A 72,089-nucleotide genomic window follows, 5' to 3' on the forward strand; every position below is an offset into this window, starting at 1 on the left:
CACACAACAAACGATAATATGTTCTTTTTTATATTTCTTTAATTTTCAAAAACATTTCATAGCAATGCTATATGACATTATATCAATCAAATACAACACAGAAAGTGTCATAAACATTCATTCACACTTTCACTATCAATATTTTCTTTAATGAATGAATTGCCTATTTTTATAAAAGAAATGGAAAAAATGGCAAAATGAGAGAAGGAGAAGGAGATGTGCAGGGAGGAGAAAAATATGGTAGGGAGATTTGAGAATAAGGATATATAGAGACAGGGCTGGGCAGAAGGAGAGGAGAAGAAGGATATAATGCACTTTTAACTTCTATAACTGATTTTATATGTAGTGATTTGCTAAATTGCAAGAAATGAATTATAACGACTTCATATGTCAACTTGAAAATAACTTTTCTTCCTTTATAGTCAAGTGATTAAGTTAATATTTTATAAATATGACAAACAAATAATAATTCTATTTTTATGGAATAGTGTGTATGACCACAACGATGCGTTCAGAATAAAGACTGACCAGGTTATTCCACCGTGAATAATGTTATCCTTATATATGTTAAATTGTTTTGTCCCACACATCAAACGATAATATGTTCTTTTTTATATTTCTTTAATTTTCAAAAACATTTAATAGCAATGCTATATGACATTATTTCAAACAAATACAACACAGAAAGTGTCATAAACATTCATCCACACTTTCAACTATCAATATTTTTTTAAATGAATGAATTGGCTATTTTTTATAAAAGAAATGGAAAAAATGGCAAAATGAGAGAAGGAGAGGGAGATAAGCAGGGAGGAGAAAATGTGGTGGGGAGATTTGAGAATAACGATATATAGAGACAGGGCTGGGCAGAAGGAGAGGAGAAGAAGGATAGACTGCACTTTTAACTTCTATAACTGATTTTATATGTAGTGATTTGCTAAATTGCAAGAAATGAATTATAACATTCACTTGAGATTGTTCCCAATTTTTATGTTTTCATTATACCATATTTGTAATTTTAACACAGAGATATTAATATTATTTTTTAAAGATTTCAACCTTAAATTATACCATCATTTGAAAACATCTCCCTAGAAAGCATTTTTTATCCTTTTTATTACAATATTTAAGTAGTAATAGCCACAATTGGCCAAAAAAGAAAATTTACCTTTGTTTTCATAATCACACGCTATTTACTTTCTGTCCTATAATTATCCAACTAATTTATCCCCCGCCCAACGAAGTTGGCGGGGGATATACAAATGGGTTCCGTCCGTCCGTCCGTCCGTCTGTCCGTACGGATGGTTTCCGGAGCACAACTCTAAAACCAGCAGAGATATTTCCATGAAACTTCATAGACACATTCTTTTATGGTCTAGTAGTACCTTTTGCTATTTTTAGGTTTTATTTTTTTGCACTTCTTCCGTTACCATGGAAACATTGCTGAAAATATCATGGTAAATGGTAAATGTTACTTTGCAAAACTCCCACCCATCTTTGTGTATATAGTCTTATATAAATGTCAAGGCTGTATACCTGATTCAACAATTGCAGCCCCGCTCTACTTGAATTATACTCCATCTTTCTTTAGCTCAACTTCCTTTTTTTCTGTTTTTTTCATACACATAAGTCTCCACAATCAAACTTACTTCAGCTTTGATATCTCCATTGGCGGGGGATCTGAATGACTATGTCCTTGTTTTTAAAGCATTGATATATGACACTAAAAGTTAACCATTATTAGGCCACCATCTAGATATCCTCTGGTAACTATGCCTTTCTAAATCATGGGTTTCCATTCAGGATTTTTGTTCTGGGTTTTTTTTTATTATTATTATTATTCTTACAAGCTAACCGATATTTACATAACATACTGTCTTGGAGAAGTACTCTCCTCCCTTCATTTCTGAAGGTTTTGTTTCACTTACTTATAATATAACTTGAAACCTGTGAAGATTTTGAGAGATACTGAGGCTTCTCATTCTTTGATATTAGATGACGTAGTGCCTTTGTCTGTGGAGACCTCCTGTGGTAGTAATGTTTTGTTTCAAGGTGTAGAGTTAGGTTTTGTTAATGTGCCTCTCCATTGTGTGTATTTAAAGTAAGACTTGGTTATGGGCCTGTCACCATTGGTGCTAGACCTATATATACTTATTTCTGTTATTCCAATTGGACTGCGCGGGTTAATTTTTATTTGCATATGACGTTATTCAACTTCCGGTTTATCACGCGAATTTTTGCAGGCTGGCTTGCCCTGGTAATACAGAGAAGTCTTACCCTGAGAAGTGCAGATATCTCTGTCCGAGGGGAGAGAAACAATTGTCTCTTCCTGAGGAAAGTCTCTATTTAAGAAAGTATAAAAAAAAACATTTTCTTGCTAAATTGTCCTTATGAGGCATTAATGAAATGAGGGCGTTATGTCTATTGCAAATGAGTTTACACCTATATTTTCTAATTTATAAATGCAGCAACACTTTGAAGTTATCTTAATTTTAAGAACATAACACTATTATATAATAAAACTGTGTATATATCTCCATTCCATATAGCAATATATTTCATTTGATAGGTTATAAAGGCACTTCTGGTTGTAGTTCAGCTGTTACTCAGGTAGCTACATTTAAGATCAATGCTCTCGTGTTGCCTAGCATCCCGATTAAATAGGCTTCCTGTTATAGATTTAGGTCATCAAACATGTCTTTCTTGAAGAAATCGTTAAAGACGCTTAACCGCCGACAGAGCATAAACGATATTCATCATTTGAACAATAAATGGTGGTTAATCGTGAATAGATATGTATAATTTAATTAACACAAAACTTAGATTATATATATATATAAAACAAATAAATGTTGAATATCCTTGTGATGGAACTGCCGCTCAAATATATACATATATTTGGTGCATGTGCAATCAGAATTTAATTGTAACTGACGAAAAATACTAATTCGTCTAAAAACATTTGTCAGGGGTTTAGAATATTTAAGAATATTTTAAATGCATTATTTTATTCTAATCCTTAAATCATAGTTTTATGTCAGGGTTAGACACTTCTTCAAGCTTTGATGTCGGTGTCCTGAATGCATGCACGTTGAATGTCTCTGAGTAATCATATGCACCTTTGCTTTTATAAAATTCCTGTGCACTGGTGTTCCAATTGTGAACAAGCTGCTCCATGTATGAACAGCCACTTGCTACGACATCCTGAAGAAAAAAACCGAAATATTTTAATAGAATATGTGATGAAAAGAACTTGTGTGATATGTTAAAATAGATTAAAGGAACTGGTTGATAAGGACACCTTGCATCAGTACTATGCTCTGTACTTAATGCATATGTTTACTTTTGTCGTGTACAAAAATAAATCAAATGAAAGGCACAATCTATTCCACCCCTTTACAATCATGTGATTGTATGTGTAATTTTATTAATAGTGGTTTATGCGGGTTTGAAAGTCCTTCTCCGGTCGAAAACGATGTTAGAAAATAGAAAATCTTGAAACTTACTGCAGCGAGAGGAGGATTTTCTCGTTGGTGAAGATTTGGTAAACGAGTTAATATGAAATATTGACTATAGCTTGGTGTAGATACATGTAGCTAACTGTTATGATTTATCTATTATGTTATAGTCATATCTATATATTTCCTTCGCACCCAGTCTATAATGATATATCATTCCATGTGAGAATCAAACCTACTGCAGCCTCCAAAACAGAAAAAACTGTACTTGTCACCTCACCTGCACAGACGGGGGATATTATAGTTGTTCAAAAAATAAGAAAATAAAAATGTTTTACTCGCCTTTGCCACTGTTGTATATAGAGCTGATCCTATGCCTTTGTTTCTGTGTTCTGGGACCACGTACATACTGTCGAGGATAGCTACTTTTCCCTCCCATCCATCAAATCTATACACATAGAGAGCAAAGCCTAGCAATGGCTTGGAGCTGGAACCTATAAAACAAGAGATGTGAAAGGCAAGATTACCTGAATGTGGAACATTCAAAGAAAACAAATATAAATTCCTCAATGGTTTTGAATTTTTACGGATCATATACCAATTAAATAGAAAAAGAGAACTTGTCAGCCTCCTAATTTGGTCGCCTTTGCCAACACTTTGTATATGTATATATAACCAATCTCATCTGATTGGTCGCCATGTTTCTGTTGTTGTGTTTGATTATTTTTAATAAGAAATAAATTTACTCATAACTAACCATCCGTGACCTTGCCTTCGGCTACGATACACTTGTACGACATCTGATTTTCTTTGAGCACTGTGTCGAATATAAACAAGAGGCCCAGAGGGCCTGTATCGCCCACCTGGTTTGTAATGCCAAGTAATGTTCTGAATACAGGTTCATTGTTTCTTTTCTGAAGGAATTTGAATATTTACGTCTAAATTTCCTATTGGGCCCCACCCCTCCTGCCCCCATAGGGTCAGAGCCAAAATTTATACAAGTTTTGTTCCCCTTCCCCCAAGGATGTTTGTGGCCAAATTTGGTTACAATCCATGCAGAAAGCTAGGACAAGTAGCGATTTAAAGGATTTACCTCTATTTCCCCTATTGGGCCCCGCCTCTCCTGCCCCGGGAGGGTCAGAGCCGAAATTAATAAAGGTTCTGTTCCCCTTCCCCCAAGGATGTTTTTGGCTAAATTTGGTTACAATCCATGCAGAACTCTAGGACAAGTAGCGATTTATAGGATTTACCTCTATTTCCCATATTGGGCCCCACCCCTCCTGCCCCGGGTGGGGGTGGGGGGGGGGGGGGGTCAGAGCCAAAATTTATACAAGTTCTGTTCCCCTTCACCCAAGGATGTTTGTGGCCAAATTTGGTTACATTACATGCAGAACTCTAGGACAAGAAGCGATTTATAGGATTTACCTGTATTTCCCCTATTGGACCCCACCCCTCCTACCCCCGTGGGGTCAGAGCCAAAATTAATACAAGTTCTGTTCCCCTTCCCCCAAGTATGTTTGTGGATAAATTTGGTTACAATCCGTGCAGAACTCTAGGACAAGTAGCGATTTATAGGATTTACCTCTATTTCCCGTATTGGGCCCCGCCCCTCCTGCCCCGGGGGGTCAGAGCGCGGAAATTTATAAAAAAATTCTGTTCCCCTTCCCCCAAGGATGTTTGTGGCCAAATTTGGTTACATTCCATGAAGAACTCTAGGACAAGTAGCGATTTATAGGATTTACCTCTATTTCCCCTATTGGACCGCGCCCCTCCTGCCCCCGGGGGGTCAGAGCCAACATTTATACAAGTTCAGTTCCCCTTCACCCAAGGATGTTTGTGGCCAAATTTGGTTACAATCCATGTAGAACTCTAGGACAAGTAGCGATTTATAGGATTTACCTCTATTTCCCGTATTGGGCCCCGCCCCTCCTGCCCCCGGGGGGTCAAAGCCAAAATTTATACAAGTTCTGTTCCCCTTCCCCATAAGATGTATATGTTGCCAAATTTGGTTACAATCCATGTAGAACTCTAGGACAAGTAGCGATTTATAGGATTTACCTCTATTTCCCATATTGGGCCCCGCCCCTCCTGCCCCTGGGGGGTCAGAGCCAAAATTTATACAAGTTCTGTTCCCCTTCACCCAAGGATGTTTATGGCCAAATTTGGTCACAATCCATGCGGAACTCTATGACTAGTAGCGATTTAAATTAAATGTTGACGGACGGACGGACGGATGGACGCCGCGCCATGACATAAGCTCACCGGCCCTTTAGGCCAGGTGAGCTAAAAATGCAGACAATCAACATGTAAGCGACACAAATATTATACAGGCTTTATTTATAATTAAAAATAGTAATAATAAATATAATGCAAAGATGTATAAACGTACGTCCCAAAACAATTTGATTATAAATAATTTCCATGGCTGATACATTTTTTCATGTTACTCCGCATGGTTATGTACAAGATCGAGGTAGCAGAAATGTCTTACATTCAGGCGTGACAAGTATAGAGTTTTTCTCGCCAAGATGTTCCGCAAGTTCCTAAAACATTAAATAATATGAATTACTTAATTTATTTATATTATTATATTAGGATATGCCCTATTGTGGTACATTTTTCGGTGAGAAAGATGGTTTTGAAAAAAATTTGAACTAGATTATTTATGTTGCATACAAGTTCATGATACCTTACACTATTATAAACTTATCGACTTTTGTATCGGTGACTATGATGTGATATGAACTAGATAAAGAGATATAGACCGAAGCGGAGTTCATGCTATCTAACACGATTTACTGACACACTACTTACGGATTTCTGAAGTGTACATAACGCATCATAAACCAACCATACATGATAAAGTTTGTTAGACTGCAAAATCTATATATGTTGGTATTCTTATACTATTGCTGATGGTATGTCATTAAGTATACATACTTTCAAACCTGAAGATCTTGCGTACAAATACCGAATATATAAGTTAGTCGTTTCAACTACAGCACTGGTATTTTAGTTAGAATGTGTAAGTACTGTGAATAACAATATAGAATCCAAAACTGCAAAAAAAATAAACTTTATGCAGACACCAAACAACAAATTAGCTAATGTGTGTTGAAATAATTTGAAAACATCGTTTTAGGTGATCAATAAAATACGCGATATATATCCGAAATTAAAAATAGGGAAAAAAACAGCTGTTTGGCTCTTTCAGAAGCCAACACACTAAATTTCAAGCTGTAGCCGAAATGGACAAAGCACAAAACAAACATATTTTATTTCACGCATTGTGCCATATTCTGTGCACAATGGAAATGAACTTATTGTCTGAAGATAAGTCAATCGTTATTGTTATTATAAGTGTTTATAAGCTTTTCACGCATGACTAGTTCACTGTAACAGATGGCTTGGATATTAAGATTACTTCATTAAAAGTTTACATTTCCCTTGGATCTGACTGCTCTCTTTCGCTTGGCAACATTTTTATGATCCGAGGCAAAATTATCTGGTGAAATACATGGATGGCGAGAAACTGATACATTCTGTACTTCTAGACACGTTATGGACACAGTCCGAGATGTTATGTCGTCCTGTTGTCCTATTAAAGTACAATCTTCTTCTTGACAGCGTAACCGGTATTATGAACATATTTTATAGTGTTCCATAAATGACAATGTTCGTTGCCAACTTGGTTCATGCTAATGTATACGCATTCAAAATGAAGATCAATCATTATATTAACAACAATACTGACTATGATATCACTTACATAAACGTACGTTAAAGATGCTCCACCGCCGACACAGCATAAATGATATTCATCATTTGAACAATAATTGGTGTTTAATCATGTATATATATGCCTAATTAACACAAAAAATAACATAAACTAATTTATTTCGCCTTTGGTGCATGCGCAATCATTACTTCATTCCATATAGAATATAGTGCAATGGAATTTTTTCGGGATGCATTTAAATAGTTTTCATATTTTTAACTTAAAGTAAAATTAGAATCTCAAACTTTTCAATGGTGGTAATGGTGTAAAGTAAGTAACTTTTGTAACTGAAGAAAAATACTAAATCGTCTGCTCCTGTTTTTGATAGAGAACAAATACCATTTGTCAGCGGTAAAGCATCTTTTATGACTTGTCAATGACAGCTCCATTTTAATGTCACTATCGCACTCACCGTGATATTCGGTAGATACTCTAAAAGACATATAGGCCTGAACTAAACACAAATGCATGACCCATACTTGAATCATCTAAGCATAATATTCATTATATATGCTATAACTGTTGTACATCTTGATGGTCTCTTATTTTCACCACAATTAATCATGAGTAGTACAAGTATACCTACGAAAGTTATTGATATGTTATGATATATATGTGTTTATTTGGTATTTTGGTGGTTAGGGAGCGTTTTGTATAACTTAATTACGGATGTATACAACATATTCTTATACAACATAACATATTCTTGTAAAACACAGAATTTTCTAGACTGACATATGTTGCAGGATTTATGAATACGCTGATGTATTCTCAACAAAAAATATCAGTTATTTAAGGGGAAATCGTTAATACTGGAATATTATATTTAAATCTTTACAATTAGTGTAGCAGGTGTGTTGAAAACCATATGCCTTGAGATCCATTCGAACCCGTTGAGTATACCCAACGAATATGAAGCATGGTCAAAGCATTAACGACACTAATTCTCATATAGTAACTGATTGCTTACATTAAGAAAAAAAATGATGTTTACCTACCTTGGTCATTAAAAATATTCTATCAACATCTTCTTCTTGTGCATTTCTGATGTGAATGTCCGCCATGATCATACTATGTGTAGTCACGTGTTCTGTGTATTACTAAATATTGATTGTGTATATTAGGTAGATATGTAATTTACTAATGAGATTATTCTTAATACTTATTTTCGCACAAACTGCATAATTGGACACATTCGGAAACATCTGGGTCAACACAGATGTATATATAACCATACAAAGCATCTACAAAATCAATCAAATGTGTTCCTACCTGCTTGATTTCTGTCTAAACAGCGTCTTTGGTTGCATCGAGATATTAGGTTAATACTTCATATTTATACAACTGATATTTATTCCTATTTATCACTTCTTACATATGTACAATGTAGGTATACATTAACATGCAATTATTCCACAAAATGTTATCTAACAGGCACGTAGCTGGGTGGTGTCGGATGTGTAAGCACGATTTTGAGTCGAGAAACGGCAGACGCCAGAAGGTTGGAAGGGGGTCCAAGGGAGTTTCTCTCGGGAAAAATTGAAAATCTAGTTTGTCATTTGGTCACTTATGTCAGTTTTGGGGTGACATACCATTATGCAAAATAGTAAACACCAAATGGGTCATACTGATACAACTGTATGGTATATCAAATATGTTTTAGTCTATTGAAGTCATAGCAAGAATTCATTTTAAAATATTATTTCAGTTATTATAAGAAAGGATCCACAAACACAGAAAGAAAATCTAAAATTATTTTATTAAGTAAGTGGCAATATGTGGTCACGGCTGATTTATAGAATTGGCTGCCGCAAATGGTCAGCCACAATTACTATTACTAATTCAAGTGTATTCAATCAATTCAACAATATTCAATCAATTCAACTGTATCCAATCAATTCAACTGTATTCATTCTTCATTCAATTCAACATATTCAGTTGTATTCAATCAATTCAACTGTAATCATTAAATTCAACATTCAATAGAATTCAACATATTCAATCAATTCAACATACTCAATGGTTTTCATTAAATTCAACATTCACAATTGTTTTCACTTAATAAAATATATTCTTCGAATTCAACATCTCTTCAAAGCATTGTCTTCATTTAATTCAACCTATTAATATCTTCATTTGTATTCAATCCATGAAGAATTCACTTAATGATTTTGATCCCGATAACGGCGATCAAAATGTCTTAATTCAATTGTCCTACTAATCAAAGAATTTGCCGTAAACTGCCAAGTGAATCGTTTGATCCTGATAACAGCGAACAAACAAGGACCAGCTCAAAAATTTAGTGTATTTCATGAGGAGATCCATCTTGATACCAAATTCAGCCGAGCCGAAGTGATGGAGTTGCACATGAACCGTTGTATGAAATGAATGTCCATTGTCCTAATCCTTAGGCTTTACTGTGCTTACTTTATACCGTCACAAATCATGCCAACGAGATACTGTACTGTTCAAGTACTGAGTTGAAATCCCTGGATGCCTTACAATCTGAAACCACAAATATAAGAGAGCAGCAAAAATGGAACTCTTTGGGAACCGGGTGGGTGGGATAAAATGAATTCCAAAAGATACAAAGGATATACTATAGACAATTTGTTGATGAACCACACATTAAACTTGCCTGTTCAAATGAGCTGCATGTACCCAAAGGAAGTAAAATTCCCCAAGGACGATAACTCTAAACTATTTTACCCTAGTGAACCAAATTATAATGGTCTACAGGTAAAGGGAAGTAACTCGAAATGATCCTTCTAACAATAAGCGCATTTATTGACAAATAATAAATGCTATTATTATAAGAAAGGATCCACAAACACAGAAAGAAAATCTAAAATTATTTTATTGAGTAAGTGGCAATATGTGGTCACGGCTGATTTATAGAATTGGCTGCCGCAAATGGTCAGCCACAATTACTATTACTAATTCAAGTGTATTCAATCAATTCAATCAATTCAACAATATTCAATCCATTCAACAGTATTCAATCAATTCGACTGTATTCAAACAATTCAACTGTATTCATTCTTCATTCAATTCAACATATTCAGTTGTATTCAATCAATTCAACTGTAATCATTAAATTCAACATTCAATAGAATTCAACATATTCAATCAATTCAACATACTCAATGGTTTTCATTAAATTCAACATTCACAATTGTTTTCACTTAATAAAATATATTCTTCGAATTCAACATCTCTTCAAAGCATTGTCTTCATTTAATTCAACCTATTATTAATATCTTCATTTGTATTCAATCCATGAAGAATTCACTTAATGATTTTGATCCCGATAACGGCGATCAAAATGTCTTAATTCAATTGTCCTACTAATCAAAGAATTTGCCGTAAACTGCCAAATGGACGCAGTGAGACATGGTCTCACTGAGGCCACCGCCACACCCTAGTGGGGGGGGGGGGGGGGGGACGGCAAATTATATATATCTAAGCCTTATACCGTGACCATCATATGCCCTATGTCCTGTACTCTGTAGCAAGGTTCAAAACTATCGGGAAACAAGCCCTCCCTCAATTAAGATTTGTCTGGTGGGAAAATAGAACCCCCGTTCATTAATAGTTCTTCAATACCTCTCCTGTAACCCATTAAGAAAAATGTTGTTGCCTGTTGTGGATAAATGGACCCCATCAGAGAACAAGGAAGGGGTATTTCTAGAAAATGTCAGGGTGTTTGATATAAAATCCCCCATGATCAACTACTGTTTTTTGCACATGCACTATTCAGACGCAACCTACAACGCTCCATGGCGTCATACTCTTCTTTCGCATGACCCCGCCATTTAAGCCGAGGTAAAATTTGGGACCAAACCACCCGTTTTCCAGGGAATCTATGAATTACCTTTAAAATTGCAGACCTAGCCATATGGACAAGATCTACCAGAGGACTTCCTCCAATATCATTCCCCCTACATGCAGTAGTATAATATCAGGTTCTGGCCCTATTGAAGCCAACAGCGTGATCTTTGAGTCGAGGTTTCTTATCTTCAACCCACTGTAACCCTGCCACCAAATTTTCAAATTAAGTCTGTCCAATCCCAGATCAGGACCACCTGGCCTCTGTAATGCCTCGAACTGTGCCCATCTGACGATGGAAGAGCCAATACACCACAAAGTCAAACCTGTAAGACTTAAAACATGTTGTCAGCATGTTTTCACGACCCCACAACAATCAATAAGATGGTATAGGTATGTATGTCCTAAAGCACTGAGAACTCCATCTACCTGCACTTTTTATGTCAGAGTCGGTGAGCCCAGCCATTGCAGCTGAGGTTGCTGCCCTATTCTGAATGAATGAGACTTGTAGGAGGCCGGATCATACCCTAATTGTGCCAGGGCCTTTTTTAACACTGCACTAAACTGGTACCTGGTCATACTCGCCCCACCATAATGACACAGAAGTGGGCCGTCCCGTTTTGGACGGATCCTTAAAAAATCGTGCAAATACTGTAAAGGACAACTCGCCCCTTTTTCTCTATGGATAACCATAACAGTTCCTCTTCCTAACTGATCAGTTTTTGAAAAACGTATTTTTAAGTGTAGCTTGGAATTATCTGGGGTTATTACGACATCATTTACACTAACTATGTTCTGTAACCGACAACCTTTTGTAACAGTTATCTCCCCTACCCGCAGAAACGCTGCAAATGCCAAAGAATAAGCCAACTTAAATAATGCTAATTCATACCTATCACGACAGACCACTGGCAAGATATGTAGTATTTTTCCTAACAAATCCTTTGTAATTGGCAAACGAGGGTTATTTCTACTTTTTGTCCGTTTCATACCTCTAAAATCTTGTTCACAATGAAACACCTTGATAGGATTCTAGTTTCAACTTAAGAAAATGGCTTATTTCAATCATTTGCTTCGATTTAAAGTCTGGAATTATCGTCATATTTCCGAACAACCTGTTTAAGTTTATCAGTTGAAGCATGGAGAAGAAATGTTTATTTCCAACAGGCCGGTTTTGGATTCAGTTATCCTCGACCACATGATATTTGAAGATCTATGTAAACACAGAGACAACTCCCAGAGGGAGCCCACCTAAGAACGATCTTTGTCTGACAAAGGAAAGAGGGATCTTTTCTCTGCTTTTACCAATACTTTTACTACATATTACTACACATGAAATTTGAGAAAGATCCTTTGACTGCTTTCTGAGATATATAACAGTAACAAACTTCAATTATCAAAATCCAAGATGGCTACCTGTCGGCCATCTTGTTCACCGATCGGTCCGAAAATGCAAAATGCACAACTAGACCCCTAGGGGAACCTGCACATGCAATTTGATACAGATCCCTTGAGTACTTTCTGAGAAATAGTGGTAACAAGCTTTAACTATCAAAATCCAAGATGGCGGCCTGTCGGCCAACTTGTTCATCAATCGGTCCGAAAATGCAATATGCACAACTAAACCCCTAGGGGAACCTGCACATGCAATTTGATACAGATCCCTTGAGTACTTTCTGAGAAATAGTGGTAACAAGCTTTAACTATCAAAATCCAAGATGGCGGCCTGTCGGCCAACTTGTTCATCAATCGGTCCGAAAATGCAATATGCACAACTAAACCCCTAGGGGAACCTGCACATGCAATTTGATACAGATCCCTTGAGTACTTTCTGAGAAATAGTGGTAACAAGCTTTAACTATCAAAATCCAAGATGGCGTCCTGTCGGCCATCTTGTTCACCGATCGGTCCTGAAAATGCAATATGCACAACTAGACCCCTAGGGGAACCTGCACATGCAATTTGATACAGATCCCTTGAGTACTTTCTGAGAAATAGTGGTAACAAACTTCAATTGTCAAAATCCAAGATGGCGGCTTGTCGGCCATCTTGTTCACCGATCGATCCCAAAATGCAATATGCACAACTAGGGACCTAGGGGAACCTGTACATGAAATTTGAGAAATATCACTTCAGCACTTTCTGAGAAATAGCGGTAACAAGAATTGTTAACGGACGGACGACGGACCACGGACAAAAAGCGATTTGAATAGCCCACCATCAGTTGATGGTGGGCTAAAAATGGAACATTAGAAAATATACAAAAATAGAACATTAGAAAAGATGATTTTTTATTTGTTTCATGCAGTGGTTTCTGTGGATTTATCATTGTTGTTAAATAAATGTTAAAATGAGGATACGAAAACATATTCACAATCATGAATGACTTACCGCTGGAGACATACACAATCTTGATGAAAATCTATCTGCTGTATAGCCTGTTGGCCATGTTTAAGTGTATTGGCCTTCCACCACTGGTCAGGGCACAGGGACTTGTAACGTAGGTTGTGAGAAAGTCTGCTGTGTATACATGTGTACTATATACTATATAAAAGGACAAGGGAACTAACGGCTCGCTTGGAAGAGGTACACCCGCCTCTACAAAAGTCGCCCGTATTCCGTCAAACATTGATAAATATGTACATATTTAATACCAATATATTTCTTAAATAAATTTTCGACATGGAAAACACAACTTCAAACACGAAATAATATATTAACATACCTTTATTTCACTATGAACGTGGAAAATGCAGTCAGATATCACTGATGTCGTTTTGCCTGTCCAGTAAAATCTAGGTCAAAAGCACTCATATTCCCTTGTAACAAATTTTGTTTGCATTCATTTCACTTTCTGGTGATATTTTCCCCATTGCAAATACAAATAGGTTATCTCTGATAACTCTTTCATTAATCCAATCCAACAGCTAAGCGAGGAATCACACTTTTTTTATCCAACACTCGACTTTTGTTCATATAAATCCGCCATATTGTAATTGATGATGGGTACCTTTTTGGTGTGTACTCGCCCTTACCCGATACTACACTGAAATTCTGTACTCAGACTCTGTATAAATTAAGTCTCACGGTTAAGGTTCTTAGAAGAACCTTTATTTGAGATGCATATATCATTAATTGAAGAATCTAACTTAAATGGAGACTCTAATGTTGTACTTGACCGTAACCACATTGATATTGTAGCGTTTAGTGTACAGACACCGGGTATATGGTATAAAAAGTTTTTTTCTTGAAATTAACAATAAATTTCATAATTTTGAAAGATGATAATCGTTGAATATGTGTATATACAGTACATGTCTATAAAACTTTGACATATGTTTACTCTTCAATGTCGCTGTCAATAGAATGGGATTCAATTTTTGAAAGCTTTCCTGAGAAAACAATTCATATTTTTGATTCCTAGTTTCTTCACACAGCCTTTGTAAACGTTGAATATCCTGAGATCCAGCCCTTGTAAGAGGTGTATCAACCCTATGACACAATCTATCTTCGTTTACCACGGTGTTTGGATGGATTATGCTTTTTCAACCATTCAAGTGCTGATTGTAGAGAATATCTTCGTACATTAAACTATTTACTGATGTTGTTGGTTGCCCACAAACACTTGTTTATCATTGCAGTTCGGTATGTTTCTTGTGTGTATTTTTCATGGTGAAGAGAAACACAATCCTTAAAGAAATCCCAGTTGTTGTATATATGTTCGCAAATCAAGAGCCTACGGTCATTTGAGTGATTGAAATGTCCATGCATTAAGTAACTGACACACGAAAAAAAACAATTCCCATCACCTGGTACATCAACTACGCGATGAAATGGTTGACATAGTCTGTGATTCGTTAGATCAACATTAAATTCTTTGGAAATAAACATTATCACCTACGCGATGAGGTGGTTGACATGATTTGTGATTTGTCAGATTAACATCACCGTCTTTGGAATAAAACATGATCATGATAGACGTTCATTTTCTCCTGGATGGGTGGATCATTTGTTTGATTAATTGGACATTCTATTAACAGCCAGGGTCATGTAAGGACGGCCTCTCGTGTGTTGCGTGTTTGTGTGCGAGGTGCGTGTTTTGGAAGACTGTGGTATTTTCGTGTTGTGTTCTTCTTGTATAGTGGAACTGTTGCCCTTTTTATAGTGCTATATCACTGAAGACACCAAGCAACACACCCCACCCGGTCACATTATACTGACAAACGGGCGAAACAATCATCCCACTCCCGTTATGCTGAGCGCCAAGCAGGAGCAGAAACTACCACTTTTATATACTTCGGTGTGTCTCGGTCCAGGGGACAGAAATCCAGAGCCTTCCTAACTGCGGCGAGTGCTCAACCAAAGTCCAAAAGTGAGGTGGTGTCAAGTGAGACGTTAGGAAGAAAAAAGTAAGCGTTAGGCCTATCATCACTCAAATTGATTTCATTGGCACCTGTATCCCCCGTCATCAGTTTCTTCTGCTTCTCTTTCTTTGGTTTCTAATTTTTCTTTGGAGATAAGTTTGCAAGGAACCCAATTTGCTTTGGTCTATGCCTTCTGGTGTTAAGGGAAATAATCCTGAACGCTTAAACGCATGGGCGGCGTTAGAAAGTGTGGGCACATGTCTCCCAAGATTGCTTGAAGACTTTTGGGAAGTCATGCTTTGTGAAAGCCTTTCCAAGATTATCCATTTGCCATTGCTTGACATTTCCTCTCCATGCTGATTTCATTGGTGAGAAAAAGCCGACGTCACACGCCTGCATTACATGGGTAGCGTTTGGCAAAAGGCAGTACAGAATAATATGATTTTCAGCACAAAATCTGGCTGCTTCCGCCGTCATATGAGTACTGTGGCCGTCCACAAACAGAATCACAGGCTTTTCAATGGTCTTTTCCTCAACGAAACTGTTGAACACGGCCAGAAATCGTTGTCCCGGGTATACAATTAACGGAGCGACGTAATCCCCGAGAGCATTGAAACATGCCATAACAGTAATTTGTTGTTTGCTGTTAGACACGACTTGGTAAACATGTTTTGCGCCTGTTTGAGATAAAACCTTGCCCGACTTCATGCATAAAGGAAAACCGGACTCGTCGGCGTTGAATAACCGTCTTGGGTTCTTAATAAGAAGTTCCCAGTTTTTTTGAATTTCTTTTTCCAAAAAGGAAAAAAAGGGCCAATCATAACCACGCCTTGTGCCATTGGGCATTGAAATTGCAAGCGGCGCCTCCGTGTCCAATTGCCTTGGAATTCTTTCCGACAGCTCTGGTAGTGGCTTTTTCATGGCCCTGCAGGTAGGGCGTTAGAAAATGTACCCTGCTGCCCCCTATTGCATGATCCGAAAAAGGCCGAACTAAATTTAGATCTTATCTTTTACCACTTCTTCCAAACTGACTTTATCTTTTCCTAAATGCCTCCCTTGGCAACGCCTCAGCTATTGGCCTTGAATTGAGCGTTCGAGCACCCTGTTGCTAGGAAGTGGCTCTGGGATTTTCTGGTCCCCCTGGCCGAGACACAGGAACAACCAAAGTCCTATAAAAGTGGTATGTATTCCTGCACCTAGCTTAAGCGTTCAGCATACAGGGAGTGGGACGACTGGTTCGCCCGTTGTCAGTATGAATGTGTACCGGGTGGGGTGTGGTGGTGCTTGGTGTCTTCGGCGGCATGCTTCAGTGATTATAGCACCATAAAAAGGGCAACAGTTTCCACTATACAAGAAGACACAACAGCGGAACATACCGCAGTCGTCCAAGTACACTCACCTCGCACAACATACACGCAACACACCGCATACATTTTTGGGGAGGCCGTCCTTACAATGACCATAGCTGATTAATAGGGACGATTAAAATAATCCAAACAAAACAAACAAATTCATGAATGCCGTTTGTACCATTCATTAACCAGGCAAGTTGTCTTTGAATGGTGTGTTTTCCTTCCATCCAGATTCATAATTCGTTTAACCTCAAAGCACAGTTCTTTCCTGGTTATAGGATACCCTATTTTTCCGTAATGAGGTTGGCGTAATTTACCAGAGTGCTCTCTTCTGTCTTCGTTAACACAGGCTTCGGGCCAGGTTTTGTTGGTTCCAAAGGGACCCTGTTTGCCAGCTTGTCTAGAAGGGTTGTTTTAGGAACAGAGTATGTCCTAGATGCCATTGATTTCCCCATCCCGTTTTCTTACAGCTTCAATTGCTAAGGCCAATATTTTCAGGCGAGTATTGAACCCGTTTCTTCTTCACAGAGAGTTGAGATGCCATTTCTAAGAGAAAGAGAAAATAAAGTTGAAAAGTAAAATTTAAACTAAAACGTTTGAATATTTTTATCAGTAAAACACATGCACAAAATTTCTTTGTCTTAATTCGCTCAACACCAGTCAAACTATCCGAACAAATTCACAGATTTAAAACATATTTCATATACTGGTACATGTACATGTACATGCAGACATGTCAGAGGTCACCTGTCCGATCACGTGGGTTTCCCGGGTTACTCTTGTTTCCCTCGCACAGTAAGACCACTCGCGCTCTTCCATCCGATCCAAATAGAAGAGATTTATTTAAGCTGTATAGCTTGTTTCGCAATTGTGTTGTAAAAATAAATAGTTTATATTATACATGCAGACAAAGTTTCTTGAAAAATATGTAACACGAAGGCAAAAACAACAGTTTGCAATTATTAAAAATTATTTTTGGAACGTTCAGTATCAAATTATTATACTAACTGTACTAAAGGAAATTGTAATTAAACGAATATATTCTTTATCTTAAATTTCTATAGCTGTAATGGTTTTCACATATATCAATAAATATTCAAAGGCCACCTTGTGATGAGCCTCCGTTGAAAAAAAGAGTTTTTTTTAAAATGATTTTATATGTCCATTTTCATTAAGGACGTGCCAGTTTGTCGGAAGCCGGAGTATCCAGGGAAAACCACCGCACAAGTCTTTGAAAAAGAATACTAAGACAAGAAAATATAAATTGTTGGGGCTAAGCATGAGGTTACAACACGGAAAAACGTCCCCTAATGTAATCTATGTTAAACAGTGTTCAACTTAATGTCGCTAGTTTATCCGTCATGTGCAGTGATCGTCAACTACCGTTGCCTAATAAATATAATTTATTTAGGTCGATGCAGGGGAATCATAATAAACGACCCGAATTATTAAAAAAAATAACATTATTTTATTAAATGAAAAGGATGGTAATAAGTGTATTATTAAACTGAAGCTAAAATATTATACATTGTAGTTTATACGGTCTCTGCAAAGTTATCAATCTCAACACCCATTTTAAAACTAAAAATTTGTTTCGGATTTGTAGTGGACCTTTACTTGAGAAAAAAAAATGAAGAAAATTAAAAACAAAATTTAACCGGAGTGATTTGAACCCTACGTGAGACCTACTAAAACTATTCTGTGCTAACCATTACACCAATGTTCACCGGATACTAACTGCAGTAAATACATTGTATATATATGTTGCGCAGTACAATCTGTATCACTAGCTAACGGTCGATAATACACGGAGATTGTGATTTCGTCAGGGTATTATCGACCCTTCTATTTTTTGGTATCTGAGCTACCTGCCCATGTTTTCTTTGAATATTTCAAAAATACCTGTCAGTTATCACTGATTGAACACAAAATTGAAGCTGTAAACGATTATACAGTTTGAAACAAGCATATTTGATTTTATCTTACCTCTTAAATTCTCCTATAACGGTTCGTTATTTTGAATATTGCGCTGCAAGTCACTTCGATCAATCGGACCTCATCGTAGTGTCAAGACTCCCAGGAATGTAAGGGAAAAAGCATGATATTCCGAAAGGAATGGTCTACCTGATGAAAACGATTGAATGACAAGATAACGCTCATTAAGACTTAAATCAAGTTTTAATCAGAAAAATGGTCGGTAATACACGGAGGTCGATAATACCCCAGTATGCTCTAGCTATTTAAAAAAAGATGGAAAAATAATCAGATCATGGTTAATAAAGTTTCCAGTTGGCAATGAACATTTTGGAGATAAACTTTACTCTCTAATCACAAACTTGTTTTTTAGAAAACATTACTAGTCATGATTACAAGCTGAATAGCGTACATCACAAGACTGGTGTAGCAGACGACATGAATGTCAGTCGTTTCACAACAAGATTGGGCCGTTCAGTCGACATGTCCCAGACGTTCCGCCCTATAGCTAATTAATATTCTACATTTAAAATTAAAAATTATAAATTTTATAATCAATTCATTTTGATATTTAAATAATACAAATGTATTCATTGAGATTAACACACTATTATATTTTGAACATCTTTGATCTAAATTCCGAAATGTCTATGTTTTTACTGTTTCCGACTTTCAATTCGACCCAGACTTTCCGCCTCATGCTTTTTGAACATTCAACATTTCTTTTGATTATTTTTTTTTAATTTCTTATTTTATTATTTTTTAAAAAATACAAATATATTCATTAAAATTAATATACTGTAGTTTTACCATTCACTATTTTGGTATTAGGTCGAAACGTCAAATTTATTTTTATTTTGGGGACTAAGTGTCGTTAATGATGCGAAAGTCTGTGTATCTTCCAAATCAAATGAACGCTTCAAATAAAGAGCAATTGACCAATCCCCAATCGGAGCTAAGCTCCGCCCACTTTCCCGAAGCATGGTTACTGTTGCTAGGTCGGACAAACACTGAGGAAAGATGGCGGATGCTGCGATAATCCGTGCAGCAACTTGAAGGATCTTCCGCACGACTTTTCTTTAAAAGTATTCAAACGAATCCATCAGTTTAAAATCAACACAATAGGCTCCAATGGGGTTTCAAATATTTTATCGAGGGGTATCTTGGGAAAGTTAAACTAACAAAACCAGCATCGATGAACTGCCAGTTTTCGCTAACAAAACCAGCATCGATAAACTGTCAGTTTCGGAGCCAACGAAACAAATGACCAGCCGCATCTGCTGCATCTCGACATAAATACAGTGAGGATATCTTTATCTATTTGCCCATGTGTGTTGCAGACCAAGTAAAAAAAACTTTAACTGTATATGCAGGCTTTCCATGTGTATTTATAAATGTTTACAAACATTACCTTACCTTTGGCTCCGCCCCCCTCGCTCGAATGACAGACAGTTCCGAACGCAACTACTCAGCGATACGTAGCCGTCAGGAAGTACTTCGTCTACAGTAAACACGGCTTGAACGAATCAAGGAAATACATGTATTATCATAAAGGATAGCTATCAGGTTCATTATTACTGCAAACACAAGGCAGTCGAATTGAATAAAAAAACTCACTTGATCTACTGGTAAGTGTTCGTTATAACCGTGGTTTACTCTTGACGTAGTACTCGTCAGTTGAGTCACAGGAGTTACCTCGTGATACATATGTATAACTAACTCGGGTCATAGCTTCTTGTATTAGCTCCTATGTTATTTCTCTCGTAAATTCTTGAGCTTGTCTCAAGCACAAGTTCTGATAGCAACTGCAGTCTTACAATGTAGTCTTAGCGACAGTGCTCATACATCTCATGATCAGATAAAAACAATGAAACCAACTCTAATAATACACCATAAATTGCTTTATTTTGCAGCCTTAAATTTTTCTTGAAATCTTGCAATAAAGAATATAGAATGCCCAATAATGGTATAATATTATCATATAACACATCAGTTAAATAATACTTATAACCTGTGATGATGAGAAGATAGCTGTTTTGATTTTTTGAGAAATGTTTTGAACTGTACAACATCAGTTTAAAGAATTCTCTGTTTAGAATGTAAAGAAATTACAGAAGTTACAGTATTATGTCAACATGTATACAGTTTATACTGTGTTGTAATTTTGAAATCATTTTCATAAAATATGCTTTTAAGTAAAAGCATCATGAGCATATGATTGTAACCTCAGACCTGCAAATTTATGTTCATTAAATGTCTTCTTACAGCAGGGGAAAATGGCATGTTATCATTGTTATGACCTTTTCTACATTTACTTTTGATATCAAAATTTTACGTGTACATAAAATGAACACAAAATTATACCAAAATTGTGTAATGAATTCCAGAGATGAACTTGAGATTACACTCCTCAATCTCCGAATTAATGTTAAATCATTTGTCGGTCATGATGCCATCCATATCATGTAGGTATCTCTCCATAACAAGCTTTTTCAGCATTTCCCGACACCCTGACTGGTTGAATATTTCCTTGTTAGACATAAATTCATCAAATAACACAGGTATAAAAATAATTGAACCTCTTGGATCACATGCCACAAGACTCTTAAGTTCAATGTGTTTGTAGACTTATAATACGAGTGGGTTTTGAATACGCAGACAATGATGTTGGTTTAGAAATCTTTATTTCTGTGCAATCAAATACAGCAAATGTGGTTGGAAACTCCAGCTGATGAACTTTGGGCATGTGTTCATATATAACATCTCTTGATGGCCAGATAGAAAATTCTCCACATCATAAATACAAGTAATCCATCCAGTTGGGAACAATACACTTGCAGTTTGGTTTCTAATACCAAATCTGTAACCAAGATTTCTTATAATCAAAGTCGTGACGGACTTTCAATATAACTACATGTAATAACAGTTGATTTTCAAGACAGTGACATAACTTCTTTCTGTCTATTGGTAGGCAAGTTGATAGAATATTCTGCAACATCTGATACAAAAAAAGTTCACAATATAATCATACTGTTGTGTTGTAAATCCAGTGTAGTATCTGAACTGCTCCTGATTTGTCTCAAGTTCATGAACATTAAAATGATGTTATTGCTTGTCAGTTTGAACTGAAGAGCTGGAAAATTTTCTCTGTAATGTTTGGTATCTGCATAGAGTGTCAAAAAAGATTTTTCCTGTCTATGTTGGATGTTCTCTTAATTGCCAAATTACAAAACGTCCATCGGAACACACCTGAAATCAAATGAAGAGACATATCATATATATATATATAAATAATTCCATAAACTCAAAACAATGCTTCTTAGTTCTTGACACTAATCTCTCATATAGACCTTTTGAAAATCAAGACATTGTATATGAAGTTTTATTTGTCCTCAGCATATATTATATAACATTTTGCATTGGTTAGTTTATATTAAAGCCTTGAAAGTCTGTTTGGTCAATACAAATAATTAGTTTAAATAATTTTAAAAGACTTATTAACATAAAATTATACTGTAAACCCTTGTTTTCATTTCTTTTTCAAACATTGATATTTATTCGTTAACAGTCTCAGCCTCTCCAAAGGAAGTTGGGATGGGGTCGCTTCATTTGAGCCTTGACATTCTTTTAATTTCAGACTCTCATATATAATTTTTATCTCAAAACTTAACATTAACATATGCACTGCTGACAAAGTAAACATATACATGAAATTTAAAATAAAGGCATCTATTTGTGGAATATTAAGAAAACAATCTGGATTCAAGCACAAGTAAGAAAATTTTTACAATTATCTTCAAAAAGTGTTCCAATGTTGGTAGCGTCACGTTACTCCTATATAGAAACAAAATTGATTTGTTTTCTATGCATCCATACACTTGCGGCTGCAGTACTTAATAAGAAATTTGATAAACTCATTAAATAATTTGACATATTAAATTATTACATACATGTATAATTGTAAGACCTCTACAGACACTTTAGCCCTTCAAATCTTGATTTCAAGTAATAATACAAGTATAATTATAGCGTAAATTGGGGGCCGTGCCAGGTTTGTTGGTGGATGAAAGCTGGAGTACCCCGGAGGAAAAGTACCTCACAACTGCCCCTCATGGTATTCGAACTTGAGACCCAGAGACGAAGGGATTGTGGAATATATTGGGACATCTTCAATCACTCGGACATGTACAAATACTACAATGGAGGTACAACTTCTCACTGATGTGAATGTGTTGTTGTAGCCTGTACACATAATAACTGATACTTTGTAATGCATTGTATCAATTTACCTTTCCTGTTTAACTGATGGTGGAAAAATGATTTTTCCTCTTAGGTGGTTGACGCACAGGGTGTGAACCGAGTTTGTGTCTCTGCTATTAGGACCATGCCCGCCATGGAAGTGCTGATATGAAACAAAATGTATTACAATAATTATTATTACTTTAAATTAATGGAGTCAATAAATATGCATACTTAAAAAAACCTTGTCCCACATGTTTGTTAGATCTTTGTAACAGCGACCCCGTGTTGGAGTATCGGTGTATAGTATAAAAATAATAATAAAAAAAAATCACAAAATATTTGGTCCAAACTCACGCTTACATGTATAGAAGATGTACGGTATATTTCTCATAGTTGTATATAGACCCCATTTTTAATTTGTAATCCTAAATTAAGAAACAAAAATGCAGACTTCAGTCAAAATCTAAGTTTTTCCTCTTTATGATTGACTGGGTCAATGTTTCGTGAAATCGGGGGTCAGGTCATCTTATATACTAAAACCCCTATATAACATATAAAATGCATGCGCTGGGTCTGTGTTTGTCTGAATTTACATGTCCCTGTGTCAAGTACTGTTATGTAGCCTTTAGTGAAATGTTGCTGTTATGACTTTTGACAGTCTAGCTATGAGACGTGATAGCAAGTACGTTTCTGTGCTGAAAGATACTCTTGTAAAATCCTTGTTAATTTTTCCTACAGTTATTCTCAAAACGTGTTTCAATATTGATTATTAACCCGCATATATCAGCCAACCCCCCCCCCCCCCCCTCTTAAACTAAATACATTTTCACGGGGTAAGTAAACTTAAATGTGCCATGTGATCATTGATTGCTGAAGTCTATTTCAAGTTACATGTGCATTAATTCCTCAACCATAACTTCATATTCTCTATACCTGCTTGAAATCGAAATCGCACGTAGGCCACTAGTGTCCACTGTTGATTGATCTGCATGAAGGCTATCTCGTACATAGTACGCCTACTCACTGATCAAGCTACCTGTCGTCTGCTCGTTCACCGACTGGTCACGTTTTTTGCATTGATTCACTACTTTTATATCGTTTTCGTACTTATATCTCTAAATAAGCTATATCACTATTCTTATTCTATACACTTTGAAATTAATTAAAAATAATTTTAAAAAAACTTACGAAAACGTACCTTTGAACAAACGTGGTTTGTCGATTTTTGTCAACATCCAGCTAAAACGTGGGAGTCTGTTACATGTGCGAATCCACCTCAACATCGATAAATGTTGCTCTTACTTTACATCTCTCACGACGCTGACGGATACTGAATTGTCAATTGCACTGAGCTTCTGCCAGATGAAGACTACATTCGTCGGCTCATAAAAGCGTTTGAATCGCTTAATTATATAATGAGCTGACTTAAAAGCATCGCAATCACGCTGATGGGATTTTTTACAGTGGGTAAAAAATGGCGGCCGCAAACTGAAGCTGTCAGTCTGTATGATTGTATTTGGAAAATTATGTTTTTACTTGTATTTTCATGTATGTGTTACCTTAGAAGTGCTTCGCACTTCGTGCCGGCTGCGCCCTTATAACTTTTGAACTTAAAAAAAATATGTTAAAACCAAACATTAGCCAATATGTTATTTTGATATGAATAATTGAGTGTATTGCGCATAACTAGTAATTTCCAGACTTTTCAAAACGGAATTTATAAACAAAGCGGAACAGGTGACATCTAATTATACGTAATTCTTTGGAACGGTAATTGCACCATTTTAATTAGCAATACTTTTTAATGAACTTGCAATAGTCAGTGTTAAAAGTTACTTTTGAATAATGATTCCTTTGATAATTTTAATCTGGTTTTGGTTTTATTTGGTATTATGTGTGGTATGACCCAACAATACTTTCAAGTTGACTCTACCCATTCCATTAAACAAAAGGGCCTTCCAGGAACAGTATGGAGTTCTCCTCTTACAGTTTTTTTAATAGAGGTTTTTTATGTTGCCATATTTATTTACATATCAATGTTTATACATTGCATGATTCGTAATGAGTGAGATCAATGTTGTTGAAATCTATATAATGTGTTGTTTATTATATATATATATATATATGTATTTGGTATTTACAAAAACAGAAAAACAACCACACAGAATATATTTTTTTCTATTTACTGAAGGGGCGACCTTAGTGTTCTAAATAAAGCAAAATCTGATTTTTTTCATGTTTTTTTCTGGGCTCCAAAGTCAACATTTGAGTTCAGTTTTAGACATTTTTACTTTGTTTATAGGTACCATATATGCTTCTCGATGATATAAACATGTCTTAAAGTGTGAGGAATGATCACAGGAGAGCAGGGAAAAAAAAACATTAAAAAATCATGAAATTTGTTTTATTGACAACGTTAGTGATGTCGTCAGTCTTCAATCATCAGACATATTACTATGTTTTCCTTCTTTTGTTTTTGTAGACAAAGTCATAAAGTTACTTTTGCCTATAGTTCTCTTGAATCAATATTAAGTGTTTTTATCTGTTATCCAACAGGTCTTATTAGGATATGGTGTTGTCCGTCCCGTTTGTGGACAGATGCTTGTCATCGCTTTAGTAGCCATATTTATTATCGGATCAAAATTTGCAGGCAAGTTCGTCTTGGTCTTACCTCAAGCCCTTATTGAAAATGGACATCATAGGTCAAAACTGTCAAGGTTACCATTGCTTAAACTAGAACAAACAGTGGATTATGCAAAGTTGAGTCAGAATCAAACAAGGAGTTATTATGTGACCACAGGTCATGGTTATAGGGTCAAAGGTCACTGTTCCTAAAGACAGATTTACATCAAATTGTCTGCTCCTGGTGAGTATTTTTGTTATAACATTATGAAGCAAAGTTTTGTATGAGAATAAAAAATGTCAAGGTCATTGTTACTAAAAAGTAACTAAAAGTTAGCCAAATCATTGGTTCTCCTCCACAATCCGTGAGTTATTATAGGAAAATCCAAGCATGGACGCCTATTAAAAATATGGTACGTTAAAGGTCAAGGTAAAAAATTATGCGGGAAATTATTATTTTTACAGTACATTTACCATTAACTTATCTACTATCCAAATGGACATTGTATTTAATTCCAACATCAAGATATTTAAGGACGCGTGAGTATATTTTCTCAAAATGAATGCATTCATCTGATGATCATGGTTACCCAGTGGACATCTACACTATTTGTGATACATTACATTTTTCACTGCTTAGTAAAATAAAATTACTTTTTTTTCGGAGGAACTTTGACGCTTGCGTTAATAGTTTTCTTGTTTGGTATGCGGATAATTATAATAAATGAGGCATGGAAAGCGACTTGAGAATGTGATATATGTAAAGTGATGGTTGACGCAAGGTCCCTTGATGTAAGGAGTACATAAATCCCCCCGAACATTCGTACAAAGGGGAAGGTGCAGTAAGTGCGAATAATGGGCACGAAACATTTGAAAATAAACCAGAATAAAAAAAAATTCTCTTTGCTATTATATTTGTTATTAGAAAACACTATACTAATTTACAATTAAAAATAGTCCAATCCGTGTGTTTCAAGGGTTTTGGTTATGCCCGAGTCTGGTATAAAGATGTGTACAAATTGCCAGGCCAGCTGCTAGGCAACAACATGTACAGAATGCTTATTTGAAACTTTGCTTTTTATTAAATATATACAATTTAGGTAAAACATCTTTAATTAAAGGGAGTCTGGGTGGGCGTGTGTTGCTTGGTTTCTTTGGCGGCATACTTCATTGATATAGCACCGCACTTTAAAAAGGGCAACAGTTCCACTATTCAAGAAGACACAACATGAATGTACCGCAGTCTCCCAAACATGCACCTCGCACAACATACACGCAACACACCACATACATGGGAGGCCGTCCTTACATGACCATAATTGTTAAATAGGACATTAATTAATCAAACAAACAAACAAAAAAGTGTTAGGACCGAAATGGGCCCTTATTGCACCTACGTTTTCAAAAAAAAAACGGTCAATATATATATATTTATAAAAGAGTGTGAGTGAGGGTGTTTGAAGGTGTGTTTATTGGTTGGATGCTGGGAAACTGGGACTGGGGCGCTTAATTGTTGGATTTGCCTAATATCCAGTTGGCATTCGTGTTAACTATGAATGCCAACGGAAAGACGTTCAATGCTTATGTTTACATTTGGTTACAATTTTATGTTGATATACTAAGGGATTTTGCATCTCTAATAAATTAATCATTCGTTATCGTCAAGGATAGAAAAACCATTTAAACAGCCGTTTTCCGTTATCGCTGGCACGACAATTTGTGACTACACAATGCTAATAACGCAATCATAAGCGATCAAAATCCATTGTCTGTATGACTGACTAACTTCAGCTTGGAAATGGATACATAGGTGGGAATGTCAGTTGAAAATGTCAATATCGTACCGTTTTTGTCAACTACATTCTTTTAAGAGGACAATTCACTCAAGCATAATTATTTTTATTTTACATAACACAAGACGCCAATTAAGGCATAAAAGTATTGTTTCTTACAATAATCTTACGCAAGACGTTAATCATAGAAACATATTATGACAAAAGCCTCGTCATCGTTTAGTATTTTTAAATTGGAGACCCAGCTGTAATTACCAGATCGTTGTATCAATAACGGTAATGCCGTGTTTCAAAGTGTAACTGGGGCTGTACTCATGTCCGATCCCACAAGTCACGTACTGGTAACGAAATGAACATCTACCTAACCACCTGAGGAGGAGGTGAATTAAAATTGATTTTAGCGCAAGATAATTCATCTAATAAGGTAAACACACTACTGTCAGAACAATTTGAGCAGTTCTAGACTAAATGTTGCATTACTCTACGAGCAACGGACATGGTTCGGCATACAAGAAGTTCGACCCACAATATGTAACGGCGGACAGCGATTGCGAGTTTGAACATTAACACGATTTCATCACCATTGGGCTTTTTCTTGCGAATCACAGTAGAAAAAAAAAAACCGACTGATCTAATTTTCATTTATAATCTGGTTTTTTTCCGATATATGTAAAAAAATAATGTTCTCCTTAGACTGAATTGTCCTTAAGATCAGGCCCACAGCATGGTAACAACAAATATTTATAACTTATTTCATTCGCAATTTCTTCATTCTCCCCCTTTATGTAATAAGAAGCATCGTTTAAAACTATCTGGCATACGGTATTGCTGGTATTTGAAATTACGTCAAGAATAACAAGAATGTAGACACAAATCTAAATAATAAACAAGATCAGTTGGGTTTTTGTTCTAATTAGACAAAGAAGAAATGAAATTAACGATTGATTCTGCGATGAAGAAAGATTAAACTATATAAAGGGAGATAACTGGAAGTTTTCTTTGAAACAAAAATTGTAATATTGATTGATATGTTTGTTTGTTTATGTTTAACGGCTCATCGACAAGCCAGGATCATTTGGTGCTAAACGTTAAGATTAAAAAAACAACAAGGGTTCAACTTTTTAAAACTTCAGATAGAAAAGTAAAAATTGCGTACTAAAACATATGCGTTGTTTGATCTTATTTTCGTCTCCTTCGTTTGGATTAAATAGAAAAAAGCTCTACTACTTTACACGTTGGTTCCGGCCTACCTTACGGTCGATGATAAACCTCAGTGAGTGAATCTTCCTTTTGACACAAGTTACGTTTTTCTTTCATTTTAAAAATCCATGTTATCCCACATTTTTCAGTTTTGCATCGGATATCAGATAAGTGAAATAGCTTGTTTAGACAAACTAATTATGCTAAGTTTGTAATCAATGTCAGACATATTACAAACCAATATCTGCTGTAAAACGTTATTTAGTTCATTAAACCGATTACTTTCAACAAAATCCAAAACAGTAGACCTTGGACCGTAACCATCGTGTGTTTTAATCTTGTTTTGACCTTGCCAGCATTGAACAACATGAAGTTTATTGTTCTCGGCAATGGTCGTTTGAAGAACTGGATAACATGAGAAGATAAAACGTCTAAACATGGCTTGACACGTGTCTTGCTTAACTATCTGAAACAATAAATTCTTGAGAAACTCTATTCGGGTCTTTTTTTCGAGTACATGTAAGAGATGTCGTCCTGTCCGTTTGTTCCCGTTACACAAATGGTTACACACTCCTCAAATTTACCTCCGAATTTTACTCGCTTTACTAAATTCTGACTCTATAGTTCTAACATATACATGTGTTTCATTCTATAACTCATCATTGTCTCTCATTGTCAATACATTCGCTGTGCATTTTTCGATTCGCGATAGAAATCACTCATGACTCCGGCATAATAATTGGACGTGGGAATAATTTGGCGAGGTCAAGAACTATAAATCAATTACAGAGTATATACCTCACAACGCAAAACCTTCGCGACACAAATCAGTGTCAACAATATCACGCAGTTCTCAGCCTGGTTGATTTGGTACTGATGTCCTCTTATCAAGCCCCTAGTTTGACTCTTTACATTTCAACGTAGCACGTAAATGCAGACACCTTGAATTGACACTACGAGAATTGAAAGGATTTATACGCAGAATACAAGTTTTTTGTATTTCTGAGTACAACACGTCCAGCTCTGCCTGAAGATATATTCTCACCTCGTCTAATACCTCGTACTAGACAGTCTCAATGGTTTTGGAGAATATTTCGTTTTAACGCGCTCTCGCGTGCGTTTACACATCAAAATCGCAGGGATTTGTTGTACTAGTTTTTTCATACACATCGACAATAAATATCAAATAATTTTGCGCAATCGTCTTTTAGACTCGTAAAGAATTTGGTATGTATTAATTTCATTCAATGATGCCACGTTTCTTTTTTTCAGTCCATTTTGAAACACGGTCATCAACTCAAACTTCTCGCAGATCTGTAGATTGAAGTTTTTACTTCAGTGTGGCAGATTCCTCATCATCACACCCTCCAGCTGCCGTTGTGAAAGTCGGTTTCTCTTTGGTGTCAGAATATTGTTCATCAGAGAGAAACCTCTTTCCACAACAGCAGTGGATGGTGGGATGAGCATTGCTAGCTCATATAGTTGCTTGACAGAGGGGAAACATTGTTGTAAAAACTTGGTCCGTCATGAAGCGGTGTTGTATGTCTTGAAGTTTCAACTTCTCATTCTTCCTGCAAAGACAAAAAATAAAAATGGACATCAGCACAATCTGTCAGTGTGTTAATAACTATTAAGAAAATCAGAGAATTATAATGATTGAATTTATCACTACTCAACTGCCAAGTGATCTATTTTTCCTAACTAATAGTTTGATATCATAGTTATCTAGCTAAAGTTTATCTCAATCTGAAATAAACTATTAGGTTAACACAAAGATTCATTTTTTTAAGTTAGTAATTTATTTAGAACACTTAACTTAAGGATTATTTTTAAATAAAATAACTGAATAAATTACTAGTCTATTAGTGCAATTGGCAGTAGATTACCAACAGGAAAATTGAAAACAAAAGGTATCAGATATGGACTACTCTACTAACCTCATCCTGGCTGTGTGACTGTCGGTGTACACATAGTTTTTTTCAATTTCGGACTCAATTAGAGACACTGTAGTACTGACAGTGACCACTGGACTTATTTTGATCTTTTTACTGGGTGATTGGATCGGCTGAGGATCCACGTCATGATCGTTATTGAGCTCATTCCCAACCCTGACTGTGTCAGCCTGTTGAACAGGAGATGGAGATTCTTCTACTAGTAATTCAGTTTGTTGTGTCGAATTTTTCAAATTCCAAAGGTCATTTATCCTTGTCAGACCCCTGGCATCTTTTTTGTTGAGCCGTTTGTTGTAATATTTTGAATTATGCGACATTTTCCACCTTGACTCGTACCTGCGTTCACAATCCTATAGACGCTTGACAAATACGTTTACAGATAATGTGATTCAAACTCAAGAGTGACCCTGAAACGAAATACCGGAAGTAAAACGCATTGGCGATAACGATCAATCATCAGCGCGCTTTGCAGTCCAGATAACAGTAAACACGGAAGTTCTACGATGTTTTTCTGAATTTATTACGGCATCTTTTGAGACAAAAAACACTGGGACAAGACAACTGCTATCAATAAACGACAGACAACTCAATTGGGAAAATACGATTTTATTTTGGGAAAATAAGCTACTTTTGAGCTAGGGGAAACAGCCGAAGTTCGGCGGTAGATTCGGCCTAAAAAAAACACTGACATATAGCACATTTGTTTTCTCGGCGGTGATTGGTTTTCGAAAATTAAGTGACCAATCAACGCTGAGAAAATAATTGTACTACATACATACTAAGATTGCGGCTACAGACACAAATTTTTCACTCCGAAATTGCAAAGGGCTGTATTGAGTAAATTGATGGTGTATAAATATAAACTAACATACCGTAAAGTTGGTTTTCTACCTAACATTTCATTCTTGTGAAGCTGAAGTGTTGACATGCAGTGGTGTTTGAGCTACTCGTTAGAACCCTGGTGTGTTTATCGGAGTTCATCACGGTGTCCGATCTGTTGAAATCTGGCCGTTTTCCGACGTTTCCGGATACCTAGTGACATTTAAACGGCACGATATATATTGTATGATAGACCACATTAAATACAATTTAAATTATCTGTCTGGCGTCGATTCTGCCGTCGATTATGAGTATTCTCATTGTCACATCTTATACAGTTTGTTAATAAGCATACATTTTTTTTGAAATTGGACAGTGTTATATATTGCTAGAACGAATAACCATTCCCTGCCTCCACTCCCTTGCCGGCAAGGGCATGAATTCCACCCCGTTGCCGATAGTGTTGCAAGCCCCGATGTGGCCCACTATACAGTTCTCCTCCTGCAGCTCCCATGACCAACACCATACCACTCCATTGACCGTTCTTTGTGGGTTTTAACACCTCCGGGGTGAAGGTCACTCTAGAGGCACACGTTCAATGACACCTTAACTCATGACAAGAGCTTACGTCATTTCCCGGATCGTGGCTGTGCATTTACGCATACAAAGTGGAGAGTTCCACATTATTGCTTATCATGAATAAGATGACTTGTTTTATCTGCCATCGTCACGTTTCTGTATTGATCAACTGGATAAAATGTTCATTGAAGCAATACATAATTATCAATGATTTATTAGATGCAAAAATGATGCGATAAATAGTAAGTACTTGGCCAAAAACAAAACAAATATACCCAATTGGTTACTCCTTCAACGGGTCGAATAATCCACAATATACAAAATATGAAAAACAAATAATAAGAAAATATTGCGTGCAAACATGGAATAATATGTTTTTCATTAACTTTATATCTGGTAATCAATTGCATATTGTCCTACATGAGGTCTTGAACATGTATCAAATCAAGGACAGTACCTGCTGTCCCTATTGCATGATCGTAACAGGCGACTAAATTTAGGATCTTATCTTTTCTCTTCTTCCTAACCGACTTTAATCTTTCCTATTGCCTCCTTTGGCACCGCCTCACTTTTGGCCTTGAGTTGAGCGTTCGCCCCTGTAAGGAAGGCTTTTGGTTCTGTCCCCTGGCCGAGACACACCAAAGTCTATAAAAGTGGTAGTTTTCTGCTCCTGCTTAATGCTCAGCACACAGGGAGTGGGACGACTGGTTCGCCCGTTGTCAGTATAATGTAACCGGGTGGGGTGTGTTGCTTGATGTCTTCGGCGGCATGCTTCAGTGATATAGCACTATAAAAAGGGCAACGGTTCCACTATACAAGAAGACACAACATGAATATACCGCAGTCTCCCAAAACACGCACCTCGCACAACATACACGCAACACACCGCATACATGGGAGGCCGTCCTTACATGACCATAGCTGTTAATAGGTCGTTAATTAATCAAATAAACAAACATCCACAAACTAACAGCGGTTTTATTATCAGTCTGCGATAATACTTACAGAAGAGGATGACTGAGAATGAATGCATATGTCCTGGGTGAGGGTGAAAAGGTTTAAGAAATAAAACATATATCAATAAATCTAGAAAATAGTACTAATGAAAAATAAATAAACAAATGTACGACGATAAATGGCTTCATGTCAGAGGCACGAAATATGATAAAAAAAACGGATAAGTATTATTAGATTATCAGAGCAAATTAACGAATACTAATTTTAATGTATTCAAGAATAAGCAACTTTGGATTGTTTTTTAATAATTTAAACAAAATCTGTTTCAATAATTATTCGTTATGTGTCATTCAATTCTTAAAACATTGATATAATTTTGACAATGCTATGTATAGATACACGACGAGCCAACTCTACTTACTTTACTATTTTCAGCAGTCCAATACGTTAAATGTAACTGATAAATATATATCTGTCAAATACGTCTATTCGTTAGCGTAGTTTAGCTACAGGTAAACTAACAGTCACAAGTTACCATTCTGCATTTGATATGCATGTACATGTAATACTTAATTTATAGTAATAAGTTTTAATAAAAAATATATATCATAAGCATGTACTTCCACATCTACATCTTTAGTAGTTAACATGTGAATTAGGACTTGCAATTCTACACTATTCAGAGGATTATATGATTACTAACTAGTGATTCTGACGATAGTGACTCTAGTGATTCTGATGATAATCATCATTATAAAGAATTTTTATAATAACGGTTATTGATATCAGAACATCAATGATTGTTGGAAAAGTCATGCAGTTCAATGACATATACAAACATATAAAAGTAACTAGGGTTCATAAATCCTAAATCAGGGCCATCCCGTTCTTTTACATAATCTTTTTTTCTTCCGGCGATTAACCGAAATGATATGCAGTCGCTGTATGAATATTTATACATCACGGTTGTTTGAGATACCAATTGCTGATGTAGTGTAAAGTGACTAGATGTGTATCAATAGTTCTAGGGTATGTTTTTGGGAAAAATGGTTTTTATATATATCGAAAGACAGGTTGCATATTTAATATGTGTCGCTACACATGCTACTTATTATCATTTAGCATATTTGGCTTTTGCTTAGCAACCGCACGTATAACAAAGTCTATGGTTGGCTACAGGTGAGAGATTGACAGCTATCTAACCACGCCTATTTGGAATTTTCTGTAGAAGTATGTTCATTTTGGTATTGACTCAGACAGAGAACATTTCGCCGACCAGAGATACAGATTTGTAAACTATATTACGTGAAGTGTATATGAACTCACCGGCATTCAGTTTTGAATATGCATGCGTAGTTAACAACGAAAAACGATTAATGAACAGTAGAGTCTATCCTTAGCGCTGTATTTCCAAACCTGAGCTAAAGAGTACTTCGCCTATTTCAAGTGTTCTGTAATACATAGAGTCATCAGAAATTCGCGAACCAAAGATAAACAACGACTGTATATTGTGGACTGTATAATATATAACCAGAAGCCACTCACAACCATGAAGGGTTGAATATCGCTAGATAGACATTGAGTTACGGTGGAAACAATGGAAATGAAGCTATGCATTGTAGCGTTGGTCTTTTCAACCGTCGAATCTTTCACCAGGGTTGATTTTCCGCAACTTCGCAAAAGAGAACTTCGTGTGGTACTAGCGAATCAAAGTTTATACAAACTTGATTCACTTTCTGGGATTTCGAATCATGCAGTATGTGCCAAGAATTGCAAAACAGAACTATGCTTTGCTTTTTCGTACACGACAGATGACTTAATATGCGAGACCTGCTCCCGCGCTTTTAAAGAGTCAACATATGCTGAAATTTCGAAATCGACTTTGCACTTTAACAAAGGTAAGTTTTTAATACTTTTTTCATGATTCCATCATTGGTCAAATTAAGGCATATGCAAGTTTAAACACATACTTTCACCTCAACACATAATTAATGGAAATTGCTCACATTAATATATTAACATTAATTTGCATAGGGTACATTAAGGTTTGTTTATTTGTCTTGTTCTGCGAATCAAATAGAAGTTTATTTATAGAGTCTGTCATAATATATTTGCTTATATAGTTGACATTTTCGAGCAGGCCAGTCCATGTGTTAGTCATGATATTTTTGAATGATTTTTCATTTATAATAATGCATTTACATGTTGAGATAAAACATTTTGGAAAATGTAACTTGACCTATTTTTGTAAAATGTCAATAATGTAATAATACAGTTCATCTGGTGCCATAACTTAATTGACAAAAATGTTATTTATCCCATAACTATGCATGTTTCACAATGGAAAAACCATGTGATAAATTCCATAGCAGTTGTTTGCCATTTATATTTACACACTCCAGTGTGTAAACACCTACGGCGCCTCTGATTGGTCAATACCAAGATTTCTTGATTCCGATTGGCTCTCAACTTCGGGCTACTTTTCATAGCGCATTTTCTTTAAGATAGTATTTTATTCACTGTAGTTGCTTATTCAGGGTATCAAACAATAGAATATTGGCTTTCTATTTAGGCACTTTATTTTATGTCGGAACGATATCACTACACAATGTATAGAGGTAAGTTTCCCTGAATGAAGACGAGAAAATGGTCACCACGGTATGAATATAGAGCTAAAGTTATGGGATGAATAAGTTCCCCAACGCGTGACTGTTGTTTATTATGTTTATATAAACTCTAGTTAGGTAATTTTCAATTTTTTAAAAACTCGCTAAAGCTCGTGTCTTTTCAAAATATGAGAGATCCCACGAGATATCGGAGTCAATGCAATATAATGTTAAAATGAAATAACTAAGATAAAATATGACAAAATAAACTAAAAACTGGAAAATTCAATTTAAATTAAGTGTAAATTTTAGACAAAGCCTATCTGAGAGCGCAGCACAACCCTAATCGGTATCTTTTTATAAACAGTTACAAAATAGTAATATTTAGTTGCAATGAATGCAATTTAAGTAAACATATAAAGGTTTCCAGCGGCTTAAGAGTTATCTCCCTTGATCCATCTGTCGACGTCATGTGTTTGGTTATTATTGATTATTGTGTGTATGTTTGATTAATTAACGTCCTATTAACAGCTGTGGTCATGTACGGACGGCCTCTCATGTATGCGGTGTGTTGCGTGTATGTTGTGCGAGGTGCGTGTTTTGGGAGACTGCGGTATATTCATGTTGTTTCTTCTTGTATAGTGGAACTGTTGCCCTTTTTATAGAGCTATATCACTGAAGCATGCCGCCGAAGACTCCAAGCAACACACTCCACCCGGTCACATTATACTGAAAACGGGCGAACCAGTCGTCCCACTCCCTGTATGCTGCCTGCAGGCAAGAATTGTACCTGCTGCCCCTATTGCATGATCGTAAAAAGCGACTAAATTTAGGATCTTATCTTTTCTCTTCTTCCTAACTGACTTTATCTTTCCTAATGCCTCCCTTGGCACTGCCTCACTTTTGGCCTTGAGTTGAGCGTTCGCCCCTGTGAGGAAGGCTCTGGGTCCTGTCCCCTGGCCGAGACACACCAAAGTCTATAAAATTGGTAGTTTCTGCTCCTGCTTAGCGCTCAGCATACAGGGAGTGGGACGACTGGTTCGCCCGTTGTCAGTATAATGTGACCGGGTGGGGTGTGTTGCTTGGTGTCTTCGGCGGCATGCTTCAGTGATATAGCACTATAAAAAGGGCAACAGTTCCACTATACAAGAAGACACAACATGAATATACCGCAGTCTCCCAAAACACTCACCTCGCACAACATACACGCAACACACCGCATACATGGGAGGCCGTCCTTACATGACCATAGCTGTTAATAGGACGTTAATAAATCAAACAAACAAACAAACCCACCCCCCCAGGGGGCTGCGGGAAGGGCCAAAAAGTGTAAAATTGAGTACAATTTCAAAAATCTTCTTCTCTACTGTGGTAGGATTAAATACTCTTCATAGATAGAAAGGTCTTAAGGTCCTTTACAAAAATTGTGAATTATATATGATATGACCCTGGGGTCTCTAGTTTCCCCCTGGGGAGGGGGTTAAGTTTACTATAGTTTATATTGGGAAAACACATTTTTGAGCATTATTTGGTCATTTGTAATAGGAAATGAGTCAAATGTTGTCAGAATTATCAGTATGAGATGGCCATTTAATCCTATTAACAAATTTTCTATGACTGATCCCCAAGGGGCCTTAGGGGCGGGGTCAAAAGGGGTCAAATATGCTAAAACTTCAAAAATCTACTTCTGAAATTCTGGAAATGGTAGAATCAAATACTTTTCATAAATAGAAAGGTCTTAAGGCCTTTACAAAAATTGTGAATTATGTGACCCTGGGGTCTCACGTTTCCCCCGGGGAGGGGGTCAAGTTTACTATAGTTTATATAGGGAAAACACATTTATGAGTTTTTTTTGCTCAATTTTCATTGGAAACGAGTCAACTTGGTTATAATTATTAGCCTTAGATAGCATTTTAACATCATATCCATATTGGTCCAGGCCGGCCCCCTGGGGGCAGAGGGGCGAGGCCAAAAAAGGTCAAATAGGCTAAAACTTCAAAGTTATTCTTCTTAAATTCTGGAAATGGTAGAATCAAATACACTTTATAGATGAAAAGGTCTTAAAGTTTGTTTTATAAAAATTGCAAATTATATGACCCTGGGGTCTCATGTTTCCCCTTGGGCAGGGGGTCAAGTTTACTATAGTTTATACAGGTAAACATATTAATGAGCATTTTTTGCTCAATTTTCATAGGAAATGATTCAAACTTGGTTAGAATTATTAGCCTGAGATAGCATTTTAATATCATATCCACGGGTCCTGGCAGACCCCCTAGGGCAAAAATCTCAAAAATCTTCTAAAATTCTGGAAATTGTAGAATCACATAATTATAGATGGAAAGGTCTTAAGGTGTTTTATAAATATTGTGAATTATATGACCTTGGGTCTCACGTCACCCCATGGGGAGGGGTCAAGTTTACTTTAGTTTATATAGGAAAAACATATTTGTGAACATTATTTGCCCAATTTTCATAGGAAATTAGTCAAACTTGATTAGAATTATTAGCCAAAGATATAGCATTTTAACATCCATATCCGTCCTCGATGACCCCCTGGGGGACCAGAGGGGCAGGACAAAACAGGGTCAAAATGATTAAAATTTCAAAAAATACCTCTAAGTTCACAGGTTTGATGGAAGCAAATACTCTTCATAGTCTAAAAAGTCAAATTTATAAATCACTGACCAACTACAAGGCCCAGCATATAGTGTTTATATGTCTTTAATTTGTTTCATTATATATTCTAACTCATGATAACTATTCATTACAGGACACATTTTATCTTTGAGAGTACATATATAATTGATTTAATAGTAGAGTTGAATCAATGCTGTTTATTAACATATTTCTATATACTCCACCCAATATATTTTTTAAAACAAACATACTTTTTCAAGTATAACTAATACTCAGATAATTGTATTTACATCAAATATACCAAACAGCTATTACTTTATTTACGAAATGATGAAGAGTTAAATCCAGGACCTCATTGTAATCTTGAAATCTCTCATTTAAATGTTAGATCACTCAGAAATAAAATTGATATTATTGAAGCAGAACTTTATGATAAAGATATATTATGCTTGCTGAAACTCATCTCACACCAATTATCCCAAACTCTGATATAAACATAAATTCATTTTCTGATTATATTCATAGGCTAGATAGAAAGACTGGGCTAGGAGGTGGAATAATTATATATTGTCAAAATACTATAAACACAAAAGAAGTGAATACTTGGAACATGAGGATCTGGAACTCATCTGGTTGGATATTTCCATCAATAATAAAAAAAAATAATATTAGGATGTATTTATAGACCGGAATCAAATGTTGAATATTGGAATAAGCTTGATACAGTTCTTGATGAGGTTTATAACAAAAATACAGGTACTGATATCATTATAACTGGTGATATAAATGTAAACTTGTTAAACATTCCTGACAACCACTATTAACAAAATTTAATCTCACCAGTATAATCAATGAACCTACAAGAGTAACTGAAACTACTTTCACTGCTATTGATATACTTTTTACTAATAACATTTATCTAATTAGAAATACCTTAGTTAGTACACCAATATGCAGTGATCACTCAGTTATCTATTTTACTTGTTCCTACTCTGTATTCAAACAAAAATCATATAAGAAAACTATCTTTCTCTACGATAATGCAAATTTCATACAGATGAATTCAAATATCAATAATGTAAACTGGGATGTAATTACACAAAACCTTGACAGTTGACACTAATGAATTCGATAAGCTTTTAACTGATACTATAAATGAACAAATATATCTATTTATTCCATCTACTGTACGCCCAAATGATAAACCATGGATGACCAATAATATAAGACAACAAATTAGAAAAAGAAACAGATTACATACAAGATCCAGAAATACTAACTTACAGACTGACTGGGCAAACTTTAGGCAAAGTAGAAATGAAGTCATAGATTTAATTCGAACTGAAAAAATAAACCATTTCGATAAACTAAAAAAAATCCCTTCAAGATCAGTCAATTCCCTTAAATAAATGGTGGAAATTGCCAAATCAGTTATGAACTCGAGTAATATATTACATTCTTGCCTCCATTATTTGAAAATAATTACTATATACATCACCCTTTGGATAAAGCAGAGTGTCTTAATAACTATTTCAGTTCAATATCTACTTCATCTGTTAATTTAGATCCGTTACCACCTTTGGAAAATACCTTCCCTTTAGATTAGATAACATTTTTATTTTAGAACAGGATATTAAAGATTAACTTGACTTACTTAATGAAAAAAAACCTCCTGGTCCAGACAACATGATGGCCCTGCAGGTAGGGCGTTAGAATTGTACCTGCTGCCCCTATTGCATGATCGTAAAAGGCGACTAAATTTAGGATCTTATCTTTTCTATTCTTCCTAACTGACTTTATCCTTCCTAATGCCTCCCTTGGCACCGCCTCATTTTTGGCCTTGAGTTGAGCGTTCGCCCCTGTGAGGAAGGCTCTGGGTTCTGTCCCCTGGCCGAGACACACCAAAGTCTATAAAAGTGGTAGTTTCTGCTCCTGCTTAGCGCTCAGCAAAAAGGGAGTGGGACGACTGGTTCGCCCGTTGTCAGTATAATGTGACCGGGTGGGGTGTGTTGCTTGGTGTCTTCGGCGGCATGCTTCAGTGATATAGCACTATAAAAAGGGCAAAAGTTCCACTATACAAGAAGACACTACATGAATATACCGCAGTCTCCCGAAACACGCACCTCGCACAATATACACACAACACACCGCATACATGGGAGGCCGTCCTTACATGACCATAGCTGTTAATAGGACGTTAATTAATCAAACAAACAAACAAACAAGACAACATGATACCAAAAATTATTAAACACCTAACTCCTTCGCTTATACACCCTCTTACTCTACTGTGTATTAAACTTTAGAAACTAGAGTTATTCCATTATCTTGGAAAACAGCTAATATCAATGCAATTTATAAAGGAAAAGGGCCTGAGAGTAATGCTTCAAATTATAGACCAATATCTGTTACACCATGCTTTAGTAAAATAATAGAAAAAGTAATTTTTAAATATATGTTTAACTATATGAAAGAGTGTGATATTATAACACAAAGCACCAATCAGGATTTTTGCCTAAATACTCTACAGTTAACCAGTTACTAGATATTTATAATACGATAGTGCATAATTTGGATAAAAACAATGAAATAAAATTTATATTCTGCGATATTAGCAAAGCTTTCGACAGAGTCTGGCATGAAGGATTATTATTCAAATTAGAGTCTTATGGTATAAAAGGGAGAGTGTTACAGTGGTTTCGAAATTATCTTTCTGATCGAAAACAAAGAGTATCTACTGAGGGTTTCCTATCTTCTTTTAAAAATGTCAATGCCGTTGTACCACAAGGATCTGTCTTAGGGCCATTCCTATTCTTATAATATATTAATGACATAACTGAATGTGTAAATAGTAAAATTAAACTCTTTGCTGTGATACTTCACTTTATGAAATAATAACTGATAACCATGTAGAAATTGCAGATAATCTAACCAATGATCTAAGTAATATCAATAATTGGGCAAAGAAGTGGGACATAAATTTTAATCCTTCAAAAACAGAAACTGTACTTTTCTCAAGAAAAAGACATATATTCAATCCTGATATTCTATTTGCAGATGATATTGTAAACTCTGTTCTATTTTATAAAACATTTGGGGGTAACTTTCAGTAGTGATGGTAAATGGTCCAAACATATATTAATAATATTTATACTCAGGCCTCTAAAAGACTAAATATTTTAAGATTACTAAAACATAATGTAGATAGAAAGAGCCTTTTAAAAATTTATACATCCTTTATAAGACCTGTTTTAGAATATGGTGATGTCATTTGGGATAATTGTACAAACCAAGATAAAGACTTATTAGAATCTGTACAGATAGAAGCAATAAGAATTATAACAGGCCTGAGAAGAGGAACATCGCATAATAAACTTTATGCTGAAGTTGGACTTGATTCACTTGCATTCAGACGAAAACTACATAAATCAATATTGATGTTTAAAATTGTAAATAATGAATCCCCTAGATATCTTACTAATTTGATTGAACCATTCTTTAATGATAATAATAATACTCCTTACACATTAAGGAATAATCGCCTGTTTAATCCCCCCTCTGTAGAACTGAATTATACTCCAACAGCTTTATTCCCTCAATGCTAAGAGAATTTAATCAAACAGATATAGAACTCATATTTAATAATTCATTAGAACAATTTTAAAAAAGTATCAAAATTGATAATGATATTCCTACTACAGAAATTTCTAATATTTTTAAATATCATGGCGACCGTAAATATAACATTATTCTGTGCCAGCTACGAAATCAAGCAAGTAATTTAAACTCTGATCTTTATCATGATCATTGAAGATAATCTCCAACCTGTTCCTGTTATTATACCAATGAAAATTCATATCACTTTTTCCTTGACTGTAGGCACTACTATGAACAGAAAGCAGTTCTTATACAGGGAATAAAAAACTTAGGTTTTCCAGATAATCATAATCATTTAAACATTGAAACACTATTAAATGGATGTAAATTTTGCAATAATGATATTAACAAAGATATTTTACAATGCGTGATTGAATATATATTCCATACTAAAAGATTTGATTTTGATAAACATATTTAATATACATGTATCATAGCCCTCTGCATATATAAGCAAATAATAACAAGTAACAAGTACCCATATCTAATTACTTGATAGTCAAAATACTATCTAGCAGTGCAATTAAACATCTAAGCTATTGTATATGTTATATAATAATTATCTAATTGAATAATCAAACTATGTACAATGTACATATTAGAACCATAAATGTTGGTTAACTCCAATTGTATAAAAAAAATTGCATTCAATCTCCTACCAATTTTTTTTCATATTCAACTGAAGACAAAATGCTCATTTGTTGTCAGACTCTCATACATATTCCAAAGGGATGGGTCATTGTGCATAAGCACAGGGACTTTTTGGCCTAATATCTCATGGTGTGTATGTATGTTAGTCTGTCAATAAATGAGCATGATTCTTATCCCTATCCAAAAACTACAATCATTAGGAATATGAAATCCAAATAACTAAACTTGTTCTGAAACATTTTCTATTAAAATAAAATTGGAGTTATCCCCTTTTAATTAGTAATTATTATTATTATCACTATACTGTAACTAATTCAATTTATTTGTATATATAAATATATATATTAATGAATTGCAGAATGAATTCATGTTTATATTTTAAAATAAGATCTGGAGAGGACTTAAATAGGCGTAGCCTGATGTCCGATCCTATTGATGTACATAATATCAATAAAATATTGTTGAAATTGAAAATATTCTAACTCACCGTTAAGGCCCATGGGCCTCTTGTTTTCAGAATCGATCTCAACGATAGTTTTCTATTAGCAGAAACACTTCTGGAAATATTTCCGAGATTGATCCCTATAAATATTTGGCTGAAATAAATTTGGGACCAATCTTTCATTTTAGAAGAAATCTTTAAATTATTTTTGCTGTCTTTTAAACCATCAGTGCCACAAACATATTTTATACAATAAGAATTACAAAAGTTATTATTGTAAGCTTGTATCTATTTAGATTTTTGCACAATCATCATTCACTTTTGTCATGTATATTCATTAAAATACACAATGAAAAGAAAAGGTCGCAATATTTCCTTTTCTAAATATTTTTGGTTACTTATAAGCTAACATGTTAACTTTATAAAGTGCTATGGATTCGTATCTATGTATGTATATACAATGCGATCAAGGAACTCGATAATCTTATTGACAATTTTCACAGTGATCATGTCAGCATATCGAACCGACTATCACTTCGTCGAGGCCGCGCTGGTTAGGTTTCCCGACATATTATCACAAGCCCTCCACCTCTGGGATAGGGGTTCAAATCCCACCAATAAACCTAACCCGTCCTCACATGACCCTGGCTGTTGTTAGGACGTTAAACTAATAAAACCAAAACCAAACCTATCACTTCGTCATTGAAACGTCCTTTTGGGGGGACGTCGATGTAGCGCGGTAACGAAAGGCGCAGGTATGTTTGGCAAGGCGATTGGGTGCCGTAGATCGTGAGATCGAGGCTCAGATAGGGCGCGAGTCAATAAATTATCATCCTTTATTAAATTGCGTTTCTTCGTAAGGTTTTAATTACTTTAAACAGAATGCATCATATGTACTATGTGCTGTTGATCCAAAGCTTTAATTTGAATTTCCTGTTGAAATTGTACTCCGTTAATGATTGTATAAAATATGTGTAGTATCTATATCCATGTATGTATATAATGTGCGATCTATGAATTCAGATTCCATAACAAAAATTGACAAATTCCAAAGTGACCATGTCAGCATATGATACCGACTATCACTTCGTTATTGAAACGTCCTTTTCGGGGACGTTGATGTGGTGTGGTTGTAAAAGGCGCAGGTATGCTTGGCATTCAATTTGTGCCGTAGACCGCGAGTTCGAGGCCCAGATATAGGGCACGAGTCAATAAATTGTCGTACTTGGTCAATTTTCTTCTTTGATATATCATAATTACTTGAAACACAATGTATAATATGCACTATGTTTTGCTGATCAAAAGGTTTAATTTCAATTTTTCTGATGAAATTGTACCCCGTTGAAGATTATATGTTATGGATACAGCTTATTGTTATAGTTACACTAACGTTGTGATTAACGATTGCGATATGTTTTTAAATATGTTGTATTTGGTAGCGTATTGTTATGGTAACTCTTTCGATTTTATTATTTCAGTAATTATCAACAGTTGTGCAGACCTGATTGGATACAGCTCTGGTGTGTACAAAATAGGAAAAGACGGTCCTATTGTATACTGTGATATGGATACTGAAGGTGGACCGTGGACTGTCAGTATTGCTCACATAAAACACTTATCCCACAAAATTTTAACCAGCGTTATATTTTCATTGAATATTAAATTGACACTACTTCCCAATGCTATATGACATTTGTACATGTGTAAGCCTTGCTTTCTATATGCTTTCTGATGCGAGTTGTTTGGTAGTTACCTGGCTCTGATGGTTGCTGACGATGAACAATGAACATCTGTATAATGAATGAACATAACACACAAATTATGCATCTACTCAACACAAAACGACCATTAGTAATCAATATTTACATCACCACTGCATAGTACCTATATGTTGCTACTACGTCCAATGTATGATATGTTTCAGTGTTCACATTGGCACAGCGCTGGCGTACTAATACCACACTCAGAGTTCAAAAGGTCAAGAAATGACCGGATTTTACATCAGTATGATAATTCACTGAAGAATAGTTAACATATTCTGAAATTTGATCAAAATGGATATATATTCTTAGGAAATATTTGAAATGGATTGAAATGTTTAACTTATCGTTGTATATCCCGTTTTATCGAGATGGGACTATTTTATCTACTGTTATTGTTTAGTTAGTTGTCCGTGGCAACACACCGGAAATTGCAAGATCTCAACTCTTTCCCGCCACTTTATTGGCTGTTCCATAAAATGATATTTTTAACCATACAAACGTATAACTTTTATTTTTATACTTTATTTACGGGAATGGCTATATAAATGTAAATATAAACAGTGGCATATATGCCTTGGTATGTAGCATACATTGGTCTATCACGGTGCGCGTTAGCGCGCCATTAGCTATGCTGGAACACCCAATATATGTTACACAACAATGCATATCAAAAAATATGACAACCAATGCTTAATTGAGGACGACAGAAAACTTATTCTCAATCGCCATTAACACTTAAAGAACGAGGAAGTTTTTATAATTTATCAAGTCAAATTTGTGGCAAACTAATAGTAACAGTTATAGTTACTGTATATTATACCACATTTGATGTAGTGATACTATATTTCTTCTGAAATATAACTTTCCCCATATTTTGCCTATAAAATGTATTATCATCTCATCAAATTATGTACCAACAGAAAAGAAAAATGTTCATACAAGAGTTGATATTTAGATACGTTCAAAATAATAGTAGTTGGTCCGTTTATATTTTTCTTTTCATCTTCACCATTAAATTTGAAATATCTCATCATTCAAGTGTAGCAGGTTTTGATTGTAAATAATAATACGGTCGCCTTCTAGCTTCGCGCTAGTGGGGATTTCCCTTTAGCTCAAGCGGTAGAGAGGCGGACCAGTAAACCTGGGAGTGCGGGTTTGAGCCCGGCTGGCGGCAAACTATTCTCGCCCTGTCAAATTTGGTGCCATAAACCACTCCAAGTGAAAAATATACGAAATTTAGAAACTTACGTAGAGATTGGACCTGGGTTGGTCTGTGTTCGGGGGTGAACACGTTTGAAAGTTGGGAGTAGTGTAGCAGGTTTTAATTGTAAATAATAAATACCGTCGCTTCCAAGCTTCGGTCTAGGGGGATTTCCCTTTAGCTCGGTCGATAGAGCGGCGGACCAGTTAGTCTGGGGTCGCTGGTTCGAGCCCGGCTGGCGGCACACTACTCTCGCCGCCCTGTAACACAGCAATACGCTTTGCCTGATTATCTAATTAAGGCTTAACATAAAAGAAAGACAATAACTTGGGATGGGAGCCTTTTAACGAGCATCTGTTTTCATGTTAGTAACAAAATGTACAATTATATTTTAATTAGGTAATCCAAAGGCGAACAAAGGGAGATGTCGATTTTATCGTCTATGGAGTGACTACAAGAGTGGATTTGGCGATCTCCAAAGAGACTTCTGGCTCGGTAAGATACGATAATTGAATTTTGTATTTCATAGTTTTAACTGCTTTCCTGTGAAACTTTGAGTAGACATATGCTAGGTTGTATAAGTAAATTTTGCATTTGCAATGATTGTGTATATTTTAGTGAATTTCTAATATGTCTGAAAAATGATGAATTGCAAATCATTAATCGAATCTTACATGGGTCTGTGAAGTGGACAGGGATATCTCAACCCGAGTGAAAGATTTTGGCCGGTCAACCCGAGGCTTGTGATATCCCTGTCCACTTCACAGACCCATGTAAGATTCTTTTCTCCCATACATAGTAGAAAAAATGATGAAATTCCACTTGGTGTCCAGCTTTTTCATCGTGCCATTATCGTAGGAACGTCTTTATGCGTCAAAATTGATGACGTCATCTACAATGTACGCCGCAGTTACGCCGCATGTATTGATGACGTCACGTTATAGTCTAGCGCGTGTAAACTGTCTTACACCCCCCATGTGTAAGATAGATATCTTTTCCCTAGCAACCACGGGATGTCCCTGTGAAGTATGGATCCCCATTTGGCTTGTTGAATGATGCTGGTTTGTTGGATGTCTGTTGCATTACATTATCGTTCTATTAACAATCAGCGTGCATTCGAGACTCTCTCCATGCCGAGGGCTAATCGGAAGCATGACCTATTAACAGTCAGGATCATTTCAAGACGGTCTTCCATACATATGGTGTGTTGCGTGTGTGAAGTCTGTACGTGTGCCGGGAGACGGCAGTATGTTCGAGTTGTAACAGTGAAACTCATTGTCATTTTTTCACTCCATCTCAATGAAGCATGCGTCCGAGATTTTCGTCATTCCGAGCGCTAAGCAGAAGCAGAACCTACCTCTTTTAGACACTATGATTGTGTCTCGGCCAGGGAACGGAGCTTAGAGCCTTACTCACAAGGATGAACGCTAAACTCAGGTTCAAAAGTGAGCCAGTTTGAAAATGACTTTAGTAGCATACTTTCATATGCCTCTTATGTAAATCCATCCGATAGAAATTGCCTTTCTAACCTGGTGTGCATTCGATAAATTTACCTTATTACAACATTATATAGTTATGAGGAACAGATATGTTGCTGTTATTATTTGTCTCAGGGACCACTCGTTAAATAAATGTCACTTTTACAGGTAACGATAATCTCCACCTCCTAACAAACATCTCTAAGATCCTGCGTGTGGAACTTGAAGCTTTGACTGGGGAAAGGGGGTACGCAGAGTACTCCAATTTCCATGTTGGTGATGTATCACAAAATTACAAACTGATTGTAAATGGCTTCTCCGGGAATCTTTCACGTAAGTTTCTATTCCAAAGTTCAGTAATTTAAAGCCCCAAATAATCGTATGCCCCTTACGAGTTCATCAGTTCAATTTTTTTTTCATAGCAGGAAAACATTCTTATTGTTTTTCATCTTAAAGTCATACATTCAGAATGGTTATCTTATCAATACAAAAATGTTTGGTTTCGTTTGGTTACCTTTAATTGAAAATCAAAAGTTATTCTGTATACTTGTATTTGTATGTGTCAGTTAAGACTATAGCAGCCCTGCATTGTTTAGGCTTATATAATGAAAATGAATTTTTCAAAAGGTTTTCTTATTAAGACAATGTCTCGCTCTTAGCAACAATCAGCCAAAGAAAGATCAAGTTTTACCCTTTATTTAAATAAATTTTTATGCCGGAAAGAAACCCGTAATTGAAACAATATCATTTTCATTTCTTCTGAACTAATCATGTTTATCCGAGGCTGGTTGAAGAAAGATAACCCCGTGTCGTATACATAAAGCTATGGCACGTGGTATTGCAAAATCACCATTATCATCATCATCACCTACAACGACAGGGTAGTTCATATAGCGTATTAGACAAGATAAGACATAAAAACACATGTATCAAGGTATATATAAAGTCCTCTATTTCATACCATTTCACCTATTTTTCCCCAAAAATTATTTAATTGCAGATGATGGCATGGCGTACAGTAATAACTGCCAGTTCACCACGCAAGATAGAGACAACGACAACACGAATACTAAACACTGTGGTCAGTTTCATAAAAGTGGTTGGTGGCATAACGACTGTGCGCGTGCTGAACTGAATGGGATTTTCAGGAAGTCTGTTGTTGATCATTCAGTTATGCGATGGTCGTTCTTTCCAGACCCAAGGGTAAATTTGCAACCTTTAAAAACGACGAAGATGATGATTCGATAGACTTACCTTAAACGGTTTTTTTTACAATATTTGATCTCAGTCAACAAGGACTCCTACCAAAGGTTTACTGTAAACGTATCGATTTTAGCGGTAGTTTAATTCTAGGGCTATTCGCATTGTTTGCCCTGCAGGTAGGGCGTAAGAATTGTACCTGCTGCCCCTATTGCATGATCGTAAAAGGCGACTAAATTTAGGATCTTATCTTTTCTTTCTCCCTAAATTACTTTGTTCTTCATAGAGTCTCCCTTGACACCACCTCACTTTTGGCCTTTGGTTGAGCGCTCGCCCCTGTGAGGAAGGTCCTGGGTTCTGTCTCCTGGCCGAGACACACCAAAGTCTGTAAAAGTGGTAGTTTCTGCTCCTGCTTAGCGCTCAGCATAACGGGAGTGGGACGACTGGTTTGCCCGTTGTCAGTATAATGTGACCGGGTGGGGTGTGTTGCTTGGTGTCTTCGGTGGCATGCTTTAGTGATATAGTACTATAAAAAGGGCAACAGTTCCACTATACAAGAAGACACAACACGAATATACCGCAGTCGCAAAACATACACGCAACACACCGCATACATGGGAGGCCGTCCTTACATGACCATAGCTGTTAATAGGACGTTAATTAATCAAACAAATTATTCGCATTGTTTTTGATACGTTGGTTTATGTATATTAAGGATATAATTTATTACCAAACGTAGATTTTTCACTTTTTTACTGGAATTTGGAATTTTTTTAAAACACATGTGCAAAATACAAAATTTAAAACATTTGAAAACATTGAAAAATTACACAGAGACATCGCAAAATCGACACAAATGAATTGGTCCATGTTTTCCCTGCAGGTAGGGCTTTAGAATTGTACCTGCTGTCTCTATTGCATGATCGTAAAAGGCGACTAAATTTAGGATCTTTTCTTTTCTCTTCTTCCGAACTGGCTTTATCTTTCCTAACGCCTCCCTTGGCACCGCCTCACTTTTGGCCTTGAGTTGAGCGTTCGCCCCTGTGAGGAAGGCTCTGGGTTCTGTCCCCTGGCCGAGACACACCAAAGTCTATAAAAGTAGTAGTTTCTGCTCCTGCTTAGCGTTCAGCATACAGGGAGTTGGACGACTGGTTCGCCCGTTGTCAGTATAATGTGATCGGGTGGGGTGTGTTGCTTGGTGTCTTCGGCGGCATGTTTCAGTGATATAGCACTATAAAAAGGGCAACAGTTCCACTATACAAGAAGACACAACATTAATATACCGCAGTCTCCCAAAACACGCACCTCGCACAACATACCCACAACACACCGCATACATGGGAGGCCGTCCTTACATGACCATAGCTGTTAATAGGACGTTAATGAATCAAACAAACAAACAAACAAACGCAAAATCGACACAAATGAATTGGTGCGTCGGAATTTTATTTTTTTTAATTTCATTAATGTGACTATACAGAGAATTAAACGGATATCAATATTAAACATTGTTTATTTTTGTACATTTGCCCGTGGCTCTATTTGATTTGATATAATACGCAATCTGATTAAAATACAGATCCTTATAACCACTCCGTTCAATATAGGATCTGACAATATCCCATATGGGGTCACGTTCGGATGACCTTTTACCACGTGTACTCCAGATCAAATACATTTTCTACACATTTCTACGTCAATTGATAACGCTATTTCGTCCCAGTAAGCATATACATTTAGCATTGTTATGCACTTTTGGCGAGATGACTACGTGCACGAAAATAATTCGGGCAGCTTTTTCAAACTAGTTCGTCCCCGGTCAAGATTCTGGCAGTGCCAATTTGATTGGTCATTTCCAAAGGTCATCCTGACGTGACCCCTAATAGGATGTTGTCAGATCCTCATATCAAACGTAGTGATAATAAGAATCTGTATTGTAATCAGATTGTATAAAACGATGTTTGTAACAGGACATTTTATCATGAATATATTTGATGTTGATATAAAAAGATGTTTGTAAAAGGACATTTTATCATGAATATATTTGATGTTGATGTAAATAGATGTTTGTAAAAGGACATTTCTCTGTGGCTATCTTTGATGTTGATATAAAAAGATGTTTGTAAAAGGACATTTTATCATGAATATATTTGATGTTGATGTAAATAGATGTTTGTAAAAGGACATTTCTCTGTGGCTATATTTGATGTTGATATAGACAGATGTTTGTAAAAGGACATTTCCCTGTGACTATATTTGATGTTGATACAGATAGATGTTTGTAAAAGGACATTTCCCTGTGGCTATACATGATGTTGATATAAAAAGATGCTTGTAAAAGGACATTTCTCTGTGGCTGTATTTTATGTTGATATAAAAAGATGTTTGTAAAAGGACATTTTATCATGAATATATTTGATGTTGATTTAACTAAATGTTTACAAAAGGACATTTTATCATTAATATATTTGATGTTGATGTAAATAGATGTTTGTAAAAGGACATTTCCCTGTGACTATATTTGATGTTGATACAGATAGATGTTTGTAAAAGGACATGTCATCATTAATATATTTGATGTTGATACAGATAGATGTTTGTAAAAGGACATGTCATCATTAATATATTTGATGTTGATACAGATAGATGTTTGTAAAAGGACATGTCATCATTAATATATTTGATGTTGATGTAAATAGATGTTTGTAAAAGGACATTTCTCTGTGGCTATCTTTGATGTTGATATAGATAGATGTTTGTAAAAGGACATTTCCCTGTGGCTATACATGATGTTGATATAAAAAGATGCTTGTAAAAGGACATTTCTCTGTGGCTGTATTTTTTGTTGATATAAAAAGATATTTGTAAAAGGACATTATTATGACTATATTTGATGTTGATTTAACTAAATGTTTATAAAAAAACATTTTATCATGACTATATTTGATGTTGATATAGATAGATGTTTGTAAAAGGACATTTCCCTGTGGCTATACATGATGTTGATATAAAAAGATGTTTTAAAGGACATTTTATCATGAATATATTTGATGTTGATGTAAAAAGATGTTTGTAAAAGGACCTTTCATCGTGAATATATTTGATGTTGATGCAAATAGATGTTTGTAAAAGGACATTTCATCATTAATATATTTGATGTTCATGTAAATAGATGTTTGTAAAAGGACATTTTATCATGAATATATTTGATGTTGATGTAAATAGATGTTTGTAAAAGGACATTTCTCTATGGCTATATTTGATGTTGATATAAAAAGATGTTTGTAAAAGGACATTTTATTATGACTATATTTGATGTTGATATAAAAAGATGTTTGTAAAAGGACATTTCCCTGTGGCTATACATGATGTTGATATAAAAAGATGCTTGTAAAAGGACATTTCTCTGTGGCTGTATTTTTTGTTGATATAAAAAGATATTTGTAAAAGGACATTATTATGACTATATTTGATGTTGATGTAACTAAATGTTTACAAAAGGACATTTCATGACTATGTTTGATGTGGATATAAAAAGATGTGTGTAAAAGGATGTTTCTCTGTGGCTATTTTTGATGTTGATACACAAAGATGATTGTAATCGGACATTTCGCCGTGGCTACATTTGATATTGATATAAAAAAATGTAAAAGGACGTTTGCCCGTGGCTTAATTTAATGTTGATATAAAACAGATGTTACTAAAAGGACGTCCCTCTGTGGCTATATTTGATGTTGATATAACAAATGCTAAATATCTAAATGTTCTTTTATAATAAAAGGACATTTTATCATGAATGTATTTGATGTTGATGTAAAAAGATGTTTGTAAACGGACAATTCTCCGCGGCTAAATTTGATGTTGATATAAAAAAAGATTTCTCTAAAAGGACATCTCTCTGTGGCTGTATTTGATGTTGATATAAAAATGCTTGTTGTTATGTATGACAATAAATACATGTAGTTATTTGATAATGAAGCTTACTCCTATATTTATTACCAATACATTCTTTAAAGTTCATATCATGAATTTAGGTCATAGAACTTTTTAAAATATTATTATGTGTAATCATACATGTTTGTAAACATGTTGATTATAAGTAGGGATCTAGAATGATCTATTTCCAGAAAGTTCTCTGTGTTTACTTGTTTACTGTTTTTAGTTTGATATTTCTAGAAGTAGAAGGTTCTCCAATATTCTTGAATTATGGTTTAGCTATATATACTCCAGCTATCCAAGACTAATCAGAACTGTAATGAGACCTGTAATTAGACATATCAAGAATTGTACAACGTCATATTAGATTCTATTGGGAGAGCTATTGTGAATTTATCTGTGGATTGTTACAACGCATTGTGTGGATTTATTCATATTGCCTGGAACTTTACAAATTATCTGTGGACATTAATTTTAATCGTGAATTTATGAACTTTATTAATTCGGAAACTGGAAGGATCAAGGATTATACCAGGACATTCGCGTACAGATAGGTAAAACTTTAGTGTCTTGTATTACTCTTGTACCTCCACCAATTACTTTAGATATTGCAAACTATCTCTGTATAATTTAAATAATTTTGTATATAATTAAATTGTGTTTTGAATTTAGCTGATGGTTTCTCATTTCTGTTATTCTTTGTCGTAACACTGTAAAAGGATATTTTTCTGTGGCTGTATTTGATGTAGATATAAAAGATGTATTTGATGTCGATATAAAAACAAGAGGCCCATGAGCCTTAACGGTCATCTGACTCATTGCACAAAACAACAAAGTCACAGTATAAAGTATTGGTTAAAGATTAATATAAACAATACGAGGAACTCCTTAGTTGAATATGTAAGTTTCTGAAATAGGTAAATGTCATTTGTTGAACAAACTTGGTAGCCCTTCATCCATATATGGTTGCAACCCATCTATGGATTAATATAAGGAGGAGTCAGATTTTAAAGCCAAATTTCAGCAAAGCTTCCATTTTGGACATCCGCCGTACTATCCCCATGGGTCTTAGCTCGGTCCTTTATAAAATATGATTGTCCTCACCTGAAGTTCCCCCTTCTGAATCAATTAAAACCCCTATAGACCAATTTTCCTTGAGATCGGAGACTGAAACCTGAAAACAGGAAGTGGGTCAGCGGCCATCTTGAAATATTAAAATCTTCAAAAAATGTTTGCATATTGTTCGGCATCAATTTAAACCCCTACAGACTAATTTTCATTGAGAACAGAGACCGAAACCTGAAAACAGGAAGTGGGCCAGCTAAAATTAAGAAAATTTGCCCTTTTGGGGCCCCACCCCTCAGCCCCTAGGGGTCGGACCAGACTCATTTATATAAAATATGATTGTCCTTCCCCAATGATGTTTCACACCAAATATGGATGAAATTCATCCAAGGATGAAGGAGGAGTTGGATTTAAAAGCTTGAATTAAGAAAATTTCCCCTTTTGGGGCCCCGCCCCTCTGCCTCTAGGGGTCAGACCTATCTCATTGATATAAAATATGATTGTCCATCCCCAATGATGTTTCACACCAAATATGGATGAAATCCATCCAAGGATGAAGGAGGAGTAGGATTTTAAAGCTAAAATTAAGAAAATTTCCCCATTTGGGGCCCCATCCCTCAGCCCCTAGGGGTCGGACCAGGCTCATTTATATAAAATATGATTGTCCTTCCCAAATGATATTTTACACCAAATATAGATGAAATCCATCCAAGGATGAAAGAGGAGTAGGATTTTAAAGCTTAAATTAAGAAAATTTGCCCTTTTGGGGCCCCACCCCTCAGCCCCTAGGGGTCGGACCTATCTCATTTATATAAAATATGATTGTCCTTCCCCAATGATGTTTCACACCAAATATGGATGAAATCCATTCAAGGATGAAGGAGGAGTAGGATTTTAAAACTAAAATTAAGAAAATTTCCCCATTTGGGGCCCCACCCCTCAGCCCCTAGAGGTCGGACCAGGCTCATTTATATAAAATATGATTGTCCTTCCCCAATGATATTTCACACCAAATATAGATGAAATCCATTAAAGGATGAAGGAGGAGTAGGATTTTAAAGCTAAAATAAAGAAAATTTGCCTTCTTTTGGGCCCCATCCCTCAGCCCCTAGGGGTCGGACCAGGCTCATTTTATATAAAATATGATTGTCCTTCCCAAATGATATTTTACACCAAATATAGATGAAATCCATCCAAGGATGAGAGAGGAGTAGGATTTTAAAGCTTAAATTAAGAAAATTTGCACTTTTGGGGCCCCACCCCTCAGCCCCTAGGGGTCAGACCTATCTCATTGATATAAAATATGATTGTCCATCCCCAATGATGTTTCACACCAAATATGGATGAAATCCATTCAAGGATGAAGGAGGAGTAGAATTTTAAAGCTAAAATTAAGAAAATTTGCCCTTCTTTAGGCCCCATCCCTCAGCCCCTAGGAGTCGGACCAGGCTCATTTATATAAAATATGATTGTCCTTCCCCCAATGATGTTTCACACTAAATATGGATGAAATCCATTCAAGGATGAAAGAGGAGTAGGATTTTAAAGCTTAAATTAAGAAAATTTGCCCTTTTGGGGCCCCACCCCTCAGCCCCTAGGGGTCGGACCAGTCTCATTTATAAAAAATATGATTGTCCTCCCCCAATGATGTTTCACACCAAATATGGATGTAATCCGCTCAAGGGTTAAGGAGGAGTAGGCTTTTGTATAAATAGTCTTACGCACGACGCACGGCGGACGGCGCACGGCGCACGGCGCACGACGACGGACAAAACACGATGACAATAGGTCATCCTGACCTTCGGTCAGATGACCTAAAAATACTTGTAAAAGGACATTTCTCTGTGGCTATATTTGATGTTGACATAAAAAGATGTTTGTAAAAGGACATTTCTCTGTGGCTATATTTGATGTTGATATAAAAAGATGTTTATAAAAGGACATTTCCATGTGGCTATATTTGATGTTGATATAAAAAGATGTTTGTAAAAGGACATTTCTCTGTTGTTTTACATGATGTTGATATAAAACAGATGTAAGTAAAAGGACGTCCCTCTGTGGCTATATTTGATTTTGATATAAAAAGATGCTTGTATAAGGACATATCTCTGTGGCTATATTTGATGTTGAAATAAATCAGATGTAAGTAAAAGGACGTTTCTCTGTGGCTATATTTGATTTTGATATAAAAAGATGCTTGTAAAAGGACATATCTCTGTGGCTATATTTGATGTTGAAATAAATCAGATGTTAGTAAAAGGACGTCCCTCTGTGGCTATATTTGATGTTGATATAAAGAATGCTTTTAAAAGGACATTTCCATGTGGCTATATTTGATGTTGATATAGAAAGATGTTTGTAAAAGGAAAATTCTCCATGACTAAATTTGATGTTGATATAAAAAAAAGATTTTACTAACAGGACATTATCCTGTGGCTATATTTGTTGTTGATATAACAAAATACTTGTAAAATGACATTTCTCCGTGGCTATATTTGATGTTGATATAAAAAGATGTTTGTAAAAAAAAATCCTTATCATTTAGCGCCTATTTAGATTGAATTATTTTCATGTCATTATCCCTGTTTCATTAATATTGATAATGCATTGCGTCGCCGTATCGTCTTTGGCATCTGGCTAATACCAGTCGGATGCCATTCATGACGACATATTCACAGCAAACTATCTATAAAATTCCATTGTAACCTAAATAAACGACTTTGGCATCTGGTTAATACGGTATCTATATTCGGATGCGGTCTGTAACGGCATTACCACTACAAATGATCTATGAAATTCCATTGTAATCTCAATAAAGTAAATCAAATATATTACGTAGATTACAATTAATTCCTTTTTAATCACTGTCATTCCAATGCTTGAAATGTTTATGGCATTATATCATAATTCAAACGTTTGCATGCAAATAATGATGAGTTGCCTCCATTGCCTTTCAACTTCATTTTAAGGCTAGGATACACTATTAGCCCGAGATACTCTGGCCCTGACACCAGACTTAGACATTATGACAAATGGTGTCTACACCAGACATATGTATGATATGATATCGTAAAACCACTATTGGTAAAGTATTCCATTCACAATGTATTAACTAAAGGTTAAATGCATAAAATCAAACAAAATTATTTTGAAGCATTTTTTGTGTCCACGCTGACTCTAAGATAAATTATACGTTCATCCATGTGTTTTAAAGAAGGACCATTAAACGTATCCGATAGATGAGAAATGTTTATTGCTGGTTTTGTATATGCGTCATATGGGAGGAAACTCTTAGGAATCATCTTCGGTGTTGAAGGTATGTTTCTTCGTCCTTGTTGTAATATTGAAAAAAGACGTCCTAATCATTGAGTTTAGCTATCTAACAGTGATAATATCTCTGATTCATTTTGATGAAATGAGTTTCTCATTTTAATAATCTGTGTTTTTCACATTTTCAATTTAACTTGAATCAGATGCCAATTGAATATTTTTATCAAAACATTATATCTAAATTCGTAATGATATCTCTAAACAATATTTGTTATAAGATGCTATTTTGCTGATAAAACGATATTATATATATTGTATATCACCCTTAACTCTTGTGTTAACTGACTGAGATTATGCAGTATTAAAAATAGGAATGTCTCTCATGACTTAGAGATACAAATATGTACTTTATATATATTGTGTGTGTCTTATTTTTCTACAATAATTTTTTTAAATAAATTCATCTGATTTCACTTTGTGTTAGTTTCTTTTCGTACACGTGTCCCTCTGTCCGTTTATCTGTCAGAAATGGTTATCATCAATTTCACAGAAACCACGTTAAATTTCACAGTACACATGGCTATTACTGATGGTGTGTACAAGTAGATATCATCAAGGGTATGCATAATGATTGAACAATGTTTTGATTCCGTTAAAGATGGTATGAACGTTGAGACATATTCAATATCACTTCATGTAGAATATGTATGTATTCAATTGCTTTCAAAGCTTATCAAGCAATAAAAATAGTGTCCAATTTATATATATACACATATTGTCCAATTTTTTTGTCATTTTTTTTTATTCAGCTTTTTAGTTCATCTGACCCGAAAAGTCAGGCTGACCTATTGTCATCATGCACCGTCCGTCGTCGTGCGCCGTCCGCCGTGCGTAAACTTTTCATTCAAACGACTTCTTCTCCATAACCGAAAGGCCCAGGGTACTGATATTTGGCCTGTAGCATGCTGTGATGAAGGGCTACCAAGTTTGTTGAATGACCTTGACCTTCATTTAAGGTCACAAGGGTTTAATAGGCTAAAATCTTTTAAACAACTTCTTGTGAATAACTGAGAGGCCTAGACACCTGATATTGTGCCTGCAACATGCTAGGATGAAGGGCTATCAAGTTTGTTCAAATCAACGACCTTGATCTTCATTCAAGGTCACAGGGGTCAAAAATGCTAAAATCTTTAAACGACTTCTACTCAATAACCAAAAGGCCCAGGGTACTGATATTGGGCATGTAGCATGCTGGAATGAAGGGCTACCAAGTTTGTTCAAGTGAATGACCTTGACCTTCATTCAAGGTCAAAGGGGTCAAATAGGCTCAAATCTTTAAACGACTTTTTCTCAAGAACCAGAAGGCCTAGGATACTGATATTGGGCATGTAGCATGCTGGAATGAAGGGCTACCAAGTTTGTTCAAGTGAATGACCTTGACCTTCATTCAAGGTCAAAGGGGTCAAATAGGCTCAAATCTTTAAACGACTTTTTCTCAAGAACCAGAAGGCCTAGGATACTGATATTGAAAATGAAGCATGCTGGGATGAAGGGCTACCAAGTTTGTTCAAATGTATGAAATTGACCTACATTCAAGGTCACTGGGGTCAAATAGGCTAAACTCCGTTAAACAACTTCTTTTCAAGAACCGAAATGCTCAGGGTTCTCATATTGGGCCTGCAGCATGCTGGGATGAAGGGCTACCAAAGTTGTTCAAATGTATGACCTTGACATTCATTCAAGGTCAAAGGGGTCAAATAGGCTAAAATCCGTTAAACAACTTCTTTTCAAGAACCAGAAGGCCCAGGGTACTGATATATTAGGCCTGTAGCATGCTGGGATGAAATGAAGGGCTACCAAGTTTGTTCAAATGAATGACCTTGACCTTCATTCAAGGTCAAAGGGGTCAAATAGGCTAAAATCCGTTAAACAACTTCTTATCAAGAACCGAAAGGCTCAGGGTTCTCATATTGGGCCTGCAGCATGCTGGGATGAAGGGCTACCAAGTTTGTTCAAATGAATGACTTTGACCTTCATTCAAGGTCATAGGGGTCAAATAGCCTAAAATCTTTAAACGACTTCTTCTCAAGAACCAGAAGGCCCAGGGTACTGATGTATTGGGCCTGTAGCATGCTGTGATGAAAGGCTACCAAGTTTGTTCAAATGAATGACCTTGACCTTCATTTAAGGTCACAGGGGTCAAATAGGCTAAAATCTTTACATGACTTCTTGTGAATAACTAAGAGGCCTAGATACCTGATATTGGGCCCCTGACATGCTGGGATGAAGGGCTATCAAATGTTTTCAAATCAATGACCTTGACCTTCATTCAAGGTCACAGGGGTCAAAAAACTAAAATCTTAAAACGGCTGCTTCTCAAGAACCAGAGTGCCCAGGGTACTGATATTGGGCAAGTAGCATGATGGGATGAAGTGCTACCAAGTTTGTTCAAATGAATGACCTTGACTTTCATTTAAGATGACAGGGGTCAATTAGGCTAAAATCTTTAAGCAACTTCTTCTTAAGAACCAGAAGGCCCAGGGTACTGATATTTGGCTTGAAGCATGCTGGAGTGAAGAGCTACCAAGTTTGTTCAAATCAATGACATTGACCTTCATCCAAGGTCACGGGTCAAATAGGCTAAAATCTTGAAACATTTTTTTGTGAATAACTAAGAGGCCTAGAGACCTGAGATTGGGCCTGTGACATGCTGGGATGAAGGGCTACCATATTAGTTTTTAAAAAAATGACCGTGATCTTCATTCAAGATCACAGGGGTCAAAATGGCTAAAATCTTTAAATGACTATGTTGTATTGTGCCAATAGTCAGATGACCGTTAAGGCCCATGGGCCTCTTGTTTATTGTTACATTAATTTCTCATGTTACAAAACACAGTAAGAAACATAAAACAGCATACATGTACTAAACGTTCAGGAAATTATCAATTATAAATACATGAATATACTATGTAAATTTAAGTAGTATTTTTTCTCACTAATCTCCATACAAAAAATGGCCACAAAAATCCACTTTTGATTTAATTTGGGTTTTTTTTTTCACTGAATATGAAATTAAATCGAAATTTTCATATATTTTTTTTTTGTTTTTTTTTTTTTTTTGTAAAATAAAGTTTAAGCTTTCCATTCTCCAATATGAGATTTTTTTTTTATTTTAGTTTACAATATTATATGTAATATTTCAACAATAATATCAAAAAATTCAATTCATAGCCAATTCATGTCTAATATACCAAAAATCATTATTGTTAGGTCTCTGCACAGCTCAATTTCATAGCTTGTTTTCATTAAATTCAAAAAGGATGTCCAAAGATATTGTACATGGCAACATTCCCAAAAGAGGTGCATGAGTGTTTCTCGACCATCTTTTCAAAAAGAACATCTTTCTGTTTCACTCATTTTACATTGCATTCTTTGGAATTGGTTTATACTATTTTAAGGATAAATTTAAATTGAAAGTTTTGAAGTTTTATATCGTCTGTGACATTATAAGGTATGATAAAAATCTTATTCCAAACCCCTCTTGGGATGTTGACATGCAAAATCTCCTGCCATGGATTTTGATTTTTAAGCGGATATTCAATTATAGGTTTAAACATAAGTTTGTAAAAATATCTTGTAATCTTATCATATTTCTTAAGATAATGAATAAATTGCTTTTGTTTCAAATTAATTGAGTCATTTTCCTGTTGAAGCAATATACTCTTCCATTGCCTTGGATTTGAATTCAGTACATTGTTTTCTTTCAAATTATTTTTTTTCACACCAGTGTTTGTAGATAAAAGTTTTGTTATCAATCTTAATGAAATTATTCAACCATAATGGTTATGAAGCAACCGAATCTGGGGTTGTTGGGGGTTCCTCTCCACATAGCTCAGCACATATCATAAAAATTTCTTTCCAAAAAGTATTTAAAGATCTTCTTTCCGAAATCACTTCTTTTCTTAGTCTTAAGACCTTGTCCCCTCTATATGCTTAAATATCATCTAAAAGAAGGGACTTCCACGGGGAACAATTTGATTGGTCTATTAGGTTTTTTTTTAATCCAACACATTTCAACGCATGACAAAAATTTAAAATATGCGGAACACGTAGTCCACCTTCTTCAAAATCACCATACATTACTTTTCGTTTAACTGTATCTATTTTATCGTTCCAAATAAATTTTTAAAAATACTATTGTCTACCTTTACATGTTCTTCGTCTTACATAAAAATGTGTTGGTTACTGTGTTGGGTACGACAGTCAGGAAGATATAGTTCTGCTTTTGGAACGTTATAGCTGCCGTGTGATTAGAAATATAACAATTATAACTTTCAGATCTTTTAAGGATATGTTCTGCCGGTTTCAAAATTTGATCATACATTAATAATGTCCAGTTCAAGAATGTGTCTTATATAAATTAAAACCTGGTTGTTTTGCCACAGAAAAGACCCCAGAAAACAAATTAAATTTAATTTTTTTAATTTTTATAGGGACTATTTTTATCACATTGAACTTGGCTGTTGAGGTTAAATGGCTGAAGAGGGAAATTCTTATGTTCACTCGCATCTAAATTATATTTTACTTTGAACTAGAAAGTAAAATGTAAATATAACAATTAAAGGGTTGTTAGATTGCATTTATTGGAGATATAAATGCAATCTGGGTGGCAGATAAATAATTATAGCGCCCGTGTATCTGTTGCACGGTTGCCTATCTTAATACATGCTTGTGCCGTCTCAAGCCCTGCAGGTAGGGCGTTAGAATTGTACCTGCTGCCCCCATTGCATAATCGTAAAAGGCGACTAAATTTAGGATCTTATCTTTTCTTTTCTTCCTAACTGACTTTATCTTTCCTAATGCCTTCCTTGGCACCGCCTCACTTTTGGCCTTGCGTTGAGCGTTCGCCCCTGTGAGGAAGGCTCTGGGTTCTGTCCCCTGGCCGAGACACACCAAAGTCTATAAAAGTGGTAGTTTCTGCTCCTGCTTAGCGCTCAGCAAACGGGGAGTGGGACGACTGGTTCGCCCGTTGTCAGTATAATGTGACCGGGTGGGGTGTGTTGCTTGGTGTCTTCGGCGGCACGCTTCAGTGATATAGCACTATAAAAATGGCAATAGTTCCACTATACAAGAAGACATAACATGAATTTACCGCAGTCTTCCAAAACACGCACCTCGCACAACATACACGCAACACACCATACATGGGAGGCCGTCCTTACATGACCATAGCTGTTAATAGGACGTTAATTAATTAAACAAACAAACAAACAAACTCATGTGCCGTAAAAGGACATTTTACTTCAACAATTCAAGAACGAAGGCAGATATCAAAGACGTGCAAATGACACATGCACGTACATACACCGATGATTGTCATCATCACATATTAACATTGTATTATGTGTCTGATCGAGACCTCCCGTATACACATTAATTAATATACATTAATAAATATGTTTCTACATATTATGATAGAATGCAATACCTGGATAAGCTACCTGTAATTACCTGTAGCCCCGAACTGCTTTTTGGCCTGACTACATCGGGTGTCTTATATATATTTGTCTTACTGTCAAGTAGGTTAAGACATCCGTTAAACGAATTATGATTTGGATTATGAAACCCGGGGTTAGCCAAATAATTTGTACAATTCTGAATCCCTACTCTATCTGTAAGCTACCATTGCAATATGAGTGCTATCACATGCTTTGTTTTAAAGAAGTCGTTTATTTGGATATATCCGAATTGACTCTATTTGACCCCCCCTCTCAGGCCCCGAGGTTCAACCCCGTATCATTTGTAGAACTTCATCCAATAAAGATGCAGCAAATGCATTAGAGACCTTTATCATAGAGAACAAATCGTTTATAAAGAAATAGCCAAATTGACACTTTTGGCCAAGCCCCTCAGGTCCCCGCAGGGTCAACCCGTCATATAAATGCAATATGAATGCCATCCATGCTTAGTTTTCAGCTGATAATCGTTCATATAGAAATTGCCAAATTGACTCCTTTGGGTCTCGCCACTCATGACCCATGTGGGTCATCTTTCACTTATACAATTTTGAATCCCTACAGAACAAGAATCAGAACGAACTCTCCCGTGTTTTCATCGAAACGGCAGAAACTTCAAGTTTGAAATAAGAGCACGCTATCTCTTTGATGTTTACATATTTGTTGTGATAGTGTTCGGAACAAGATGGTGCTGTTTATAATTAACCAGGGACTTGATAGTATACTATGTAATAACCAAGGATGTGTAAGTCATTTACGCCTTTGTTCAACCTGACCGGAACATCATGTTGACATCTTCATAAAGTTGGATTATAATCTGAAACTATGTATATCATACAACTACCATAAGGGTCAAAGAAGTAATATCAACAGGATTTTCCAGATGACACGGGATCCCATCAAACGTAAGTCTGTAGATATTTTGGTAGATCCGACCTTCTGTTGCCACTTGCCAAAGGGTTAATGGCGCTCCATTGTGCTTTTGAATATTTGTCTAATTTTATTATCCCGTATTACTGTTCGCATCATACATGTAATTTTGTTCGTTTTGTGTGTCTGGATAAAGGGGCAGATCGCCTCGAAAATTTGACATTTTTTGTCCACATGGTTGGAATTACTTCTTTGTCCCATAAAGCTACCATAGACATTACCCGAATACGCAAATTGTAGACCTAACGTATATGTATACACTGTATGTAGTAGGCTTACCTTATGAAGCCGGGGACTAAAATGACGTCACAAGGATGACAGCCTAAATCATTATATATGAATCCTAGTCGCACATTCAGATCAAAAATCAAAAGATTGCCGATTCGTTGGATGGGTCTTGATTTTTGCATTTTTCTAAAGCAATTTTCTTATGTACTCCTGATGTTATCAAAACAATCGGGCTGCCAATTTCAAACGAATATGAACAACACTTACTTTTGATATTTCTTCGTCGAAACTGTTGCTATTGTTTCATTATATGTTCTAGTTTTTGTATCCACAGTAGTTTCGTGTTCGTTCTACGATCTTAACCGCATTTTAAAGCAATTTTGACGAGAGGTTACAAATATCCCGCCCTGTCCAGCTTCCATTGGACCGGAAGTTGCGCAATATCATTGGTGTGCAGCAGTGAATGAAATTGGACGTTCGGCATGCCTCGAAGTACATGTAAGTAAACATTGTTCCGGGTGTCCAAAATTGCGGGGAAAACGTAACTATGGATAACATACAAGGTAAGGTTTTTGATATCGTCTGTCGTGGTCACAATTTGATATTAACAGGTTTTCCTGGTACTGGGAAGTCATTTATAATATCTAAAATTGTAGACTATTGTGTTACTACAGGAAAAAATGTGCATGTGACAGCCAGTACTGGAAAGGCAGCAGTTGTGCTGAAAGATGCTCTGAACAATATTTCAAAAGACAATTTAAGCCTATGTAGGCCTACAACAGTTCACAAATTTATCGGACTACTTGATGGTAGATTTTCCGATGAGGAAATTTGCAATATTATGACTCACGATGAGCGATATGAGTGTAAAAGAAGAAGCATTTTGAATGCAGATATACTAATTATTGATGAAATTTCGTTAATTAGTAGAAATTTTTTTGAGCAAATTGACTGTGTACTGAGACATGTGAGATGCAATGGCAAGCCATTTGGTGGCATACAAATTGTACTTAGTGGAGATTTCTATCAACTTCCACCGGTTCCTTCTCCACAGTACTTAGATGATGGTAATTATGTGTTTACCTCTGGGCTTATGAATGTTTTCCATCATGTCAACCTCATTGAGATACATAGACAGAAAGAGGAAGACCTTGCCCTTGTTGTCCGAGGCATCACAAGGTAGATATTGTAAAATTGCATGTATATATGTGTAGCAATACACTGATTGATTGATTGATTGATGGGGCTTAACGTCCTTGTTCCGGTTATAACCGAGCCTAGGACACGTAGCAATACACTAGCACTTAGTGTACTTTTATGGTTTTTGCTCGGACGTCGTCGAAGACACCCAAAATAAAAATTTGGTTTTCAATCTCAACCATACACAGGGTCTTGTTCCTAATAATGGGATATATGTATTAAAGTGTTTCTTTCACATACAAAGTATGAACATGTACATTACATATACGTAGCTACACATGTACACGTATTAATGAAAACATGTGTAAATTGTTGTATACACATGTACATATAAAACTTTTAAAGCATCGCTTGCATATCGCTTGCATATCTCATCATTCTGAACGAGGACCTGTGCTTAAACTTCTTAAGTTGGGTATAAGCATATTTCAGTTGGGTTTTATTCAAAGTTTACAAAATGTGTAAACAAACTTTTTTCTGCAGTACAGTATGCCTACGTTTATGTCTTTTCATGTACATGTAGAGACAAATAAAAAAAAAACACCCATAAATAAATAAGCTTGTGTAGTCCAAAAAGATAGTTCCATTCATGCATCAATGTAATAGTACATGTAATTTGTTTTGTTGCACTATTTTCAGTATTTCAATAACTATAACCATATCTATTTCAGTGGCCACTTGGAGAAGGAGAGTATTCTTTTGTTGAAACGCTTAAGTCGTACCCTGCCTCCAGGAGAACCACCCCTGTTTCTATATGCAACAAATTTAGATGTTGATATCCACAATGCTAAGTGCCTTATGGATATGGAAGGTAAAATTACTCTATCTGACACAGCTGTTTTTGTTAATCTGAGCAAATTAAATCTGACTACCCTGGTATTATTGTTAATCTAAAAGGACCAATACACTGTGTAATTGGAAATAATAAAAAGAAAAGAATAACTGTCTAAATTGACCCATGTATAAAATCAAATAATGTAAATGATTTAGCCTGCCTAATGTGATTTATATAATGTGATTTATATAATTAAACCTGTCTAATCTGACCATTAAGATTATGCAACTTTGTTTAAACAAAATGATAGTCAGTCTGACTTGTGTAAACTGACCAGTATCTCAATCGAATTAGTGTAAACTTGGAAGATGACACAATTTTAAGCAGAAAGTTTAGTATCATTTCAATAATTCTTACATGTATATTACATGTTTCAATAACTTTCTCAAAATGTTTTCAGAACTATACACTTACAAGCTCATTACCCAAATCCTGTTAGTGACATTTATTTGTGATGTCTCCCAATGTTTTTCTTTTCTTTGGAAATGTTGAAACTGTAGTGCTGTATGAATATGGATCAGCAGCAAGTTGTCCGGCATTGCACTTTCGACCTCTAGATTTTGCAGATTGTCCCAGAATTACTGAGTTCATGGTGTTGGAATATGCATGATATGTAGGGTTTGTAGAGTTCCCATTATGTATTCCTCTGACTTGACAGAAATTGTTCTCTATTACGTCGGAGTTGAAGCGCGATGGATACACACATGAGGATGGAAAGTCTTTCAGATGAATGTGACATAGTTCAATAAAAGTTGATATCAGACTCTCCTGGTCACACAAGCATTTCTTGCTTGGTAGACTTTTCTCTTTCTCCTTCGGAGATAAGTCATCTCGCCTTTCAATGTCCCTTTTCCACTCTCTAAACCCCTCCCGAATCCCTTTCAATGTCAACAGTCTGTCATCTTTCACAGATGGTATTGGACGTCCATCTCTGAAAATTGAGATCAGAAGGCTGGTCTGCTCTAAGAAATCAATGGCAGCATTGAGAACACTTCCATTTTGAAGAGATTTCTGGTAAGCCTTCATTAGATAAAAGAAATTCTTGTCCAGCATCTCCTCGGCGTAATGGTTCCTCATTTTTTCAGCTGAATCAGGATCCATGTGTGATGTAAGTATGTTATTGTTTACCCGTCAGGAGTTTGTCTGTTCATCCCATTTGACAGCATCTAGCCACATCTCCCATACCACAAACTGATCGCCTTTCATCAGGTACCTTGTGTGTTGTTTCGGGAGACCACTGGACAATACTGCATTCCTAAGTTTCTTTATATTGTGAGAGAAGTCTTGGGAATGGGCAATTTTTCGGGACATGTTGGTCAGATTTGGACTGAGGTAGTTCTTACATTCTGCATCATTTTCATTTTTAAAGCGCATTTTCATGAATGGCCTATTTTGGTCACCACCGTCCTGGAGAATAAAATCTGTTGTAAATCCCCATGACTTGAGTTCACTAATTATGTCCCAAATTATTCCATAAAGTTCCGCAGCAGATATTGTGTTGGTGGGATAATGTGCTATTGGAAAGCGGAATCCAGTGTAACCAAGAAAAGTTACCTGCAGTACCTCAGATGCTAATACAGGTTCAACTTTGTTACTTTTCATGGTTCTCAGAGATTCGCCTTCCACACCGGTTTCCACAAACCCAATCGATTTGTTTTCTCGTCCCTTTACATTGAGTACCAATGACTCCTGAATTTTTGTCTCATCATGAATGATCCCACCATGATAGCCTGCATCTGGGAGATTGACCTTCTTTGCTGTGTTGAACATCTATTCAAATACTTCACGGTTTATCCCAGCATTTTGTGGAGCGATATTTTTGTATTTCTGTAAGGTACGTCCACACGGCAAATTAAACAGGTGACTACCTTTCAAGTTTTCATATGCCCTTGGACTCCGGCACCATAGCTCAAGGCATGTCCGAATGGTGTCCTGATCCCATCTTATGGCACCCTTCTTAGAGGTAAGTATGTCATGCTGATTTCGTAAAAACCTCTGCATTTCTGCAGCTGCTCCAGGGAATACTTCGGTCAATATCTTTGACATGTCATTCTGATCGGTTTCAGAAATGGACACATCAGGAAGAAGGCGTCTTTTGAAAGTACGTATATTCTCTGAACAGTTATGGCAAGATTTGACTTTAGAAAGTAATGGTATCACACCAAGGCAGGTTGAGCATCTTAGATTTCTGCTCGTTATTTCACTCAATCCAGATCCAATATTTTCTGCAATTTGCTGGAACTTTGATGTTATCATCAGCTTCAATTCCGGTGCACACTTCAAACAGATTTACAATAAACAAAATGCTCTCCAGATTCCTTGATGTCATATCAAGCATGTCTGACACACCTAGTCTTTCTAAGTCTATAAACTTATCTCTTACATGTAAGGTCCAGCGTTGTTTTTCAAAATCTACTGTTACTCTCTTAAGAACATAAATTCCATTGACAGTGACTTTACTTTTGATATAAAAAAACAGTTTCCCCATTTGGTCCTTTTTCAATACCAAAATATTTCTATGCAGAAAAATCCAACTCATTTGGATCTATCACAGTTGATGTCCCTTCCCGGTACTTTATACCACAGTAAACTCTTCTCCTTTTTCCATCTCCTCCATCTCTGAGCTTTGATGTTGTAACATGAGGGAAAACCTTCAAAAGGTAACGGGCAAATAGTTGGCTGGATATCGGTGCTATAGAAGGTGTCGTATACTGGTAGTCATGGAAAGATTGCAGCAAGTCGTCTTTTGAAATCTGCCCAGATTCATCCTCTGTCAGGTTATGGCAAAGCCTGTGGGATACGTAGAAAAATATACATTAATAACAACATTTGAATAAATAATAGAGTTTGCAAATACAAAATAAACTTTTCTTAACAAAAAGTAAAACTTATGAATATATCTGTAGTACAACTTAATAAACAATTGTGACCTTGGCAGGTGACCTAAGTTATGACCTTTAGGTTTATGATAAATCTATAAATATGTGAATGAAATTAATGTAACATGAGAAGTTAAACATACAATTCGATTTTAAAATTTACCTATTTTATCTTACCTTTGATCTCATAGTCTAACCTTTGAAATCCCCAGGCCAATTAAAACATTATGCTCTATATAGCTACTATAAATAATACACCATTTATTATTATTGTAGAGCTGTAATACAGCATGTTTCAAGGTCATGGTGTTATTGTAGAGCTGTAATACAGCATGTTTCAAGTTCATTGGTTTTATTGTATCGTAAAAGCAATAGATAGATTTGAATACACCTTTGCGTACTGATAACTGCTGTTGTATTTTACAGAAGAGGACTTTGTTTACAAGTGTGTGGACGAAGGGGACACAACTGGACTGAATGTGACATTGTCAACCGTCACTGCGTCAATTGCGGGGGTGACCATGCTGCGTGTGCACGCACCTGTCCTACCTGGACTCGGGAAAGGGAGATATTACGGGTCAAATATACCCGAGGTTTCTCCTTCCCTGAAGCTAGGAGGATAGTCGAGTGTTCAGACCTGAATGTGGCAACCTATGCCCAGATCACCCGCGCAAAGACGCCTGTTGACAGTGTCACCGTCAAACATGCGTCGGTCCAGGCCTTGGTTGACAAGCCTAACTGGGACAATGATGTCCCAGATATGGCTGATGCTAAGGCCTGCAAAGTGATCATGGGGGACCCGAACAGGTTCAAGTCAGGTTCATCTAAACCACACCACAAACAACAACAAAAACCACCTGCTGGGCCACCTGGAGCTAAAACGCCAATCCCACCGGCGACTCCAGGACTTACACAACACCAAATTCAAACACAGAACATTAGAAAACAAGTTACTGCCGCTCGTCATAGACGTGCTTTATCTTCACCGTCTATTGACGTTAAAAAACTCCCTAGTAAAGCCAAGCGACCAGCTAATACACCACCGCAGGAGCAACGCCAGACCAAAACCACCAAGGTAAAGCTGGCTAGGTTTCCTGCACTAAACAACAAACCCAGTAAGGGATCAGATGACCCTATCATTGGACGGAACATCTATGATGTTCTATCGGACGACAGCGAGTTTGGTGACAACACATTTATCGCCACAAACAACCTACTTCAAGTAGTCCTGTCGGTCCGACAAACTATCCTCAGGGACCAACATAGAGACAAACACTATCATATAATGGAACATACGCGGATTTAAAGCGAACATAGAAGAATTAAAACATCTTATACAAACAAAAACCCATCCATATTCTACCTTCAAGAAATAATGCTGAAAGACACCATCAATCTCAGACAATTTACACTCTACACAAAAACTCCAACAGGTGGCCGCGCATCAGGTGGTGTGGCGGTGGCGGTGCATAAAAACGTCCCTCACAGACACATTCAGCTAAATACCACCTTACAAGCTGTTGCTATAAGCGCAACTCTTCACCGTAAAATAACAGTCTGTTCTATATATTTACCTCCAAATACTCCATTTAGTTGTGATGAACTGAGTAATATCGTATCACAACTACCAGTGCCATATATTATCATGGGCGACTTTAACGGTCATAATAGCATCTGGGGCTCCCCAGGCACTGACGATAGAGGTAGACGTATCGAAGAGTTTATTAATAAAAACAGCTTATATCTTTATATAACACCAATGCCCCAACATATTTACATCCTGCCTCTGGCTCGCTTACCCACATTGATCTATCGTTGTGCCATCCATCAATTCTTCTGGATTATGATTGGATGGTCAACGATGATCTTTGTGGGAGCGATCACTTTCCAATTATACTAAAGAACATAGGGTCACCAAAACTTGAGGAGCCTATTCCTCAGGGGAATTTACATAAGGCGGACTGGGTTCAATTTAAACCTTGTGCGCAGAAGAACTCATCGAGGATAAATTTTTTGAACCTTGATGACCCCATTAAACTTTTCACAGAAGCGCTCACTTCTATCGCTACGAAAACCATACCAAAATCCGTGCCGAAACCTACAAAGTTTCTTCTCTCAAATGATTCATTTATCAATAGATCTGGTAGAAATTCAGCTCTGAGGCGGTACTTGGCTTCGCCAACCGTCTCAAACTATAACAATTTTAAAATTTGGAGAGCAAAAGCTCGAAGGTCTATCAAATCCGACAAGTACTTGGAAAGAGTATGTCTCAAAAATTAACTCCAATACATCTTCGAAGAAAGTTTGGGAAATGATTGGTAAAATCAGCGGGAAAAGAAAAGCAACACCATCATCCCACCTTATTAACAAAAATAAAGTATTTTCTTCAAAATCCGAAATAGCTGACGCCTTTGCCAAAAATTTTGCTAACAATTCATCCGTCAAAAATCATTCAAAAAAATTTCAAAAAATTTAAAAAGGAAAAGGAAAAGAGACGTCTTAATTTTAAATCCTCCAATAGTGAAAGTTACAATAGGCCTTTCGAGATACCAGAATTGCTCGAGTCCCTTGAGAAATCAAAGGACTCGGCAGCTGGACCAGACGAAATTCCATACATGTTTTTAAAACAATTACCAGACTCTTCACTAAAATGTCTTTTAACTATATTTAACCAAGTTTACTCTTCTGGCAAAATTCCCGAGTCTTGGAAGGAATCTACTATTATACCCCTTCCGAAGGCCGGGAAAGATGCTAATGATGCCAATAACTATCGTCCTATTTCATTGACGAGTTGTATTTGTAAAACTCTAGAACGTATGATAAATACTAGATTAGTTTGGTTCCTGGAATTCAAACAATATTTTAAGTCCTTTGCAATGCGGCTTTAGAAACCGCAGGGGAACGGTAGATCACTTAGTTAGACTAGAAACATTTATACGAGAAGCATTTGCCAAGAAAGAACATCTTGTGGCCGTATTCTTTGATCTTGAAAAGGCATATGACACAACTTGGCAATATGGAATCATGAACGATCTCCATGATATCGGTATACGTGGTAATTTGCCAAAATTTATTTCAAATTTCATATCTGACAGGCATTTCAAAGTTCGAACGGGTTCAACTTATTCAGAAACAGAAACACAGGAGATGGGCGTCCCCCAGGGTGGTATCCTATCCGTCACACTTTTTGGATTAAAAATTAACAGCATAACTAAATGTCTTGGCCAATCTACGGAAGGGTCTCTATTTGTGGATGATTTTTTGATCTGTTACAGATCAAAGAACATGCACACTATAGAACGACAACTACAACAATGTTTAGGCACAAATTACAAAATTGGGCTGACGAAAATGGCTTTAGATTTTCAAGATCAAAAACTGTCTGCATGCATTTCTGTCAAAAACGAAAACCACACAACGATCCAGACCTCACACTCAATGGAATCAAAATTCCAGTAGTTGAACAAACTAAATTTCTTGGATTAATATTTGATTCGAAACTGTCCTTTGTTCCACACATAAAACACCTTAAGGATAAGTGCTCGAAGGCGCTAAACATTCTACGTGTTCTGTCCCATTCTGATTGGGGTGCAGACCGTAAAATGCTTCTGCGTATCTACCGTGCACTTATTAGATCAAAACTTGACTACGGCTCGATTGTCTATGGATCGGCTCGC

General features: G+C 36.0%; 2 protein-coding genes across 2 annotated transcripts; both read right to left on the reverse strand.

Moving 5' to 3' along the window:
* Positions 1–3,024: 3,024 nt before the first annotated feature.
* LOC138308029 (thialysine N-epsilon-acetyltransferase-like) lies at positions 3,025–8,300 on the reverse strand. The gene is made up of 5 exons (XM_069248976.1): positions 8,235–8,300; positions 5,950–6,001; positions 4,216–4,275; positions 3,801–3,952; positions 3,025–3,204 (listed from the first exon to the last, which is right to left on the reverse strand). Exons 1-5 carry the CDS (start codon positions 8,298–8,300, stop codon positions 3,025–3,027), a joined length of 510 nt encoding a protein of 169 aa, XP_069105077.1.
* Positions 8,301–10,835: 2,535 nt separating this feature from the next.
* LOC138308037 (uncharacterized) lies at positions 10,836–11,530 on the reverse strand. The gene is made up of 3 exons (XM_069248986.1): positions 11,494–11,530; positions 11,225–11,390; positions 10,836–10,923 (listed from the first exon to the last, which is right to left on the reverse strand). The coding sequence occupies exons 1-3, from the start codon at positions 11,528–11,530 to the stop codon at positions 10,836–10,838; spliced, it is 291 nt and encodes a 96-aa protein (XP_069105087.1).
* Positions 11,531–72,089: the final 60,559 nt, after the last annotated feature.

This window comes from Argopecten irradians, chromosome 14 (genome assembly GCF_041381155.1).
Source record: "Argopecten irradians isolate NY chromosome 14, Ai_NY, whole genome shotgun sequence".
Taxonomy (NCBI): domain Eukaryota; kingdom Metazoa; phylum Mollusca; class Bivalvia; order Pectinida; family Pectinidae; genus Argopecten; species Argopecten irradians.

Coding starts and splice junctions, on each gene's coding strand:
- LOC138308029 (XM_069248976.1), bottom strand. CDS start 8,300: ATGGCGGACATTCACATCAGAAATGCACAAGAAGAAGATGTTGATAGA. Junction 6,002..8,234: donor GAATATTTTTAATGACCAAG/GTAGGTAAACAT, acceptor TTAATGTTTTAG/GAACTTGCGGAACATCTTGG. Junction 3,205..3,800: donor TATATACAACAGTGGCAAAG/GCGAGTAAAACA, acceptor TTTTTTCTTCAG/GATGTCGTAGCAAGTGGCTG.
- LOC138308037 (XM_069248986.1), bottom strand. CDS start 11,530: ATGGCTGGGCTCACCGACTCTGACATAAAAAGTGCAG. Junction 11,391..11,493: donor CTCTGACATAAAAAGTGCAG/GTAGATGGAGTT, acceptor TAAGTCTTACAG/GTTTGACTTTGTGGTGTATT. Junction 10,924..11,224: donor CTCGACTCAAAGATCACGCT/GTTGGCTTCAAT, acceptor GACATTTTCTAG/AAATACCCCTTCCTTGTTCT.